The sequence below is a fragment of the Haliotis rubra genome, unplaced genomic scaffold (assembly GCF_003918875.1).
Source record: "Haliotis rubra isolate DU_JTF1 unplaced genomic scaffold, ASM391887v1 Scf15, whole genome shotgun sequence".
NCBI lineage: Eukaryota > Metazoa > Mollusca > Gastropoda > Lepetellida > Haliotidae > Haliotis > Haliotis rubra.
In genome coordinates, this window is record NW_025765447.1 from 3,391,721 (window position 1) to 3,463,809 (window position 72,089).

The 72,089-nt window shown below is 42.4% G+C and overlaps 1 protein-coding gene and 1 pseudogene across 1 annotated transcript; both read left to right on the forward strand.

Moving 5' to 3' along the window:
* The first annotated feature begins 21,442 nt into the window (after positions 1 to 21,442).
* On the forward strand, positions 21,443 to 54,640 carry LOC124270116 (glutathione hydrolase 1 proenzyme-like). The gene is made up of 14 exons (XM_046705134.1): positions 21,443 to 21,644; positions 30,028 to 30,249; positions 30,662 to 30,759; positions 30,972 to 31,104; positions 31,253 to 31,371; positions 31,879 to 32,086; positions 32,869 to 33,029; positions 34,345 to 34,491; positions 45,539 to 45,675; positions 48,591 to 48,781; positions 49,354 to 49,453; positions 49,992 to 50,132; positions 51,581 to 51,694; positions 53,588 to 54,640. The coding sequence occupies exons 1-14, from the start codon at positions 21,598 to 21,600 to the stop codon at positions 53,756 to 53,758; spliced, it is 1,989 nt and encodes a 662-aa protein (XP_046561090.1). The 5' UTR covers positions 21,443 to 21,597; the 3' UTR covers positions 53,759 to 54,640.
* A 3,547-nt stretch (positions 54,641 to 58,187) lies between these two features.
* On the forward strand, positions 58,188 to 71,662 carry LOC124270206 (annotated as a pseudogene).
* The last annotated feature ends 427 nt before the right edge of the window (positions 71,663 to 72,089 follow it).

The window sequence follows — 72,089 nt, forward strand, 5'->3', positions numbered from 1 at the left end:
AAGTGTATAGGTCGTTGTTTGGCTAGATATTAATGACAGTCGCCCTGAAAGAGGACGATTCATGACAATTGGTTGGCATATTTTTAAAAAAATGATACAATTTGGCACATCTATGTGGTGAGGTTCAAAACATGTTCCGTTTTCACTTTGTTTCGTCCATACGTTTATATTCTTTAAAAAATGCGTTTACTTTAAAAAACGGGTAGGTTTGTTTCCGGTGGACAGCAGAATATATTTTCTCACACTAAAATTGCAAATGTTAGGACTGGTGCCAATCCTTTTCAAGGGTAGTTTACAGTGTGAGCTTGTAGGAATGGCAGGGGATATTCAGGAGTTCATATTGTTTCTTATCAGTGTGGACTGATGTTAAGTGTAAAGCTTTAACGCACAGACATAGTGCCTTTTAAACGTACTTACTTCAAAGAGTTATGTTTCTTTGAAGCCCGTATTATACCTCACCGTGTAACACCACTTTGAAGCGGATCGTGCCAGATCCTGACGTCTATATATAAAACTATGTATGAAATATGATTTTGATATCATGGTTTGAATAGGTCGTGGAATGAATTGACGTCTCATGTAATTAATATCACGAAATTATAAACGCGAGTCTCCACAGGCTAATCCGCCAAAATGACAAATACTACTCCCCTGTAACTAACATTAGCCCTGTTTTAGCGCACAGCGCTCTGTTGGGTGGCGACAGGTAAGCCCGTGTCAGTCCCGTGTTGAATTACCGAGCACAGCACAGAAATAATTCCTGTAACTGAGTGGCGTTTGATAAACGAGTAACCTATAACTGGCTATTTACTGGGGCGGTGCTTCTATTGCAAGACCTGCTTGTGAAGATATCTGGTTCACGTGGTGAAGCAGCCTTGTCTCGTGGTTTTTACAGCACGTCGTGAGTGACTCGTGTACGTAGATAAAATGTCTGAGATATTAGTACACAAACTGCCCTTTAAGGAACGAAACACCGTCAAAAGCCTCGATTTAACATTTTGTAGCTCATGTTATAAAACGGTAATCCACAGTTGTTTTAAGATATCGAACTGAGTTAGAAATAAATCAGTTATTATGCCATTAGATATCAACCACATTAGACTGACTGACTGACTGAGTTTGGTTTTACGCCGCTTTTAGCAATATTCCAGCAATATCACGGCGGGGGACACCAGAAATGGGCTTCACACAGTATACCCATGTGGGCAACCACATTAGAAAGAAACACATTATATAATTAAATCCGGAACATGGAGGTACTCGTTTTGACAAACAGCCGTTCAGTGAGTGTCCTGGCAGTGTTATACCCGTTCAGTGAGTGTCCTGGTGGTGGTATACCGGTACAGTGAGTGTCCTGGCGGTGTTATACCTGTGTAGTGAGTGTCCTGGCGGTGTTATACCCGTGTAGTGAGTGTCCTGGTGGTGTTATACCCGTACAGTGAGTGTCCTGGTGGTGTTATACCCGTGTAGTGAGTGTCCTGGTGGTGTTATATCCGTGAAGTGAGTGTCCTGGCAGTGTTATACCCGTGTAGTGAGTGTCTTGGTGGTGTTATACCCATGCAGTGAGTGGCCTAGTGGTGTTATACCCATGCAGTGAGTGTCCTGGCAGTGTTATACCCGTGTAGTGAGTGTCCTGGTGGTGTTATACCCGTGTAGTGAGTGTCCTGGCAGTGTTATACCCGTGTAGTGAGTGTCCTGGTGGTGTTATACCCGTGTAGTGAGTGTCCTGGTGGTGTTATACCCTGTAGTGAGTGTCCTGGTGGTGTTATATCCATGCAGTGAGTGTCTTGGTGGTGTTATACCCGTGCAGTGAGTGTCTTGGTGGTGGTATACCCGTGTAGTGAGTGTCCTGGTGGTGTTATACCCGTGTAGTGAGTGTCCTGGCGGTGTTATACCGGTACAGTGAGTGTCCTGGTGGTGTTATACCGGTACAGTGAGCGTCCTGGCGGTGTTATACCGGTACAGTGAGTGTCCTGGTGGTATTATATCCGTGTAGTGAGTGTCCTGGCAGTGTTATACCCGCGTAGTGAGTCACGGTCCTGGTGGTGTTATACCCGTGCAGTGAGTGTCCTGGTGGTGTTATACCCGTGTAGTGAGTGTCCTGGCAGTGTTATACCCATGCAGTGAGTGGCCTGGTGGTGTTATACCCGTGCAGTGAGTGTCTTGGTGGTGGTATACCCGGGTAGTGAGTGTCCTGGTGGTGGTATACCCGTGTAGTGAGTGTCCTGACAGTGTTATACCCATGCAGTGAGTGTCCTGGTGGTGCTATACCCGTGTAGTGAGTGTCCTGGCGGTGTTATACCGGTACAGTGAGTGTCCTGGTGGTGTTATACCGGTACAGTGAGCGTCCTGGCGGTATTATATCCGTGTAGTGAGTGTCCTGGCAGTGTTATACCCGCGTAGTGAGTCACGGTCCTGGTGGTGTTATACCCGTGCAGTGAGTGTCCTGGCAGTGTTATACCCGTGTAGTGAGTGTCCTGGTGGTGGTATACCCGTGTAGTGAGTGTCTTGGTTGTGTTATACCCATGCAGTGAGTGTCCTGGCGGTGTTATACCCGTGTAGTGAGTGTCCTGGTGGTGGTATACCCGTGTAGTAAGTGTCCTGGCAGTGTTATACCCATGCAGTGAGTGTCCTGGTGGTGTTATACCCGCGTAGTGAGTGTCCTGGCGGTGTTATACCCGTACAGTGAGTGTCCTGGTGGTGTTATACCGGTACAGTGAGCGTCCTGGCAGTGTTATACCGGTACAGTGAGTGTCCTGGTGGTGTTATATCCGTGTAGTGAGTGTCCTGGCAGTGTTATACCAGCGTAGTCAGTGTCCTGGTGGTGTTATACCCGTGCAGTGAGTGTCCTGGCAGTGTTATACCCGTGTAGTGAGTGTCCTGGTGGTGGTATACCCGTGTAGTGAGTGTCCTGGCAGTGTTATACCCATGCAGTGAGTGTCTTGGTGGTGTTATACCCATGCAGTGAGTGTCCTGGCAGTGTTATACCCGCGTAGTGAGTGTCCTGGTGGTGGTATACCCGTGTAGTGAGTGTCCTGGCAGTGTTATACCCGCGTAGTGAGTGTCCTGGTGGTGGTATACCCGTGTAGTGAGTGTCCTGGCAGTGTTATACCCGTGCAGTGAGTGTCTTGGTGGTGTTATACCCGCGTAGTGAGTGTCCTGGTGGTGTTATACCCGTGTAGTGAGTGTCCTGGCAGTGTTATACCCGTGCAGTGAGTGTCCTGGCAGTGTTATACCCATGCAGTGAGTGTCCTGGCAGTGTTATATCCGCGTAGTGACTGTCCTGGCTGTGTTATACCCGTTCAGTGAGTGTCCTGACAGTGTTATTCCCCTTGGAGTGAGTGTCCTGGCAGTGTTATACCTATGCAGCGAGTGTCCTGGCAGTGTTATACCAGTGCAGTGAGTGTCCTGGCAGTGTTATACTCGTGTAGTGAGTGTCCTGGCAGTGTTATACCCGTGCAGTGAGTGTCCTGGCAGTGTTATACCCATGCAGTGAGTGTCCTGGCAGTGTTATACCCATGTAGCGAGTGTCCTGACCGTGTTATACCTGTGCAGTGAGTGTCCTGGCAGTGGTATACCCGTGCAGTGAGTGTCCTGGCAGTGTTATACCCGTGCAGTGAGTGTCCTGGTGGTGGTATACCCGTGTAGTGAGTGTCCTGGCAGTGTTATACCTGTGCAGTGAGTGTCCTGGCGGTGTTATACCCGTGTAGTGAGTGTCCTGGCAGTGTTATACCCGTGCAGTGAGTGTCCTGGCGGTGTTATACCCGTGTAGTGAGTGTCCTGGCAGTGTTATACCCGTGTAGTGAGTGTCCTGGTGGTGTTATACCCGTGCAGTGAGTGTCCCGGCAGTGTTATACCTGTGCAGTGAGTGTCCTGGCGGTGTTATACCCGTGTAGTGAGTGTCCTGGCGGTGTTATACCCGTGCAGTGAGTGTCTTGGTGGTGTTATACCCATGCAGTGAGTGTCCTGGCGGTGTTATACCCGTGCAGTGAGTGTCCTGGCAGTGTTATACCCGTGCAATGAGTGTCCTGGCAGTTTTATACCCATGAAGTCAGTGTCCTGACAGTGTTATACCCGTGCAGTGAGTGTTTTGGCACACTGAGAAACTGGGTTAGTTGTAGCCCAACCCGAAGAGCGTTGTAGTCTAGTGGCCTGTTTTCATTGTCTCGTCCCTTATCGAAGGCTAAAAAGCTACCTTCGCTTTTATAGCTTCTGTTACAGGCTGGGAGGTCAGTGAGGTCTGACCTTTTAACAAATCCTTCCATGTTCGGGCTCTATACACTGCCGTTATCTCGTGTTTGGTTGGCACTTTATGTTGATCACTTTAAAGGAAATGTTGGGTTTATATACAGAAAGGTTTATTTACATATATTTAGTAAGCTATCAATGAGGGATGTCTTCAGTGGTAGATACTAAGGTGCTAGGATGAGCACGCGATATATGAGTGAGTGAGTTAAGATTCAAAGTCACATCGGCAATATTTCAGCCATATCGTTACTAAAACTTAGTCTAGTTCTAAATTCATAACACATACATATAATATATAAAACCCTGTCAGCAAAGGACAGTAAAACCACTAGATTATCACAGATTGAGTTAAAACTAGCTAGCATATATCTTTAAAAGTACAAAACTATTTTTGGACAATACAATGTGAAAATGGGCTATAGATCGCCAACAACTGAAGGTAGATCACCATACTAGGAACGCACGCGATGTATACCTCAAAGATACCTACAATATCTACAATATCCAGCCCGCAATATCTAAGGAGCATGTTGTAACGTCATTTGGTACGACGAATCTACAGATCTTCCCATCTTCGGGTAGACACTTTATCCTCCAGACGACTGAGGGGCTCAACCCATAAGGAGAGTATTGTCAAATTCCGTACACTGTAAGACACCCCCTTTGTATGTATAATCGATGTCATGTTAGTAGGTTTGACCAAAATACAATCAAAACCCTGAACAATAGGTTTCCGCTATTATTTACCAACGCCGCGATCGGCAACTATGTACCTCTCCATAATATTCTCATAACACTCTGATTATGTATATTGTACACATAACCACAGCTATAAAAGTATTTTCGTACGCGGTGCACATTTAAGTCCCAACATAATCAATGAGCTTTCTGGCAACGCTCCTATTATGCGAGTGTAGCCTCTTGAGCACGAATACCTCAACTCAATGCCTGCTGTAATAATTCGCAGACCATACTTTCACGGTAGACTGAGTCTAACAGTGGTTGTTTGAATTTGTATAAATCCACAATGAAATCATCAATATTTTCTGTATATGAGACATAAATAAACAACCAATGTTTGTATTGTTACATAACTTAAACACCGTCACGTTCAAGCTTTGCGGTTGCACACAATTAGGTTCATGTAATACAGGGTATTACTTAGTTTGTACATGTTGAAGGCTTTCAAGGATCAATAGATTTGCTTGAAAGCATTTGAGTTATGCTAGCAGACGACACACTTCATAATGTCCTGTACCCGTATCTACTAACTTCGGACACCAGATTTTATCGAAGGAGATCTCACAACGAGGCTTCAGTCACGTGATATAGGTGTCGTCTGCGCTAGTCGTCTGTCCCCGGGTCGAGCAGACGACAACTGATCCCCCTCAGACAATAACCTCACCAGGAGATCTCTGTGCATATTGAGAGCACTCGTGAAGGTTGCTGGAATAGTATTAGTGTGTCATCAATGTGTACAGGCATAACTTGGTATCGGAGATGAGAAAGACTCTCCTAATCCAAAAAGCAATCGGAATTCATTGGTGGAATTGAGCCTGCCCAGTGGAGTATTGTTTCATTAAGCCATGACGTTTAGAATGGGTTCACGACCTCGCAAAGAGTGGGGTCGGTTCCCGGGTGGCGACACAAGGCTAGAAAACAATGTAACTCGGAGCAAAAACATTGCTGTCACTGTTCTAGCCCTCGATACAGACGCACCAGAGGAAAAGGTCAGCAGGGCTGGGGATGTGGACATGCCGGAACAGAAGCTTGTACAAGAGTTCCAGACTCGTCGAAAGTACCGCAGGATCAGAAAACCATCAAGGGAAATCGCACGGGACAAGACACTGCTTGAGCTTGGTCTCCTGGGGACCAAATACAGATTTGGGGGTGTGAGATCCCAGTCCAGTGAGCCCGATGGTAGTGTTCGGAGTGGCGAGACGGGGAAGGACAGAGAAGAGAGGGTTGCGTGTTCCTCCAGACTCTCTCTCCCTCCAATATCGCCACGGTCTGGAAAACTGGAAAACACCACCCCATTTCCCTCCGGATTTTCTTCACTTCTTGGGTGTGACTTTGGTTTCAAAAAGCAGGTTAGTGATACATTCTTGGGAATTGATAATGGTCGACGGACTATTTTTCCATCTCAGATGGAGAAGGAGATAGAAGACCACGCGAAGCGCCATATATACGCATGTCACAACTTAGGGAGTGTACGGAAGGGAAGCCGAGCTGCACAGAGCGTTCTGGGACTCAAAGAGACAATGTCCCACGGGCTCGGAAGCGAAAGTCCTACCAGGAGCTTGGAACATTTCGACAAATCAAAATCTTTAGAACGAAAGAAGCCTTCCGTAATAATTCATAAAACGTATCCAAGTTTGAGTCACGTATTCTTGAAACCTACCGTGAACCCCCAGGATGGACTTCCGTTTGTAAACGGAAGTTCCCTCCTTAACATCGACCCTGAGTTAGACTACTGATGTTGTGAAAAGTGTCTGCGTCTTCATTTTGTTATGTTACATTAAGTATATATTTATATATATATATATTCCCCTGGAGGTCTTATCAACTAGATAATCCAATCTACTATATTCCCAGTTACGTCCGGACGAGACACCGCAGGGACCTATCTGTTACTCCCATGAACGGTATGGGGTTAGCTTGGCACCTATGTCCAGTGCCTACAATAATGTGTCATTCAATCATGTGTCATATCGTCAGTCTGTTTGTGGGTGATGGTGCCTGTGTTACTTTGTTGTTGGAGTTTAGAAGACACCTGTGTTACATGTAGACAGGGCTGTCTGTTACTGTGTATTATTGGAGATCACAGACACCTGTCGGACACTTGGTCAAGGTAGCTTGGTACTGAATATAACTCTACAGACGCAGTGATATCTGTTTTTTTATATTCCTGGTAGACACCTGTTTAACACCTGGACACGTGTAATTATGACCTGGCAGTGGCCAGCAGCTGTGATATGTGATATAAGTGTTATAACACTGGTCCCGATTATTCAAAACTTGTCAGGATGAAATGTGACCACACACCGAGGCACAGACTACCCTCCGGCCGGGAGTAGGAGCGCTCTACTTGTGTTTGTTGACCACCCTGTGATATATAGTCTTTATCACCGGAGGGCATGTTGTAAGAGGATATTGTATGAGGGATATTTTCACCTTTGTTTTTCTCTTCGTACATTGTGCTGAGAGTAGGATAAATACATAATGACATTAAACTGATAACTTATGGAATGTATCATTTCAAGTTTAATCTCCGTCGCCAGAAACCTGGGTCGTGGGTTCGAATCCCGGTTTCTCCCCTATATTTCTCTAAACATCATATGTGCGAAATATTCACATATAACAGATATATAAAAGATATAAAAGAAGTTGTTATCCATTAGGTTTGTCAATATTGTACTTCCCAGCTTCTAAAATGGCACTCAAAGAAGTTACCGTACCCGTACTTGTGGTTTCATCAAAATGCATTACTTCGGGCTTTCCTCCCGCAATAGGCAGACGCGTCGTGATATACTGGAATACTGTTCAAAGCGGCGTTTTACCCAACTCTCTTACTGTCCAATCTCAGTTACACAAAATCCAGCGCCAATCTTTAAAATCACACCGACATTATTCTAACCAAACTTCGACAAAACAATCTCCACCCTGAAAGTATATCGTGTGTGGCGTACAGTACTCAAGTAACGTTTTAACTGCTTGGTGGAACTGAATCACATGGTGATTTGTTCCTTATAGATTTCATGTAATTAACCAAGTATGCACCTCTTCCATGTGTTTCGTGGCGGGGTTAAAATCCCGGGCTCAATGCCCGACATGGATGCTGTGTGTAATATTGGAGTATTGCAATATCGGAACTCACTCACTCACCCACTCACCTACCCCCCACCACAGTGAAACGGAAAGGTGCTGTTACTGTTGTTCTAATACCGAGGGGCGGTGGTTAAGGCGTTCGCTCGTCACGCGAGGACCAGGGTTCGATTCCCCACATGGGTACAATTTGTGAAGCCCATTTCTGGTGTCCCCCGCCCTGATATTGCTGGAATATTGCTAAAAGCGGCGTAAAACTAAACTCACTCACTCTTATGCCGCGTGTTAATGATATTTAAGTTTAAGTAGGGTAGAATATCTATTTTGCTGTCGGGAAAGCTCAAAGTGATAGGGTAGAATATCTATTTTGCTGCGGTGAAAGCTCACAGTGATAGGGTAGAATATCTATTTTGCTGTGGGGAAAGCTCACAGTGATAGGGTAGAAAATCTATTTTGCTGTGGGAAAAGCTCATAGTGATACGGTAGAATATCTATTTTGCTGTGGGGAAAGCTCAAAGTGATAGGGTAGAATATCTATTTTGCTGTGGGGAAAGCTCATAGTGATAGGGTAGAATATCTATTTTGCTGTGGGGAAAGCTCAAAGTGATAGGGTAGAATATCTATTTTGCTGTGGGGAAAGCTCACAGTGATAGGGTAGAATATCTATTTTGGTGTCGGGAAAGCTCAGAGTGATAGGGTAGAATATCTATTTTGCTGTGGTGGAAGCTCACAGTGATAGGGTTGAATATCTATTTTGCTGTGGGGAAAGCTCACAGTGATAGGGTAGAATATCTATTTTGCTGTGGTGAAAGCTCACAGTGATAGGGTAGAAAATCTATTTTGCTGTGGGAAAAGCTCATAGTGATAGGGTAGAATATCTATTTTGCTGTGGGGAAAGCTCAAAGTGATAGGGTAGAATATCTATTTTGCTGTGGGGAAAGCTCAAAGTGATAGGGTAGAATATCTATTTTGCTGTGGGGAAAGCTCATAGTGATAGGGTAGAATATCTATTTTGCTGTGGGGAAAGCTCATAGTGATAGGGTAGAATATCTATTTTGGTGTCGGGAAAGCTCAAAGTGATAGGGCAGAATATCTATTTTGCTGTGGGGAAAGCTCACAGTAATAGGGTAGAATATCTATTTTGCTGTGGGGAAAGCTCACAGTAATAGGGTAGAATATCTATTTTGCTGAGGCGCAAGAACACGGGGTGGATGATCACAGTAAAACATAAGGTTCATGTGATTTTGACATTTTGACAAATATTATAAAAAGTTACTCAATGCTTGTGGTTATACTGTGGGTGTAGGATCGTTGAAATTTGTAGTCACATTCGCCTAGGAGGAGGATCAATTCATCAGAGCTGTCTCTCCTGCGGCACTAACGTTAACATGTGACCTCTGACACCTACTCCCACAGGTGTTACTGTTGCGACATATCTGACATTGCAGTTGGCGGTTTATGGCAGTATGGCGTGCTGCAGATGTAATTTCGTCAACCTGTTTAGTCTCAAGGTAATTACTCACAGGTAGACATGGAAGCGATGACCTTTGGCAACCACGCTTACACGATACAGTGAACAGCGTAAATGATAAGATCTATTTTTTCCTATAATCACTGGTTACTTAACGCTGAACTGTTTTTTACGATAATGAGTAAAAAAGCCGTATTTGGCGTCTCTCAGTGATTAAAGTGTACAATTACCCGAGGCGTAGGACCATAAATCGTTTCTGACAATGGTTGCTAGGCAACTAATTAAGTCACTGCTACTTTGAAAATTAGAACATCGAAAAGGTTTCCCTTGCATAGTAACTCGACGGCCTTGATGCTTGCAATTTTCAATATCGTCAATTACTCTAAGATGACATTGGTTGCTGAAGACCAATTCTGACAGATATTGTGATATACACATTACCTGATAGTGAGTGAGTGAGTTGGATTTTAAACTGCTTTTAGCAATATTCCAATGGAGGGTATCAATGTGTCCATTATGTAATGGTACCCAGATGGCGTGTTTTATCTGCTCATGATATCAACCCCTGGTTCTAATTACAGGGCGTTGTGATCATAATAAGCTGTGGTACATCGAGACTGCGCCTGAACACAACATGAATTCAGTCACCCTTGAAATCAAACCATGCCAAACTTGCACCATACGAGCACCATGCACTTTACAGGTTCCCTTAGAAAACAACAACAAAACGATATTTGAAGTCAAGGAATACGTAGTTACAATGATACCACTAGCACTACCTCAAACGAATATACAGGGTTGTATACGAGTCTATGACATGTGTGTAGTTAACAGAACACGCCCTGTAGCCCCTCGTGGAGTAGAGTGGCACTTAAAACCCGCGTAGAGAGCTATATACTCCCCGCCGAGCGAATATCAAGCCTGATTCGGAGTGTTATACCCGCAGCTGAACTCAACTTCAATGACGTCTGCGCCCACGGGAGGTGCGACTTCTGGGACAAACAGCGCTGCTATGTGCCTATGACCGGGACAAAACCTACATATTATATTTCTCCTGCTTATTTCAATCAATCTTGTTGATATCACTTTGATCCTGTGGCGCGATATATTGACCCAGAGGTTCGTATTTCAGGCCCCCTGGACGGCCCGGTTCGTCACTGAAGCCGTTGGGTATACAAACACCAGGATTAGCTGATAATTGTCTTAAGCTTTTGCCATAGTATTAGCAGTGCTGAGTGATCATCTCAAGTGAAGGATTTTAAATCTGAGCTGCTGCTGCTGCTCTCCCGCGGTTCTCCTTCCACTACCACTACGACAACTACAACCACCACGATTACTACTACTCGACACTAGCGCTCAGTTTCTGAATATGTATAATTTTGATAGTAACAAATAAACTCATTTAAATTGAAAAGGAGCGTAATCAGATGGGAAATTCAGACTAGCAGAATCTAGACTTGGTTCATTTATGGATTCAGCATTGGAGGGAGGGCTAGGCAGAAGGGGAAATAATGTGGTTCAGGGATTTTGAGACAGACTACTGCTACTACTGTATTTGTTGCTAAATTACTACATCACCATCACCACCACCACCACTACTACCGCTACTACTGCTGCTGCTGCTGCTGCTGCTATTATTACTACATCGCAATAACTGACTGAGTTTGGTTTTACTCCGCTTTTAGCAATATTCCAGAAACATCACGGCGGGGGACACCAGAAATGGTACTGGTGGGGAGTCGGACTCCAGCAGCCCACAGCCTCCTTCTGATGGTACTGTTGGAGAGTCGGACTCATGCACCCCACTGCCTCCTTCTGATGGTACTGGTGGAGAGTCGGACTCCAGCAGCCCACAGCCTCCTTCTGATGGTACTGGTGGGGAGTCGGACTCCAGCAACCCACAGCTTCCTTCTGATGGTGCTGTTTGAGAGTCGGACTCCAGCAACCCAGATCCTCCTTCTGATGGTGCTGTTTGAGAGTCGGACTCCAGCAGCCCACAGCCTCCTTCTGATGGTACTGTTGGGGAGTCGGACTCATGCACCCCACTGCCTCCTTCTGATGGTACTGGTGGAGAGTCGGACTCCAGCAGCCCACAGCCTCCTTCTGATGGTGCTGTTTGAGAGTCGGACTCCAGCAACCCAGATCCTCCTTCTGATGGTACTGGTTGAGAGTCGGACTCCAGCAACCCAGATCCTCCTTCTGATGGTACTGGTGGAGAGTCGGACTCCAGCAACCCAGATCCTCCTTCTGATGGTACTGGTGGAGAGTCGGACTCCAGCAACCCAGATCCTCCTTCTGATGGTACTGGTTGAGAGTCGGACTCCAGCAACCCAGATCCTCCTTCTGATGGTACTGGTGGAGAGTCGGACTCCAGCAACCCAGATCCTCCTTCTGATGGTACTGGTGGAGAGTCGGACTCCAGCAACCCAGATCCTCCTTCTGATGGTACTGGTGGAGAGTCGGACTCCAGCAACCCAGATCCTCCTTCTGATGGTACTGGTGGAGAGTCGGACTCCAGCAACCCAGATCCTCCTTCTGATGGTACTGGTTGAGAGTCGGACTCCAGCAACCCAGATCCTCCTTCTGATGGTACTGGTGGAGAGTCGGACTCCAGCAACCCAGATCCTCCTTCTGATGGTGCTGGTGGGGAGTCGGACTCCGTCAACACAGATCCACTAGTTGTTACCCTGCCTGACCTTGATAATACAAGGGCGTACGTGTCTGAGTGTGAGTTGGGTAATTATGTCAAATTGCATCAGTATCTCAGTGGACTGGCACTATGAAAATCTTGGAAGACTGGAATGGAATATATAATTTGAATTTCCAAATGGAACATGCCCTATTTACAAACTCTTTTCTCATGTGAAAGGAAAGACAGTTTCACCGACATATGACAGATAAGCTGAGCACGTGGGCGGCAGCTTCTCTCCTCGAACATTGCACACATTAGTGCTGAGGGAGAGTGAGTGAGTGAGTGATGACACCAGAGACTGGCCGATGTTATTCGTGTGAGAGGTGGCTACACCCGGTACTGACGTGGTCGTGGAGTGAGTGAATAACACCTCTGTTAGCAATATTCCTGCAATATTATTGCAGGGGGACACCAGAAATGGGCTTCACACATTGTAACCATTCGGGGAATCGAAAAAGGGTCTTTGGCGTTACAAACGAACGAACGCTGCAACCTCTTGGCTATCCCACCGCCTATGCCAAAGGGAAAAGGGATACACCAATTCCAAGACGAGGAAACAGTTAGATAACACAGTAATCTAATGATTTGTGATAATCTAACGAAATCCTACAGAGCACCACGGAAGGAACCAAATATATGAGGTGGTGTATTTTTACATTTATCACGCCTATTATCATAAAGGAATCTGCGTATACTGTCTATTCATTATCAGACGTGAAACGGACAGGGTAGACGTGCACAAGTCTCTATTTTACTGAGGGTGCTGTTTACTATCAACTTAAGCTGATAAAGGTCTGTACAACACATTGCTGTTTTCAGTAAGAGATATGTCCATTCCATGATTTTCTAAATTTCATTCCAGTTTTCCAAATTCCATTCCATACTTTACACTATCCTCTGATGAAATGCATGTCCCGGGGGTAGTACACAGGACACACTCCAGCTCATTTTACTTGGGGCGGTGGAGTAGTCTACTGGTAAAAGCGTTCGCTCGTCACGCCGAAGACCCGGGTTCAATTCTCCACCAGGGTACAATGTGTGAAGCCCTTTTCTGATGTCCCCGTGATACAGATTGAATATTGCTAAAAGCGGAGTAAAACCAATCTCACTCACTCACTCGTTTATACTGAAAACTTCTTAGACCATTTGTTTTTAATCTTTTACCTTGACATTTCAAGACACTCAGGTTTAATTTCAAGGCATTTAAGCTAAAAATTAAAGATACTTGTTGAAATTTAAAGATGGTACTTAAAAAATGTAAGGATACCAATTTGAAACTTCAAGGTATGTAAGTTGAGAACTGACGTTGATGTTCTTCATCACCTGAAGAAGGGGCAAGAAGTAGCCCAGAAACGTCGTGTTATACAATAAAGAAATCACTTGAAGAAGGGGCAAGAACTAGCCCAGACACGTCGTGTTATACAATAAAGAAATCACTTGAAGAAGGGGCAAGAAGTAGCCCAGAAACGTCGTGTTATACAATAAAGAAATCACTTGAAGAAGGGGAAAGAAGTAGCCCAGAAACGTCGTGTTATACAATAAAGAAATCACTTGAAGAAGGGGCAAAAAGTAGCCCAGAAACGTCGTGTTATACAATAAAGAAATCACTTGAAGAAATCACTTGAAAAGGGCAAAAGTAGCCCAGAAACGTCGTGTTATACAATAAAGAAATCACTTGAAGAAGGGGCAAAAAGTAGCCCAGAAACGCCGTGTTATACAATAAAGAAATCACTTGAAGAAGGGGCAAAAAGTAGCCCAGAAACGTCGTGTTATACAATAAAGAAATCACTTGAAGAAGGGAAAAGAAGTAGCCCAGAAAGAAACGTCGTGTTAAGGGGCAAAAAAAGAAATCACTTGAAATCACTTGAAGGGGAAAGAAGTAGCCCAGAAACGTCGTGTTATACAATAAAGAAATCACTTGAAGAAAGGGCAAAAAGTAGCCCAGACACGTCGTGTTATACAATAAAGAAATCACTTGAAGAAGGGGCAAAAAGTAGCCCAGAAACGTCGTGTTATACAATAAAGAAATCACTTGAAGAAGGGGCAAAAAGTAGCCCAGACACGTCGTGTTATACAATAAAGAAATCACTTGAAGAAGGGGAAAGAAGTAGCCCAGAAACGTCGTGTTATGCAATAAAGAAGAAGTTGTCACCCATATACTCGTCTTATATGGGTACAATGTGTGAAGCCCAGAAACGCAGCGTGTTAGTACTGTACACGCTTCTTGAGACTTTGTATCTGCAAAGCTCAAAATGTTTATTTCAACACCAGCAACAAACATGCCAACGAACATGTATTTTCAATTTCAAATTCCATTGAACGACAACACAAGTCCATGAATATATAAGACCCCCTTCACGGACGCATTGGTCATACAACGGAGCATATTTGCTCCGCCAAAGCACTGCTGTGAAATGTGTATATGCAGCTGTGTTTGAGATTACAATCTGAGAGGTTCTTCCCGGGGAGTCAATATAATAGTCAGCACAGCGTGAAATAGTGTCAACTGTAGTCCGATACAACTTAAAAAGCTTCATGCCTAAAGCACCGCTATCGGAGACTATACGCACTTCTGTGACGGGTTATCGTGCCATCATAAATACCAAAGCCGACTGGGGATATCATAAATTCAGCGCAACGAATATTAGGGAGGTCTTCACGTCTTGAATCAATATGAGTGGACAATATTTCAAAATTCTTTCAGTGATAGACATGTTTTGTTTTCAGTGAAGAGCTGGTTACCTGTGGCGTTAATCGTGCTAAATTGACTTGGGATCCCACGTTCATTCTACCCATACTCATAGTTGGGGAGAAAGGTAGTCCAGTCGTTCAAGTCGCCACAATTCACTGTATCTGGGATACGCACGAACTTATTAATGTGGGTTCGAACTCTGGTTCGCCTTGACTGTGTGTCTGGGTTACCCGTGCTAATGGGGTTTACCAAGTTGGTTTACCACTACTGCAGCTAGTCCCAGTACAACCACTACTACAGTTAGTAGTGCTTTACAATACAGCTAGTCCCAGTACACAACCACTACCACTCCCAGTACAACCACTACCACAGCTAGTCCCAGTACAACCACTCCCAGTACAACCACTAGCTAGTCCCAGCTAGTCCCAGTACAACCACTACTACAGCTAGTCCCAGTACAACCACTACTACAGCTAGTCCCAGTACAACCACTACTACAGCTAGTCCTTACTACAGTAGTCCCAACCACTACTACAGCTAGTCCCAGTACAACCACTACTACAGCTAGTCCCAGTACAACCACTACCACAGCTAGTCCCAGTACAACCACTACTACAGCTAGTCCCAGTACAACCACTACTACAGCTAGTCCCAGTACAACCCCACTACTACAGCTAGTCCCAGTACAACCACTACTACAGCTAGTCCCAGTACAACCACTACTACAGCTAGTCCCAGTACAACCACTACTACAGCTAGTCCCAGTACAACCACTACTACAGCTAGTCCCAGTACAACCACTACTACAGCTGGACCCATTTCAAGTACTGCTGCAGCTAGTCCCAGTACAACCACTACTACAGCTAGTCCCAGTACAACCACTACTACAGCTAGTCCCAGTACAACCACTACTACAGCTGGACCCATTTCAAGTACTGCTGCAGCTAGTCCCAGTACAACCACTACTACAGCTAGTCCCAGTACAACCACTACTACAGCTAGTCCCAGTACAACCACTACTACAGCTAGTCCCAGTACAACCACTACTACATCTAGTCCCAGTACAACCACTACTACAGCTAGTCCCAGTACAACCACTACTACAGCTAGTCCCAGTACAACCACTACTACAGCTAGTCCCAGTACAACCACTACTACAGCTAGTCCCAGTACAACCACTACTACAGCTAGTCCCAGTAAAACCACTACTACAGCTAGTCCCAGTACAACCACTACTACAGCTGGACCCATTTCAAGTACTGCTGCAGCTAGTCCCAGTACAACCACTACTACAGCTAGTCCCAGTACAACCACTACTACAGCTAGTCCCAGTACAACCACTACTACAGCTAGTCCCAGTACAACCACTACTACAGCTAGTCCCATTACAGCTAGTCCCAGTACAACCACTACTACAGCTAGTCCCAGTACAACCACTACTACAGCTAGTCCCAGTACAACCACTACTACAGCTAGTCCCAGTACAACCACTCTCTAGAAACAGCTGGTCCCAGCACAGCCACTACTACAGCTAGTCCCAGTACAACCACTACTACAGCTAGTCCCAGTACAACCACTACACTACATCATGCGAGTCAGTAAGCCTGATTCCGATCACTAGACTTGCACAAGTCTCCAAGGTAAAATTAATAGTTTAAAGGATAATTTCTAATAAAAAATAAATAAATAACAGACTGGGATCCTTAGAGTTGCCTCTTCGAAGGATAGAGCTACTGTACACCCATGGGCTCAGCATTCAGTACAGCCTTGGAGCAAGACTACCCGATCCCGTCAGACAGACTCGGTGATTTACAACTCGCCGTCTTACAGCCTGATTACTAATGAGTGGGCGTTTACCAAGAACAGCAGTACCAAGGTAGAATTAAATCAAAATAACTCTTGTGAACTCTCCTGTATGTCTTGATTTACTTTTCGGTAATTTTTTAAAAATATGTTAAAATCATTACTACATAAACCAACTTTATCTTCCTCACACAATATACACTCACGTGCAAAGAAACGTCCCCTAAAAATTTAAATTATATCATTTGCTGGATATGGCCAAAAACATGAAAAACAGTTCGGAACACATTGCCCAAACACACAAAATGTACTGACACCCTTAAGGAAATGCGTGCAGTAAATCACCCGTATGGAGGTCGGTTATAAAACACATTGGAAACTGTTCTTTGCAATCACAATCACAAAGACCGATTGGCATACTGCAGCTGGGAGCAACGCACGACCATGTTGGAAGAATCCTGGGTTGTGCAAAAGAACGATTTGGACATTGGTCACACGTTACAGACAAGCTGGCCGGACAGCAGACAGGCCGAGGAGCGGTCGACCACAAGAGGACCGTTATATACGGACGCTTCATTTAAGCAACAGATTCCTCGCCGACGTCATCATCAGTGCTTAGCCTTGGTCATCGCGTCAGCAGGTGGACAGTGTCCAGACGACAACGTCAGCATGGAAATCCGGAGCCTAGTCCGTTGAGGGGCATGACGTTACCGTCGGAATATCGAAGATTGGTTTTGGCCAGGAATGTTCGTCAGTGGCAGCAACGGGACCGGCAACGGGTCGTTTTCAGCGTCGAGAGTAGGTTCCATTTGAACAGAACTGATGACCGAAGACAGTGTCTACCACTGGCGTGGGAACGGACGGCACGTTGTTGCGTCTCCCGAAACGGAACCATATGGTATAGGGAGTGTGACGGTTTGGGGTGGGAAACACCAAGACCGATCTTGTTATCAACAATGGCAGCCTGACAGCCCGTCGGTATATTGATGATGAAGTTCTGCGGCCCTATATCCTGCCTTTCCTCCAGCAATATCCAGGAACCTTGGTTCAAAAGGCAATAGAACAGCTCACACCGCTTTTGTCAGCAACGGCCTTTCTCAACGTCAACAACGTGCCCGTCCAGCCTTGGCACGAAGTTCCCCTGACATGTCTCCGTCAGAGCACTTGTTGGGCCATATCTTGACGTCGGATTCTACAGCTTCCACACCCTCCATTGACTTGAGAAATCAACTGGCTCAGGCATTACAGACAGAATTGCGACGGATCCCCAGTCACGTGATGTAAGTATGTCGATTTGACCATAAAATCGACAATGTATGCACCCCACACCCCACCCGGCAACCCTTAGGTGAAGAACGGTCGGGGATTAGCTGATGTTGCTTATTGCAGCTGAACTGACCCGGGACCGGTATTCCTAGACATAAACAAGTCTTTAAGGTAAAAATTAGTAGTTTAAATGATAATTTCTAAAACATAATAAATAACAGACAGGGTCCTTAGACGTGCACTAGTTTCTAAGGAAACATTTAATAGTTTAAACGGTAATTTCTAAAAACTAATAAATAACAGACTGGGGTCTGCTTATTGGACTGGCCTCTTCCAAGGATAGAATCACTATACATCCATGGGCTCAGCATTCAGTACAGCATTGGAGGAAGGCTAAGGTCTTCCTCACAAATCAGATACGTCAACAGAACAAAAAGTATTATCATCAACATAGAAGATATGTACGTACATGATATAATCTAGGTATGAGAATCCTCTACTATCGAATTATTGACTTTAGTAACCATGCTTTCTCGAGTAATCTACAATAGTTACAGTACAACCAGAAATTATTAAAATTTAAAGATTATAATTTTTAATATTTTTTCACTCATTACTCACGTATCAAATGTGAATATTAGCAGAACATAACTCCAGATTCAAAGACAGGTGAACAGTTAGTATTTTGTCAAGTCACCATGGGTAGCAATGCAGGCTTCAATGCGGCGGGGCATACTACTGATCAAAGAAGTTAGAAAGTTGTGGTCCATGCTGTCCCAATATCGGACCACCTCTTCTTTCATTTCAGCAATATTTGTCAGATTTTTCTTATTGACACTTTCCTTCATAAGTCCCCAAACATTTTCTATTGGAATTAGGTGAGGGCTATAGCTTGGCCAATCTATAATGTCATATTTTGGGTCCGAAACCAGGCCTGTGAATGCTTTGAACGATGTTTTGGGTCGTTGTCCTGCTGGAAATTCTTTTCTTTCCATAGCACACGTGAGCAGATGGAAGTAAACGTCCCTCGAGAATATCTGTGTACCGCTCACTGTTCATATTCCCTTCAAATACACAGATATGCCATGCCCCCACACGTAAAATTTCGGACTGTACTTTGGGCCCTGATACAAAGGTTTTCAGTTTGTTTGGTCCAGAATTTTAGTGTATTAGGAAACAGCCACACTGAACTTTCATCTGACAAAATCACATTGTCCCAGTTAAAATTTCTATGCTGTAAGCACCAGTTCAACCTTCGCCCTTTTGTTCAGGTTTCATGATCGGTGATGGAATTCCTGGACTTTTCTGCCAATGGTCATACTATATATGTTTGTTTTACGTAAACTGTCATTAATAATGACAGATCGTTGTATTTTCTACGTAGGTGAAAGTATTTTCTATGTAGATGTAAGTATCATCTATACTTAGATCTGTGTATCATCTGAGAGATGTAAGTATCATCTATGTAGATGTAAGTGTCATCTATACTTAGATCTGTGTATCATCTACTGAGATTAGATCTATATCATCTTAGATCTGTGTATCATCTACTGAGATGTAAGTATCATCTACTGAAATGTAAGTATCATCTGTGTCATCTGTGTATCATCTACTGAGATGTAAGTATCATACGTAGATGTATCATCATCTTCTGTGTATACTGAGATCTGTGTATATACATACTTCAGATCTGTGTATCATACTGAGATGTAAGTATCATCTATACTTAGATCTGTGTATCATGTATCATCTACTGAGATGTAAGTATCATCTATACTTAGATCTGTGTATCATCTATCTACTGAGATGTAAGTGTATCATACTTAGACTGAGATGTAGAGTATCATCTACTGATGTAAGTAGATCTATGTAGATCATCATCTATACTTAGATCTGTGTATCATCTACTGATGATCATACTGAGTATGTGAGATGTAAGTATCATCTATATAGATCTTAGTATCATCTATACTTAATTTAGATCTGTGTATCATCTACTGAGATGTAAGTATCATCTATACTTAGATCTTAGATCTGTGTATCATCTCACTGAGATGTAAGTATCATCTACTGAGTGTATCATACTTAGATCTGTATCATCTACTGAGATGTAAGTATCATCTGTAGATGTAAGTATCATCTATACTTAGATCTGTGTATCATCTACTGAGATGTAAGTATCATCTACGTAGATGTATGTATCATCTATACTTAGATCTGTGTATCATCTACTGAGATGTAAGTATCATCTATCATCTATACTTAGATGTGTGTATCATCTATACTTAGATAGATCTGTGTATCATCTACTGAGATGTAAGTATCATCTATGAGATGTAAGTATCAGATGTAAGTATCATCTATACTTAGATCTGTGTATCATCTACTGAGATGTAAGTATCATCTATGTAGACTGTCATCTATACTTAGATCTGTGTATCATCTACTGAGATGTAAGTATCATCTACTGAGATGTAAGTATCATCTATATACTTAGATCTGTGTCTCATCTACTGAGATGTAAGTATCATCTACGTAGATGTATGTATCATCTATACTTAGATCTGTGTATCATCTACTGAGATGTAAGTATCATCTATACTTAGATCTGTGTATCATCTACTGAGATGTAAGTATCATCTATACTTAGATCTGTGTATCATCTACTGAGATGTAAGTATCATCTACTGAGATGTAAGTATCATACTGTATTACGTAGATGAAAGTATCATCTACTGAGATGTAAGTATCATCTATACTTAGATCTGTGTATCATCTACTGAGATGTAAGTATCATCTCTACTTAGATCTGTGTATCATCTACTGGGATGTAAGTATCATCTACTGAGATGTAAGTATCATTTACGTAGATGTATGTATCATTTATGGAGATGATACATACATGTATGTAGAAAAGAAGATACATATATCTACGTAGAAGATACTTACATCCACGTAGACGATTCAACAATGACAGTTTTAGACTGTGGCACTAATGCGTACCCTACCATATAGCTGTCATTATTGTTCTATATTTCCTGAAACATTCATGTATTCATAGTACACCAGTAGTAACTGTTATAAATATTGTCTGTATGTAACAGATGACGTTCTAACGGACTCAACAGATATGTTCCCACAGAAGAACTCTCTTGCCAACCACTTTCTTTGCATAAACGAACTTTCGAAAAGACATAAATATTATTTAGATTTGGGGCGGTCCGGTCCTACTGATAAGGTACGCATGGCTTAAATCCATCAACACCTCAATCGTCCTGCTCCCTCGCGTCGGACGTAGCCGAACCAACTATACAGTTCCACCGTGGATACACTCGATAAGGGCAAATTCAGAAAACTTATTAGCCCTGGTAAAGAATATGTACTTTAAAATTGTATTGGGACCTTAAGCCGCTAAAGGGAGCAGCGCAACAAGTCAGCAGGACGATAAAGGCGGAATCTTTGTCAGTTCAGTACAATTTCGGCAAGATCCACAAGGATTCACGTACATTTCACCTTCGGAGAAATATCAAGGTCAGAGGTTGTGTTAGACAAGTATTGACATTGCATACTGATAGTCATTCGGACGGTGTGATACAGACTATGCCTACGGATGCAGTACTGGGTGATGAAGAGGGCGTGGGTGATGGGTGAGTGATGAGTTTATTCTGGCTACAAATATGTTTTCTTTCGAAATCAAATATTGCTGTCTTCGAAGTTTTTCTTTTGTCTGGAATATACGACGAGAAGCACGTGCCGCGGACACCATGTGAGATATCATTGGTTGTTTTGATTAATGTATCCCCACTCGACATGTTCTTCATGACAATGATTGACAGGTGCACATAAAAGTTCGTCTTCACTTTTTCCCCAAATCAAATATGTAAAAAGATTTCATAATAAAATGGGTATCATAATAACATGTAATTCAAAATATGTCGCGTTAATAAATAAATAAATAAATGCAATTCAAAATATGTAGCGTTTATGTAAATAAATAAACACTTAATTAATAAATATCAATATGATGCTAATGATCAGATGATTTGATAAGAAATTATACCAGAAGCTACAGTACAATACTAATGAGATCAATATTTGATAGAAATATGACGTTCTTTGGTAAAACAGACATACAAGGACTGACTGACTGACTGAGTTTAGTTTTACGCCGCTTTTAGCAATATTCCAGCAATATCACGGCGGGGACACCAGAAATGGGCTTAACACATTGTGCCCATGTGGGGACATACAAGGAGACCCTCGTTGTAGTAAAATGTGTTTGGTTGATATTGTACTGTGATGTTTTAAATCGTCCCTCAGATTATCCAAAGTTCATATGAACGTGCAAGATCGTGCTTTCTATTTTTGCTTCAATGTGTAAAATTTCAAACATTGGTTCAGAACATTGGCTTAGTTGACAAACCTGTGGCTGTTCTTGGTACTTGTCTATTTATGCGGAAATGGAAAGGTTCTTGAATGCTTCACGATACAGTCACAGTCGAGCATTTAATCCGGGCAGCACGGTTTACAGTAGTCCGGATCAACAGGTTACCTGATTAACCGGTCGAGTGTTAATGTGGATGATCTTCTCAGTGCGTATACAAACGTCTTTATTTGGTTAGAAGGTATTTTACTAATATGAACACCTTTAGGCATCATATTACTGACTGACTGACTGAGTTTGGTTTTACGCCGCTTTTAGCAATATTCCAGCAACATCACGGCGGGGACACCAGAAATGGGCTTCACACATTGTACCCATGGGGATTCGAACCCGGGTCTTCGGCGTGACGAGCCAACGCTTTAGCCACTAGGCTACCCCACCGCCCCCATTATATTACAGGGGCGGATTTAGAGATTGGGTGCTGGGTTGCCACAGACACACACTTAAGCGCGCGCGCACGCACGCACGCACGCACGCACGCACGCACGCACACACACACACACACACACCTCCAAAATCATCCTGTATTATCATACTCAAGAAGGGCGGTGGGTAGCCTAGTGGTTAAAGCGTTTGCTCGTCACGCCGAAGATCCGGGTTCGATTCCCCACATGGGTACAATGTGTGAAGCCCATTTCTGGTGTCCCCGCCGTGATATTACTGGAATATTGCTAAAGCGGCGTAAAACCAAACTCACTAACTCAATAATACTCGAGACAGAACGTCAGGCTTCCTCTAGTCTCTCACAGTCCATGAACCGCAATATTTTCTGCTTTGCCCTTTCTACAATGCTAAAATCCAAAATGAAGCAAGTTTAGATTTCCTCTGGTTCTGAATCTCCCATGTCACTGGGGCTCCTCTTCAATATAAATGGGATAATTTGTTACTATAAAATATGTATATTCAGAGACTACGTGTTAGTCTAGGCTTCCAGTTGCAAGGTCTTGATGCCTGCCCTGCCCTGCACACTCTCCCGTGGTCTGCACTGTCCCACGAGACTTGAGAACCGCCGTATAATGGGGTTATTAATGGCTTCTCTCTGTATAACGAGGAATGCAGGATTAATGTAGCCTGACCCATCATACACCTCAGCGTTCACAACAGCCTCTTTGGCTTTCCTTTCCATACTTACAGACACTTCTTTTTTAATTTTTGCACCTTATTTAAATCTGCGTATTGTGAGTGGTAATTACAAGATATCTGGATGGGTTGGAAATTGAACGAGTGGCAAAATGGTTAACGTGAGAAAATGAATATAGAAAAATCACCAAAGTTAAGTATTTCATGATATTTGAATATTTCCGTAAAACCAGTGTATGAAATAAACCAAAACCCAGCCAGACATCGGGGCTGGTAACAAAGAGTTTGAAAGGCATTTAGAACTTGGACGAACATAAATACAGTTCAAAATGTTACCAGCCTAAAATGGAATTAACCTGAGCAAATAATCCAAAGAAAATAACTCAATTTTAGTTATAATGAATAATTCAATGAACCTGTGACATGTATTTACTATCTAACAGTCTATTCACAACAATCATTTTCAGAGAATATATAATTATGGATATGGTGAATTTACAGAGATATGGTGAATTTACTCAGATGTATGGACAATATTATCTAACATTTTTACCAGACCATCGGCCTGGCATGTAGACTAACGCTTATATTTGGACAAAGTTTTACCAGTATTTTATAACGGTATGCGTTATTAAAAATTACGATTGTTACAGACTAACTGATCAGTTCCTGAATCTTAAACCGCCAAGGGTCACATTGATAACGAGCATCGGAAATAATACGGGACCAGTATCTTTTAAGCTAACAGAACCAAGGTGCATCACGTTTATCGGTATTGTATGTTTATATCCCATGGTCAAATCCCGTGCCACATATACCTTTGTGGCATACTCGCGACTTGTCATCGATGATTTGGTCCAACTAAATGACATAATCTCAAGTCCACAATAACAACGTTATCGTAAGTTTTATCTGTAAACACGATTATCTGAGATAGCTAGAATAAATATATAATACTGATGATAGTCACAAAACAGTGTATAGTGTTAATCAGTATTAAATAAACTATCATAAACAGTAATACAGAATATATGAGACATATAATAAAGGATATCTTCAAATCTTTGAAGGGCATAAGAAAAGCAAGGATGTCTTGTTCCACATCAACCTGAAGGTAGTACCAAGGGTAACAAGCAGTAAAGAGATGTCCTATAAGATTAAAGTTAGCACAGAATAGCAATGGTAAAGATTTATCAAATTTGAAGAAAGTAAAATTACATACCTGAGTGAATTTACTAGGCAGACACCGCAGGATTTGTGACTGTCATCCGTATTATATAATACGCCCGTGCATTAATTAAGCACCTCCCTATTTTGTAAATAAGATGTGATGCTACAGAAAAGTTAGGGTACAGCCATCAATTTAATCAACCTGTAGTTAAAGAAGCTTTATCCACTGACAGTTTTGAAAATACCATAACCTTTTCTATTCTTTATGAAAGAATATGTTGATGAAAATGTGATGGACTGAATTTTTTCCCAAAATAATTATTTCTCTCCTGCCCAAACTAAACAATTAAATTAAGTTTTGACTAAAAACAACAGTTCTGTTATATACCAAGATGGCATTTACACATCAAGTAAGCTTTAATTATGCATAATCAGGAACAACCCGAATGTCAAAGATTCAGACCTTTTTCCAACAATTCAGATTGCTAATTGACAAAAACTGAAAAAGGCCACATTAATAAGATTTTGGAGTAATATTTTATGATTTTGAGTTTATTGTAATGAATAAACACTTCTCCTTGCCGGATACTGATAATTACAACTAAAATATGTTTGTTTTGTTTGTAAAGCAACTTTTACTGCATTTTAAAATTTTCTTTTTTTTTAGTTTGACTGTAACTTTTCCTCAATCTTACTTTACAAACTTTCATCCATTCACAATAAATAACGAATTCATAGGCCACATAACAATCAATTATTCCTTTCACTTTTCAAAATAAGGTAACTTGTTTTAGGACAGAAAAACACCTGTTTTAAATATAGACAATTATCCTAATTAAAGTACATGGTAATTTCAATAATGTTTTCGTTTTGAAATGTTCAATGCTGGCTCTATCAAATTATAAAGGTTATTTTTTTTAAAGAGTTTAGAATATCATTTCAGACAAAAATAATTGGTAAAAATACAGTGTGGTGCCTATTTTATGCACAGATGTATATTTATTCTAGCTATCGTAAATAATCGCGTTTAAAGATAAAACTTACGATCACGTTGTTATTGTGGACTTGACATTATGTCATTTAGTTTGAACGAGACGGACTAGCTGGCTAGCTGTATATTTGGACCGTTCGTCATAAATCTAGGACGTCTCTGTCGGTCGGACGGGCCTTTTTTCATATACTGATAAAACACATTTTTTCTTAGCCAAATCGCAGATGTGAAGTAACCATTAGATCTAAATAACAGCGATTTTGGAAAAGCAGCTTTAGGTATCTCATGAAGTTTCGGCCCCTTACGACAGGAAACGATACTGGTCTTGGCGCTAAACAACCGCCATTTGTTCTACCGTGGAGAAACAGAAGGCCTGTCAAGTATGAGCCAGGAGCCACAAAGGTGCCCTTCAGGGGGCAATTAAACGCCTCTGTGAAAACAAAGCACAAGCACTGTTGATAAGGATACTGTATTGCTTATATCTGATACAGGATATGAAGTCTGGGATGGATGTCGCCCATCTATCATCACCCCACCCTCCCATCTGATCGTATGTTGAACATAGGCTGGTATGTTCCACCCGTTCAAATAACCAATTAATTTCCAACCTTTGTAACTGACAGTCTATTTTATAGTGTCAAATATTCCATAGTCTGTCATACAGACCTTGAACCAAATATACCCAAGCACATGCAAGTCTGGAATATGTGGCAGGTCTGAATTACCAGTTTCAGGTAAACAAATGTGCGTTTAGATCGCTGCAACCGAGCCTGAGGCGTGAATGGATGATCTGACAGAATCTTGATCCATTAAAGCCGTTAATATAACAGTCCCGCGCCGATATTGCTGGAATATTGCTGGAATATTGCTAAAAGCGGCGTAAAACTCACTCACTCACTGTTAATAAACATTTTTAAGGAACATGCCGTCTCTGCAGTGCTAAAGCCCTAAATAAAGCAAGTCTAGATTTCCTCAGGTTCTGAATCTCTGGTGTCCCTGGGTCTCTTTTTCAATTTACATGGGCTTGTTTGTTACTATCAAACTTATATATATTTAGAGACTAAGCATTAGTCTATCACCAACTGTGAGAGGCTGGAGGAGGTGTCCCTGTCACAGTCTGTCCTGCTGCAAAAGCTTTAAAAACATTATTCTTCAGGTTGAGGGCGTTGGGGTAGCCTGATGGTTAAAGCGTTTCTCACGCCGAAGCCCTCCCTGTAAAATGCAAAAGCTTTAAATGAAATTGCTAAAAGTCTAGATTTCTTCAGGTTCAGGATCTCTGGTCTGTGGTCTCCCTGGGTCTCCTTTTCAATTCTAATGGGTTTATTTGTTACATATTCCGAGACTAAGCGTTAGTCCAGGCTGGGGGCAACATGACCCTTTATCAATAATTATAAGTTGCAGAAGAATGTAGTTTTGTAGTTTGTTCAGAGACCATATAATAGGGATGCTGACTGCTGACTGGCTGCTGAAAGGTTGTAACTGTCGGTTTAAAATAATCTTGGATTTGTACCACAATAGACGAAGGTTTAGTTTCTATAATATAATAGTAACAAATATATCCATTTAAATTGAGCCCTATAGTCTTCTCACAGTCTCTGAACCACATTATTTTCCCTACAGCCTAGCCATCCCTGCATGCTAAAGCCCTATATGAAGCAATTTAAGTCTAGATCTCCCAGGGCATCCTTTTCAATTTAAAAGGGTTAATTTGTTAGGGTTTATTTGTTACAATCAAAATGTCTAAGCGTTAGTCTGTCAGACCTAGACTAAGGCTTAGTCTCTGAATATATATAATTTTGATAGTAACAACAAGCCAATTTATATTGAAAAGGAGCCCTAGGGAGACCAGAGATTCAGAACCTGAGGAAATCTAGACTTGCTTTATTTAGGGCTTTAGCACTGCAGAGAGGGCTTGGCAGTAGGGAAATTAATGTGGTTCAGGGACTGTGAGACAGACTATGTCAGACCCTGTGAGATGTGAGATTCAGGACTGATAGCATCTGCATTGGGGCTGTACGTGCTGGGGTCATTATCAATTAGAAGTCACATCATACAACCATCAGATAACGGTATAAGTGACAGGCATATTTACTGGTCCTCGTGCTATGCCCTGCCCCATCTCCATGAACTTGCCACCAAATTCAAAAGTTTCCATTTGTATAATATGTGGAGAGGATATTTTGTATAATGTGTGGAGAGGATATAGATAAAAACTTTTTTGAGAAAAACTGTTCAATGGAAGTGAAAAGACCAGTGTGAGATACTGAAAACAGAACGGAGTTTATACAATAATCCTATACCAGGAATCAAAAGAAATAATCCTTTTGTTTGTAGTTGCAATTAATAAAACGTTAACGTTAATTATGATCTATTCCGTGCTGGTTTAAGAGATAACCCAAGTTGTTCTTGTGGAAATGTTTGTGAAAATTCTTATCATTACTTATTTGACTGTCAATTATATACAGTACAGAGAACTACCATGATGACTAATTTACGCAGTATTACAAATGTGGATATAACCTATGAGTTACTATTACATGGCAATGCAGATCTGACTGTTCACATAAATCAAAACATATTTAAAATTGTTCAAACATATATTTGTCATTCAAAACGATTTTCTTAATTGTTGCAATTGTTCCCCTTTTTCCCATATTTCTGCTCTGTTCTTCTCTGTCCATCTTGAATGAATGTAAATAATACTATGTAAATACTACGGAGAGGGTGTTCTAAGTTGTATAACTTGTACCCAATCCTTTTCTCATGAATAAAATATGTTTAAAACAAACAAAACGTTAACCACAGTCACAATGGAGCTGCCATACTGAATACTGAGGAAATTCTAGACTTGCTTCATTTAGAGCTTCAGCATTGCAGACAGGGTTAGGCATAGCCTTGCTCCAAGGCTGTACTGAACGCTGAGCCCATGAGTGTATAGTAATTCTATCCTACGAAGAGGCAAGAACCCCAGTCTATTTTTTATTATTTTTTTTAGAAATTATCATTTAAACTATTAATTTTTATACCTCAGAGACTTGTGTAAGTCTAGGTAAGGCAGTAGGGGAAATAATGTGGTTGAGGGTCCGTGAGACAGACTATATCCATAATCACAGGTTTCTAGAGGCGCATGTCTTCGCCGCTACTAATATGCCAGTTCATCAGCGGTGAAAGGTAACTTAGCTTCCTGTAAAGTGGTGTAAATGTTCATGACGGGGAAATCATAATGTGAGTTAAAATTCTTATTTTCTCCCGGAATCACTCGTCTTCATGTCATCTGAAATGATGATGCGCCTTTGGGGTTTCTGTATTTCAAATATATAGAGTGCGGCGGTGGGGTAGCCTAGTGGTTAAAGCGTGGGCTTGTCACGCCGTAGACCCGGGTTCGGATCCCTACGTGGGTACAATGTGTGAAGCCCATTTCTGGTGTCCCCCGCCGTGGGGAATATTGCTAAAAGCGGCGTAAAACCAAACTCAGTCAGTCAAATGTACTCATGCCAATAATGGTTGTCACCCCCTTAATTTTTTTTAATTGGAGAGGGGGTGTGGGGTGGGTGTGTCAGGTGTGTGTGGGGTTGGGGTTGGGAGGGGGGTGACAACCATTATTGGCATGAGTATATATAGAGTCAAAGCTTTAGCAAAAGCAATTCGATATCAGAACATATTGTTCCTGTTATATTATTAGTTTCAGATACTATTTATTTTGATTATAATTACATTGCATCAAAATTCTTTCAAGTTATATAATGGGGATTATTGTGGTTTTGTGTTTTTATAACTCCATAAAATCAAAAGAAATATTGTTGTTTTTTGTTGTTGTTGTTGTTGCTTAACGCCGCACCCAGCAATATTATATGGGTGCGGTCTGTAAATAATCGAGTCTCGATCAGATAATCCTGTGATCAACAGCATGAAGAAAGATTCTTGGAAGTTTGGACAATCCTGAAAAAATCCAAGCTTTGCCTGGAAATGATAAATTGGAAAGTGTACTCAAAATCCCCATAGGGAGTACACACTGTTGTATGGATTATGCAATTTTGTTTGAAATTTTTGAAAGGCATTTATAAGTTGGACGAACATGAATACATGACATTTTTATTTTTTATACTTTCTTATTCTTGCTCCTTTATCAGGTAATCATCAGAAAGAATTAGCTCTGAAACGCCGTATAAAGAATAAAAATGTTATTATCCATAAAACGTGTCATGTACTCGTATTTTGTTTGTGTTTGACCTGTCCTTCACAACCTCAATCGGGAAGGGAGCGGAAGACAATTTTTTTTAATTCCATATTTTCCAGTAACACGTATTCCTATGTGAATTGAATTATTTTGTGTTTCTTTTTTCAGTTTGACGAAAGACGGCAATGCTTTAAATACCAAGACTAGTCCCACAAAGACAGCCCGCCGATGTGGCGGGAAGCGGAGTATACTCATTGCAGTGGTAGTTCTCTTAGTCTGCGTCCTTGCTCTTGGCCTCAGTTTGGGTTTGGCACTGAAGTCGGGTCAAGGTCAGCGGTTGGCAATCGGAGCAGTTGCAGCAGATCACCCAGCATGTTCCCGAGTAGGCAGGTAGGCAGGAGTCTTCGTCATTTTTTGTCACTCTTCGTCACTCTTCGTCACTCTTCGTGAGACATCATGAGGTGAATGCTGATCATGTTAGCTCCATGGAACATGAATATCATATATGTTTTAATAGTAGTTGACATTGTTTTTCTTTGCTGTCTTCAATTCTACAGACAATTTTTGCTGTACGGAGAATTTCCACTAGCTTAATTAAGGTTTGGGAACGACTCCTGGAATGAAGGTGTTCCTTTAGTAAATATCTTGAAGTCAGCTTCGGGTCAATCAAAATTTGGATTTTTGATGAAATAAATTGTATGAGGGACTTATATTCAGCCAGACATTTTTACACTTTGACCAATGAATGTTCTGAGAACTTAATTCCATTTCTAAACCACACCTACGCCTGCTGTCACTTCAGAGATATTTTGAAAGAAGGTGGGTCTGCAGTAGATGCCGCTATTGCTTCACTGTTGTGTGATGGAGTCCGGCAGCCCCACAGCATGGGAATAGGAGGAGGTGAGGCACTTTATATACTGTAAATCGTAAATATTGTAACAGGTTGGTAAGAATAGGATGATGTGAGACACGTATTATATTAGCTTAATAATATTACAGGAAGAGAAGGTGAGGCGCGGGATGTGGTGTAAATCGTAAGAGATATATGTAATGTTCTGTAAAACGTAAATGACGATTTGAGGGTGATTTTCTTAGGTGTTATTTCAACGCAGGATTAATTGGTGACAATACACATCCGGCAGACTCGTCGCCATGCGCCGGATTAGACAGCGCTGATTATTGTAGAAACACATATAAGGCCGGCTCAATTCAAGCCGAAAGTGAGATGGCATGGAAACAGGTAAGGTACGTGGTGTATCCACTGGACGTAAGAAACTGTAAGATAAACTAGTAACAGTAAAACAAACGGTTATGCCAGTATGTCCTAGAATTCTGCTCTTAAACAATGTATGGAACACCTTATTCAGCATCTTTCTTTCACCTTTCATTTCAGGGTGCTTCATCATGATATATCAAAAATCGCCCCGCAAAGCGGAATTCATCAACGGTCGAGAGTTCGCTCCCTTGGCAGCCTCTCTCTAGATAAGTTCATCAACAAGTCGTTCCGACAAGGTCAGTACTTGAGTTGGACATAATGTCCATGTGTATAGAAGGGAGACTACTTTTCATAGTGTCATCCTTCATGTACGCTGGAGATCTGGACCGACGATCCTGTCTTTCCTTTTAAACATAAATAGAATTATCCGAAAAATACTGAAATAAATTATTTGCTCTCACTTTTCATGAGAAAAAAGTCAATGTTTGACAAACGCCCGCCGCCCCTGCCTAATGTTAAATAGCCACCCTATTGCTTCTGTACTCAAGGGTCGATTGAGTTCAGTTAGTTTCTGATAAATTAATATATCGATTAAAACAGTTACAGCACGGTATGTCAGGAGAGAATGGCACATGTTTCACTTTGTATACCGACGGAGTTCAATGATACGGAGTTCACAGACAACAAAATCATAATCGACAAGGCGAATATAAATTCGAACATGGGATCAGCGTGTTCTGGATCGGGCAAGGGAGGCAACTCAGCACTGTGTTCAATATCTAAAAGTCAGCATACGTTTGCAGGTCCCTTGTCAATCGCAGTCCCAGCGGAAGTGATGGCGTATTGGGACGCGCATCAGAAGTATGGTAAGCTACCCTGGGCCACGCTGTTTGAACCTGCCATCAAGATGGCGAGAGACGGCCACCCCCTGTCCAACTCGTCTGCGAGGGCACTACAGCTGATGACCAAGAGATTTAACGTGTCTTTGAAGGCGGAGTTTCCACAGCTCTGGTAGGCCGTAAATATTTGATCATTCATTTCACTCTGTAAACACCTTGGCGGTATTTCTGCAGTACTTCGTGCATAACAGCCAAAGCGAAACGAGGAGTGGATGGGTTTGATATATATATTCCATCAAAGTGAGTGAGTTTAGTTTTACGCCGCTTTTAGCAAAATTCCATCAATATCAGTCAGAGGACACTAGAAATGGGCTTAGCAGATTGTACCCATGTTTTCGGGGTCTTGAGCGAACGCTTTAACCACATTGGCTACCTCCCGCCTCTCCATCATACCATGCATGGTATTAACCAATCAAACATATGTATGAAAGGTTTGGATTGGGCGAGTTGTTTAAAGTGTCAGTTTAAGTGTCATAAGAGTTCTATACTATACGTGTTAGGATCTGCCAGATGAAAGAGAATTTTATGTGCTTATGTGATCTTATTCGATATTACTGTCTGAACAGTCATTAAGCAGAACTTCATGTCGTGACTGTAAACGTCCAGAGTGAATCCTTCAACGAAACTCCATCCACGTCAATACAAGGAGCGGTGGGGTAGCCAGGTGGTTAATGCTTTCGCTCGTCACGCCAAAGACCAGGGTTCGATTCCCCACATGGGTAGAATGTGTGAATTGAATCCCATTTCTGCTGTCCCTTGACGTGATATTGCGGGAATATTGCTGTAAGCGGCACAAAACCATACTTACTCACTCTTGGTCAGTGTAGCCGAAACAACGCTTATGGTTCACTTTTTCAGTTAGTCCTATTGAAAACTATTACTTCACTCTTTCAGCAAGTCCTATTGTAATGAGCGCGGTGGCCTGAAGCTGGAAGGTGATGAAGTGAAGTTACCTGCCCTTGCTAAAACGTTGAGTGGTATTGCCAAGCACGGTCCCGACTATCTGTACAAGGGGGAGGTTGCTGATCGCTTGCTGCAGGAAATCAAACAGTTTGGTACATCCACTTTTACTGTTAAGCTGTTTATTCAGAAGTAAATAAGGCCACCGGCCGGTTTTACATGTACAGGCAAAGTACCAATAGCGTTACTTTATTGAGCACCAGTTGTAATGAATAAATATATGTAGTTATAATGAATACATAATTTATTATACTGAACCACAAAAGAAATGTCGCACTGATAGGGGTTTCTTAAAGCACACACTTTAATCCACTCTAATTAACAATCAAAACAAAGGATTGAGTTCAAACTTGACAATTATGGTTAACACATTTTCGGGAAAGTCATTATCGTGTGTGGCCTCTATGGGCATCGAAGAAATCTTTGCGTCGTCTGCAAATGGAATGAATTAGCCGGTCAATGAAGGTCATACGCACTTGGGTCCATACTCTGCGAAATGCCTGAACGAGTCTAGCCTTTGGTTGGAGGTCATTCAGTCTTCTTTGAATCTCGTCCCAAAGATGTTCTACTGGACTTAAATTCGGACTGAGTGCAAGATTCTGTAGGGTTTGGATGCCATGCTATCTTAGGAAGTCCGATGTTGCTCTAGCAGTGTGGGCACGACCATTGTCTTGCTGGAAGATGTGATTTCTGCAACGTCCAAAATGTGATACGACTTTGCTTGAACATGCTTAGAAAATGATTAACATTTTGAACACCCTGTTCTATCCAAGAAAAACAAAACAAAATTTTTGACCTTGAGAGCCTAACAATTAATTCAATTTCCTGCCAGCTTATATTGGAAAAAGTAAATATGTTTTAAGATAACATTATCGTGTTGGTATACTGATCTAAGCCAGTAACTGATTATCTTGACATGCTGATTCACCTTAACAGAATAACGACCCAGTTCGCCTCTAGCCACAATATTGGGTACAGTCCTACCCAGGTGTAAAATGTCCTTGAACTCGAATAACATTCAGCGAGGGGTGAAAACCCCAGACTTCACTACCATATAATAGGATTGGCATAATTTTGACATAAAAAATGTGCATCAAAATCCGAGATGAAAGATGCATTAAGTTTGGGATTCGAGACATTAGGATCGTCAAAACCTTCATAGCCTGCTCTGACAATGTCTTTTGACTTTTACTGTTGTTAATAACACAGAACTACAACTTGATGACGTGATGACTGGGTTAGTTAGTGAGTGAGTGAGTTAGTGAGTGAGTGAGTGAGTGAGTGAGTGAGTGAGTGAGTGAGTGAGTGAGTGCGCAATACCCGTTTATAATTGTAATATTCCGGAATATTTCAATATTACCGTTTCTTTCAACTAACATTCTCTAATGTCGCATAACGTCCTATTTCCAGGTGGACTTGTGACAAAAGCCGACTTCGAGGGGAACTTGACCAGACATGAGCGTCCCCTGGAGTATCAGTATGGCGACCTGACCATGTATGTCCCAGGAGCACCTAGCGGGGGGCCAGTGATGGGGCTCATCCTGGAGATACTGGAAGGTAGCGTAGCCTATACTGATATTAAATTTGTCTGTCTGATCTCATCCCAAAGATACTGGACGGTTGTCTATCCTATAGTAATATCACACTGGTCAAAGGGGTTTCATCCCCGTACCCTACAGGGTGGTTAGCTTCATGATGCCTACTCATGTATCTAACCCAACTGAGGGGTGCTTGCAGTTGGTTTGTCTTGAAGTTTAAAGTGTTTGGTTGTCCTAGTAGTATGGTAGCAGCACATTTCCGAGGTGACGTAACGTGACGCAACCTCGAAAATATGCTGCTACACTGACGTCATACACGTATGACGTCACGACGATAGGTCCCGTGACGTCACTTGATGGTGACGCAACCTCGAAAATATGCTGCTACACTGACGTCACGCCCTACAACGACGGTATTGACGTCACGTGGTCATTCAACCGTCACAAATAAGGGAATGGTCATCTAATACGTGTTCGTGCATGTACGTGTGTGTGTGTGCGCGCGCATGTGACATCTACTAATGACGTCACACAAACAAAAATGGAGACCATAAGAATCCATCCGTCAAGCTAAATTCTCAATTGCTCTCAGACGCGTTTTTACCTCATAAATGCACCATTAGCGTGCCAATAATATTTGAGTTTTTGAAGGAGGCTAGGGAATCTCGTGCTGTCTATGTAAAGCTCTCTACAATACTAGACCGCAAGAAACACCTAAACACTCTTAATCACACGACCACCCCGTCTGTGTAAAGCTCTCTTCAATACAAGACGGTAAGACGGTGATATTCTACATGAAACAAAATGTGAGGTAGAAAACGGCAAAACAGCAAGAGTGGTACCGAGTGTTACGTTCTTTACCTCGTATCGTAAACCCAAAGCGGGAACGAATAATAATTTTGAAGGAGGTCTGTAAATGTCGTACTGCCAATGTAAAGCTCTCTACAATACTAGGCAGCAAAACAAATGTAACAAGACACTCAAAAATAACACACCCTCCAGTTTATGTAAAGCTCTCTACAATACAACACGGGAAGGCGGTTATATTCTACCAAATACAACAAAGAAGATATTGAGTCGGACAGTCTATGTAAAGCTCTCTACAATACTAGACCGCGCGAGCACCGTATCCCTCGTTGTTTAACCACCCCAAAATATACCCACGAGGTAGACAACGTCAACACTTTTATATAAAACACAACGGAGACTAGTAAAAACAACATTTCACAAATTTTATTCGTAAATATGCACAACTACATTTCTACTCACAAAACAGTTGGGAGACCATATTTCCCGTCCACCGACAAGGTGTCTTCGTTTCCAGATACTTTTCCCTTCTTATTGAAGAAAAAGTTTACATCTTTCTCCATCCCTCTGTGATGACGTAGCAGCAGGACATCGTGGTTTTCACCTTCTTATTGAAGAAAAAGTTTACATCGTGCGTTTCTCCATACCCCTCATATTGCTCACTTTTAACGCAATGTATATAACGATTCATTATAGGGAACGTAGCAGCAGGACATCGTGGTACGGAGCACTCAAAATATACAACCTCACTCTCAGACGGCTTCTAACTCGCAAGCATTCAAATATTTCAAGAAATGATTGTTCAAATCGGTGCCCAGTGGTTTCATTAGAAAGGTCTACCTCGGTACGCTTATAAAACTTTCAGCAATATTCCAGCAATATCACAACTGGGGACACCACACGTGGGCTTCACACGTTGTAGCTATGTAGAAAAAGTTTAGAGTGCATGGGAACCAGTTTAACAGAGAACACAGAGAAATAGACGTGTACCGACCTAGGCAAAAGTGAATAGAATGGATTGCCATAACGCTCAGAGTTGCGTTTCGGGGAATGAAATGCTGAACAGACGACGGTCGTGGAAGCTGCAACTCCGACCACGACCGACATGTGTCGTAATTTTGGAACAGTGTGTCATGCCTTTGGCGTGATTATACGTTCTCCCCATACTTTTTTTGGTAGTAAAATCTATGGAACGGGTCCGCGACTAATGACACGGTTTTGGGAGGGTCTGTCATACTTTTGGAACAGTGTGTGTCATTATTAGAACAGCGTGTCATACTTTTGAAACGAGTCGTCATACATTTGGAGCAGTTAGTCGTACACTGGGAAGGACGTGTGACACTTTTAGAATAGTGTGTCGTAATTTTGGAACAGTGTGTCATGCCTTTGAGTGTGGTTATACTTCCTCCCGACATTTTTCAGTAGTAAAATCTACGGACACTCGAAAACAACACAAAAACAGTAATACGTGTTTTAACAAAGACGCTGCATCAGTTTCACGGTAACGCTTTGATAAGATTATTTATACGCGCAATGTTAGCGGTTAATTTACACCATTCCTCCGTGGAGATAGATATACCTAAAATTGTCTCTTTGCCAGATATAAATTGCTTGATATCTACGATGGGTAAATTTTCTTTCAAACAAACGGAAACACGGTTTGATCGCCCCTGTCCCCTCCCCAATATATAGCAGGGTTCAGCCATTCAAAGGTATGACGCAGTGTCCCAAACGTACGACAATCCGTGCCAGAAGTATGACAGATCCTCCCAAAAGTGAAACTTTAGCCTCGTACAATTCTCACAGATTTGACTACTAAAATGATGGGAGAATGTATAACCACGCCCAAAGTATGACACGTTGTTCCAAAAGTATGACGCACCCTTATGAAAATATGATAAACTGTTTTCAAAGTATGACACACCGTATCAAGAGTATGGTAGGCCATTCCAAAAGTATCACCGGCCCTTATAAAAATACGATACATTGTTTTCAAAGTATAACACACTACACCTAAGCCATTTTTACCTACCTACCTACCTACCTACCTACAAGATGTTCCACTCCCGATGGTTACACAGCCATACATTTCTAGGGACGATATGGTGAAACATTACAGTAAAGAGAATATGATTAAAAACGATTCCATGGTTTGTATGTGGAAAGGGCTTATTCGAAGAAGAAGTGTTTACTAAGAAGAAAAGTGGTATATTAAAGTGTCGCATGTTGTGGTTGACACTAGTGCGCTATAGAGAGTTGGACAGTATAATAGAATGTGATCATTTTAGCAATGCTGCTATACACTAAGGCAGATGACGGGGAAATTACCTATCCTTCTGAAATACTGTACGGGCGAGATTTGCAATGGTTTGGAAATAATGACCCTTTTCTTAAAACCATCTGTGGCGGCATCAGTAGCAGGGATACTTTATAGCGGGTAGTATGTCAGTTAGCGGCACATGACGCCTTTTGAAACGGTATCGGTCGTGAGGCAGGTTGCTCCCTTCCATTGAACCACTGAGTTGTGTATAATGCCTAAATTACATTTCACTCTCCGCTATCTCGTGACACGATTGCTCTTTTCAATCATCCTCGGGATGTTCTAGAAGAGACATGTCCGTATTTCTCACTAACTCGTATACAGGGTCTTCCTCGTCAACCGTGGTGAGAATGTCGTCGTTGTGCGCCATTTTGTGATAAGCGAGGGAGAGAGAGAGAGAAGTCTACTCACTTTACGATCGTAGTTAAAAGGATTATAGCTTCAACGCACACAATGGACGACATTGACAGAGAGAAATGATGTATAAGATAGTAGAAGCAATTTTCGCGACATTACGCGAGTTATTGGGGAAAACTGGCGAGACGGCGGCATCGACACTCAAGGTTGTGTATTAGAGGGCGGTTACAGCAATTAAACCTATTGACGATGTACGTAGGGGGTTATTTTCGAGACAATAGACAAGTGTATGTGGAGGAAAAGGTGTAGAGACGACGGCGTCGACACACACAGTTGTGTATTAGGGGGCGGTTAGAGCAATTAAACCTATTGACGATGTACGTAGGGGGTATTTTCGAGACAATAGACAAGTGTATGTGGAGGAAAAGGTGTAGAGACGACGGCGTCGACACACACGGTTGTGTATTAGGGGGCGGTTAGAGCAATTAAACCTATTGACGATGTACGTAGGGGTTATTTTCGAGACAATAGACAAGTGTATGTGGAGGAAAAGGTGTAGAGGCGACGGCGTCGACACACACGGTGGTCGAAACGATTGTGTAATAAGGGATGGTTAGATCTAGTAGCAACAATATACGATAAGTCGTGGACATATGGTGTGTAAGATAATAGAGGTGATTTTCGTCTTTCAACTGCGCGTACCGAGCGTACATTGTGACAGCTATGGCTAGAATGAGGACACGTCCAATTACCCTTCAGGACCATGGGGTGCATATCACTCTCAAACCATACTATCAACAGCTATCCGTACAGTTTGGACGTAATGAGCCTGTTCTTAAAAACAACTATGGCGGTATAAGTAGCAGAGATACTTTGGTAAAGGTGTGTGGTAATAAAATAGACTGTAGTGGGGTGAAGAGATTGGAATATCCTATACTGTTTATTTGCAACACGGACAGAAAAAGCAAACCGGGTAGATTACACATGTATGACTCGTACGGTATAGATTACACACGAATATGGCCCGAATTTCACGATTTTGTGGCAAAATACGGTCGTTTGCATTATTCCTACAAAAGAGTTCGTGTACAAAGCCTGTCGTCGGTAGCTTGCGGTCACCATTGTTTATATTTCGGCAGCTGACGATCTCGAGGTATTTCTAACGATGCTATAGTTAGGCATTTCAGTAGTCTGTCTCACAGTCCCTGAACCACATTAATTTCCCTATTCTCAGTAAAAGTAATACGCTTGCAAACGATTCCATGGTTTTCAGATGGTATGATAATACCAAGAAGAGTATACTCAAGAACTTTAAGAGTAAGGGTTTTTGACGAGGGAAAAATTAGTTTAGTGACAAAGCTGTAGGAATGTTTACACTGTTTCTCACGCCGCCGTCTCGAAGCAAACCGATTTTACTAGCCAACCATACAAAGAGGTGTTATGTGCGGCTTTTAGTGCTTACGCAGCTAGATACCCACGGCGATAACGCCTGTGTTTCATGTTATAGGTATAATTATGTGTAGGACCGGGATTTGACCCCTTAGCGTCTAATGACAGGACGAGGCGCCCCTTAGGTCACGCCCCCTATTCTTTTCGTACGTAACCGCTGATGGTGACGAGAGTATCACGAGCACCGACACGCAGTAGCTAGTTAGAAGCCGTCTGCCAGAGAGTGAGGTTGTATATTTTGAGTGCTCCGTACCACGATGTCCTGCTACATTCAATCCTTATCTAATTTAAACAGATTTCGAAACGTTCGACATTAATGCTGTACGTTTTCTGCAGATGTATCTACAGTAAAGGACGGGAGAAAGTATAACCCCTACCAAAGGTATGACACAGTGTCCCAAACGTAGAACAATTCGTTCCAGAAGTATGACAAATCCTCCCAAAAGTGTAACTTAGCCTCATACAATTCTCACAGATTTTACTACTAAAATGACGGGAGAATGTATCACCGCGCCCAAAGTATGACACACTGTTCCAAAAGTGTGACACCCCCTTATAAAAATATGATAAGCTGTTTTCAAAGTATGACACACTGTTCCAAAAGTATGACACACCCTTATAAAAATACGATAAGCTGTTTTCAAAGTATGACACACTGTTCCAAAAGTATGACACACCCTTATAAAAATACGATAAGCTGTTTTCAAAGTATGACACTCTGTTCCAAAAGTATGACACACCCTTATAAAAATACGATAAGCTGTTTTCAAAGTATGACACACTGTTCCAAAAGTATGACACACCCTTATAAAAATACGATAAGCTGTTTTCAAAGTATGACACGTTGTTCCAAAAGTATGACACACCCTTATAAAATATGATAAGCTGTTTTAAAAGAATGACCAACCGTATCAGAAGTAGGGTAGACCACTCCAAAAGTATCACTGACCCTTATAAAAATACGATACAGTGTTTTCAAACTATGACACACTACACCTAAGCCGTTTTACCTGCCTTAGCGTGTCTGATTGCTAGACATGAGGTCAAGATGTTCCACTCACGATGGTTACACAGCAGTAAAAAGTGGTTTATTAAAGTGTCGCATGTTGTGGTTGACACTAGTCGGCTATAGAGAGTTGGACAGTATATAATACAATGTGATCATTTTAGCAGTACTGCTATACACTAATGCAGATGACGGGCAGTTTACCTCTCCATCTAAAATACTGTACGGGGCGAGATTTGCAATGGTCTGGCAATACTGACCCTTTTCTTAAAACCGCCTGTGGTGGCATTGCCCTACGACCGCAGTTGAAAGGATTATCGCGTCAACGCACACAATGGAAGACACAGGCAGAGAGAAATGGCGTGTAAGATGGGGGGATGTAGTTTTCGCGATATTACGCGAGTTTATTTGGGAAAACTGGTGAGACGACGGCGACGACACGCACGACTGTGTATTAGAGACGATTAGGGCAATTAAACCTGTTGGCGATGTATGTAGAGGCTATTTTCGAGACGGTAGGTAAGTCTATGTGAAGGGGAAAATGTGTAGAGACGACTGGGTGGACACTCACGACTGTGTATAATAGGGGACGATTAGAGCAGTTAGGCCAATTAACGATGTACGTAGGGGTTATTTTCGAGGAAAGTGTAGAGACGACGGGGGTGGACACTAGCGGTCATGTATAATAGGGGACGATTAGAGCAGCTAGGCCAATTAACGATGTACGTAGGGGTTATTTTCGAAGGAGAGGGTGTAGAGACGAAGGGGTGGACACTAGCGGCTGTGTATAATAGGGGACGATTAGAGCAGCTAGACCGATTAACGATGTACGTAAGGGGTTATTTTCGAAGGAGAGGGTGTAGAGACGACGGGGTGGACACTCGCGGTTGTGTATAACAGGGACGATTAGAGCAGCTAGACCGATTAACGACGCACGTAGGGGATTATTTTCGAAGGAGAAGGGTGTAGAGACGACGGGGTGGACACTCACGATTGTGTATAATAGGGGACGATTAGAGCAGTTAGGCCGATTAACGATGTACGTAGGGGTTATTTTCGAAGGCTTCGGCACACGCGGTGGTCGAAACGATTGCGTAATAAGGGGTGGTTAGACCCATCAGCAGGAATATACGATAAACCGAGGACATATGGTGCGTAAGATAATAGAGGCGATTTTCGTCTTCCTGCTGCGCGTGTCGGACGTGTATGGTCATGTCTACAACGCGGACACGCTCAATTACCCTTCGGGACCTTTGGGGTGTATATCACTCTCAAACCATACTGACTACAGCTCGCCATACAGTTTGGACGTAATGAGCCTTTTCTTAAAAACAACTATGGCGGTATAAGTAGCAGAGATACTTTGGTAAAGGTGTGTGGTAATAAAATAGACTGTAGTGGGGTGAAGAGATTGGAATATCCTATACTGTTTATTTGCAACACGGACAGAAAAAGCGAACCGGGTAGATTACACATGCACGACTCGTACGGTATAGATTACACACGAATATGGCCCGAATTTCACGATTTTGTGGCAAAATACGGTCGTTTGCATTATTCCTACAAAAGAGTTCGTGTACAAAGCCTGTCGTCGGTAGCTTGCGGTCACCATTTCAGTAAAAGTAATACGCTTCCATGGTTTTCAGATGGCATGATAATACCAAGAAGAGTATACTCAGGAACTTTAAGAGCCATGGATTTTGACGAGGGAAAAATTAGGTTATTGATAGAGCTGTAGGAATGTTCTCGATTTTTTTTCCCACGCCGCCGTCTCGAAGCAAACCGATTTTACTAGCCAACCATATAAAGAGGTGTTAAGCGTGGCTTTTTAATAATAATAATAATAATAATAATAGCATGCTTGTAATGCGCTGTTCTCCATGTACAACATGCTCAAAGCGCAAGACATAGATGTACATACAAACAGACTATAGCAGAGAATTAAAGATTAGAGAGATAGATGGAAACAATGCAATGAATTATAGTGTACACTCATAAGCTAATCTGAAAAAGTGCGTCTTTAGTAAAGATTTAAAATTAGAAAGTTCTGTACAATCACGTAGATATTGAGGTAGTTGATTCCAGGCTGTAGAGGCTGCATACGAAAAGGACCTTTCACCATACGTAGAAGTCCTAACAGTGGGGATAACGAGGAAACGTTTATCCTGTGAACGGAGAGAGCGACATGGGCGGTGCTGTGTGAGGGACTGGGCCAGATACGAAGGGGGCAGATCCAGACAGACAGCGGAAAGTGAGGCACAGAAGCTTGAATTGAATCCTATAGTGAATGGGCAGCCAGTGTAAAGAATGTAGGAGTTTCAGAGCGTCATCAGATTTACGTGACTGGGTCACTATACGTGCAGCAGCGTTTTGCACACGCTGAAGTTTCCTTATCTGTGTCTTAGTGGCACCAGCGAGAAGGGAGTTACAGTAATCAATCCTGCTCATAACTAGAGACAGGACAAGAGTGGTGGCAGATTCGGTGGTGAGATATGGTCGGATATGTCCAATAGTACGCAACTGAGCAAAGCAGCTCTGGACTAGATGGGAAACGTGATCATCCAGTGACACATCTGAGTCGATAATCACACCAAGGTCTTTGACCTTGTCAGCGATTTTGATGTTTGTATTATCAAACTTAAAACATGTAAGACCACACTGTGATCTCCTTTTTTTGTGGCCCTAGGACAATGCATTCCGTCTTGTCACTATTCAGTTTTAGTTTGTTGTAATGCATCCACGCCTTGATGTCTTCACAACAAGTGCTCAATTCACTCAAAGCCCTGTGCGCCTGAAGTGACCTTGACTCCATGGATCTGTAGACTTGAGAGTCATCAGCATAGTGATGTCTGTCCGCTTCATGTCTTTCCACGACACTTCCAAGCTCCTATATATACAAGGTGAAAAGAACCGGTCCTAAGACGGATCCTTGTGGAACCCCACACGTAAGATATGATGGGTCAGATGACAACTTGTCAATGATTACACACTGACTTCTATCGGTCAGGTATGATTTAAACCACTCTAAAGCTGTTCCATCGATGAGAAATTCCAACCTCAGACGTTCCAGGAGTTTGCAATGATCGATGGTGTCAAATGCACTGCTTAGGTCAAGAAGTGCCAAGACGCTTACGCAGCTAGGTACCCACGGCGATAACGCCCGTGTTTGATGTAATAGGTATAATTATGTCCAGGACCGGGATTTGACCCCTTACCGTCCAATGGCAGGACGAGGCGCCCTTAGGTCACGCCCCCTATTCTTTTTCGCACGTAACCGCTGATGGTGACAAGAGTATCACGAGCACCGACACGCAGTAGCTAGTTAGAAGCCGTCTGAGAGTGAGGTTGTATATTTTGAGTGCTCCGTACCACGATGTCCTGCTGCTACGTTCCCGAATCGTATAATGAGCAGAGGGATGGAGAAAGATGTAAACTTTTCTTCAATAAGAAGGGAAAAGTATCGCCATCATCACACTCTGGAAACGAAGACACCTTGTCGGTGGACGGGAAATATGGTCTCCCAACTGTTTTGTGAGTAGAAATGTAGTTGTGCATATTTACGAATAAAATTTGTGAAATGTTGTTTTTTACTAGTCTCCGTTGTGTTTTATATAAAAGTGTTGACGTTGTCTACCTCGTGGGTATATTTTGGGGTGGTTAAACAACGAGGGATACGGTGCTCGCGCGGTCTAGTATTGTAGAGAGCTTTACATAGACTGTCCGACTCAATATCTTCTTTGTTGTATTTGGTAGAATATAACCGCCTTCCCGTGTTGTATTGTAGAGAGCTTTAAATAAACTGGAGGGTGTGTTATTTTTGAGTGTCTTGTTACATTTGTTTTGCTGCCTAGTATTGTAGAGAGCTTTACATTGGCAGTACGACATTTACAGACCTCCTTCAAAATTATTATTCGTTCCCGCTTTGGGTTTACGATACGAGGTAAAGAACGTAACACTCGGTACCACTCTTGCTGTTTTGCCGTTTTCTACCTCACATTTTGTTTCATGTAGAATATCACCGTCTTACCGTCTTGTATTATTGTAGAGAGCTTTACACAGACGGGGTGGTCGTGTGATTAAGAGTGTCTAGGTGTTTCTTGCGGTCTAGTATTGTAGAGAGCTTTACATAGACAGCACGAGATTCCCTAGCCTCCTTCAAAAACTCAAATATTATTGGCACGCTAATGGTGCATTTATGAGGTAAAAACGCGTCTGAGAGCAATTGAGAATTTAGCTTGACGGATGGATTCTTATGGTCTCCATTTTTGTTTGTGTGACGTCATTAGTAGATGTCACATGCGCGCGCACACACACACACGTACATGCACGAACACGTATTAGATGACCATTCCCTTATTTGTGACGGTTGAATGACCACGTGACGTCAATACCGTCGTTGTAGGGCGTGACGTCAGTGTAGCAGCATATTTTCGAGGTTGCGTCACCATCAAGTGACGTCACGACCTTCGTTTGTAGGTCGTGACGTCACGGGACCTATCGTCGTGACGTCATACGTGTATGACGTCAGTGTAGCAGCATATTTTCGAGGTTGCGTCACGTTACGTCACCTCGGAAATGTGCTGCTACCATACTACTGTCCTATGAAACATCCACACTTGTCTGTTGATGCCTATACCGCGATCACGCAATGTCTGGCGGTACATTAGTCCTTGTAACTGTAACCGATATTACAGATGTTTACTGGAACCACGATGCATGCCTCTCATGGTGACTATTGATTGAATGTTACTGCTCTCTAAATTTGATAAAGGGACAAACATAATTTGAACATTTTGCGTTTTTAAGGTAGGCCTTAAGTTTGGCAGCCCACTTCCCTCCTATTTTAATATTTGGCGAATATGTCTATTAAAATGTATTACAGCGTTTTTACAAAAGAATCATGTAAATGTCTAAAGAACTGCATTTTGATATTGCTGGAACATTGCATATAAACGACGTGAGACAATAATCCAATTGCAATTCTTCTGTCAATTCATCAACGAATGATTGAATTTAATTCGTCAGCAACGGTTACCATGTAACGATTTTACGGCGCATATTCAGCTTTTCCTCTGAACGATGGACTGTACAGCACTATTCCTCTTTCGTTGTTTGTTTCAATTCCAGGTTTTAACCTCACCCCAGCTGACATTGAAACCCCGGCAGCCGAGGCGGCCACATACCACAAGATAATAGAGGCTTTCAAGTTTGCCTATGCAGATAGACTGAAACTGGGGGACCCGCACTTCGTACAGATACATGATGTGAGACACGTACATACACGGCCATAACCATGGATGAGTTAATTGGTTAAAGACAGTTGTAATGCTATATTATGAAATAATGGTCGAAAATGTATTACAACTTGTTCTTACTTGTTGCGAGTCATGGATTAGTATTACTGTATAACATTGATATATATACTGAACCGCAAAATAAACGCCACAGCGATAGAGGTGTCGTAAACCACACACTTTAATTCGCTCTAATTAACACTCAAAACGGAGGATTGAGTTTAAACCTGACAATTATGGTTAACACTTTTTCGGGAATCACATTTAGAGTTCACACAAACAAAATCACCTAACATAGTACCATTGGGATACCTCAAAGTCAGTATTGTGTTGGCCCCCATGGGCATCGATGACGTCGTTGCATCGTCTGTACATTGAATGAATTACCCGGTTGATGAAGGCCATAGGCACTTGGGTCCATACTCTGCTTAATGCCTGATCGAGTCCAGCCGGAGTTGTCGGCCTTGGTTGAAGGTCATTCAGTCTTCTTTGAATCTCGTCCAAAAGGTGTTCTATTGGACGTAAATCCGGACTGAGTGCAGGTCATTGTAGGGCTTGGATGCCATGTTGTCTTAGGAATTCCACTGTTGCTCTGGCAGTGTGGGCGTTGTCTTGCTGGAAGATGTTTTTTTCGCGCAAACGTCGACGCACCGTATCGGCACTAATGGGTCTGTTGTGAGTGCCAATGGTCTGGCGTGCTGTTTCCTTCTTTTTGGTGAAGCGACCCTCTGTCGGTCTTGACGTTGTGATGTTACTGCAGGTCGTCCACTGTGTGGACGGTCTTGGATGCTGTAAGTGGTCTGATACCGTTCCTGCAGTCGGTAGATTGTCCTAACACGAACATTAAAATGATTGGCTTCCCTCCCTGCAGTCTGACCAATTTGCAATCGTCCAAGGGCTTGGTTCCTGTGATTTCTCAAGTCGTGGTATGGCGATTATGGCAACACACTGTATCGGCACTGATGGGTCTGTTGTGAGTCCCAATGGTCTGGTGTGCTGTTTCCGTCGCTCTGGTGAGCAGATGGTTGCGTACAAACTGTCAGTCTTGACGTTGTGATGGTACTGAAGGTCGTCCATTGCGTCGACAGTCTTGGATGCTGTTAGAGACCTGATACCACTCCTACAGTCGGTAGATTGTCCTAACATGAACATTAAAATGATTGACTACCCTCCGCGCAGTCCAACCAACTTGCAGTCGTCCCAAGGCTTGGTTCCTCTTGTCTCTCGTTAGTCGTGGTATGGCGATTGTGTCGAAACAAGAATGATTTCGGGCGAGTTTAGGACTCGCTTTCATAGGTAGGATTGTCACGATATGCAGGTGCATTTTCATCACCCGAATGTCATACGTCTGCCTTTTTATGTGCGTTTGGTCGATATCCCAAACTGTCATTTTGGATAGAATTTGTTTTTGACAAAACGGTATTATCATTATACAAACACCACCGTGTGAAAAAAGTAACGTTTCTTTTGTGGTTCAGTATATTTACAATGTGGGACCTTGCTGATAATGGTGCTCATGTTATCAATCACTGGTTTGTCTGTCGTTATTGAATCGTTTGTTACTGTAATGTCTGCAAGTTATTGTTGCGAATATTTGCTTCACCTCTAGGCGCAGGAAATACCATTGAAAATCCAAGTTAGAATTGGTTTGTCGTAAGAGGCGGTGAACGGGATCGGGCGGTCAGGCTCGCTGACTTGATTGACACATGTCATCGGTTCCCAATTACGTAGATCGATGCTCATGATCACTGAATGGATTGTCTGTTCCAGACTCGATTATTTAGAAACCATCGCCTTATGGGATTTTGTTGAGTGCGGCTTTAAACAACAGACAAGCCAACAAACAAATTTTAACTAACAAAGTTTATTATTATTATCCCCCGCCACGAAGTGGGAGGGGGGTATAGTTTTGAGCTCCGTCCGTCCATCCGAGATGTTGGGGACATATTTTCTCAAAAACCGTTATAGATAGGAAAACCAAATTTGGTATGTTTTTTCAGGACATGAATGCCTTGATTGAGGTCGAAAACGGAAACAGTGTTACTATTTGTTACATAGTTATGTCCCTTGTCATGGCCCTCTCTAGACTTAGTGCACGTTATCCCAATGGGAACAGATTTTCTGAGTAACTGCTATAGCTGGGGAAACCAAATGTGGTATGTGTTTTCCGACGGACATAAATATAAAGTGAAGTTGAAAAACAGGAACGAAATAGGAAACAGAACACTGTGGCGGGGGATATTGATTACTATGTGTTCTTGTTATTATTTGTTGTTGTTAAATAGTAATCACAGCGGCGTTGAACTCACTCACTCCGGCCTGATCCAACTCGGACATGATCTAATCGTGACCTCGGATTAGTCGTGTTTCGCTGTCCATCAGTACAGACAGTGGTCTACTCTAGTTATGTTCCAACAGTTCGAAAGGTACACGGGTATGCCAGTGGTATAAGGCGCTGCCATTTAGGTATATGAAACATACGGTTCAACTCCCAGTTCGCCCATCCAGCTAGGGTCCATGCAGGAAGCAAATGTACTGTAAGTCCCCATGGTCCCTAGTATGGTGTTCTACCTTCAGTTGTTGTAGCCTATTTTATATTGTGTTGTCCCCCATAGTTAAATGTTTTAGATTTAAGTATTAGTTTTACATGTGTATCTGTGATATTCTAGTTGTTTTACTGTCCTTCGTCGGCAGGTTTTTATAATCTATATCTTCCATTTCAATGTCAAATGTTCTCGTCACGATATGGCTGAAATATTGCCGATGTGACGTTAAATATTAACTCACTCACTCGCCCAGTTCGCCCAGGTGGTTCCTATGTTTGTCAGCACATGCTGTGCTCGTGGGTTTCACTCACTCACTCACTCACTCCATCCCTCCTACAGCTCATTAAGAAGATGACGTCCCCTGCCTATGCTGCATCCCTGCGCGAGAAGATCGACCTGAGACGGACCCACAACGCCAGCCACTACACCGACATCACCGGCCAACCGTGGGACGAGCAGGGCACAGCACAGATAAACGTCCTGGCTCCTAACGGCGACGCCGTGGCGGTATGCAGCACCATCAACTACTAGTAAGACCTCTTGCTGTATACGTCACACTCTTTTCAAATTATGTTTGTTTGGAGTTAATGTGTTTTTACGCCGCTTTTAGCAATATTTGAGCAATATCACGGTGGGGGACAACAGAAATGGTTCTTCGCACATTGTACACATGAGAGGAATCGAACCGGAGCGGAGGCTTTAACCACTAGCCTACCCCACTGCCCCTTTTTTTGTTTGGAAGAAAAAAATCCCAAAATACCGAGTGGCAGAGGTAAGAGAAGTAAAAGTTTAATTACAAATACAAACCTATGTGACAGTGTCTGCCATTTTGTCCCACACTCTGAAACCGGTCAGATCTGGATGAATCCATGGATGCAGCACAGGCTGTCCTTCAGGAAAATATTGTCATTTTAATATTACTTTCTGTACAGTGTACACATCGCTTTAATCAAAATGAGACAGTTTGCTCTAGTTTGATACCGCTCTGCCTGAAGATCTCAGGATTACCCCATATCTACATCCTTTATCAAAATCGAACTTAAAACGGCCTTAATCCGGCAGAAAATAATGGACAGTTGGACATATGCTGACTCTGTTGTAGCTTCGGTTCCCTCCTCGTGTCACCTTCTACGGGGATCATCCTCAACAACGAGATGGCGGACTTCTCCACTCCCAATGTCTCCTACCTCGACGGCTTGAAGGTGAGAAGATCCTTGACCGTCAAACTAACCTCATTAACACCATATCATGAATGTTTATGGTGTGTACATCATCTGTATCGGCAGTATAGCAACACTCTTCTTATATGGAACCACGGGTACCCTACGGATACTTAGTTTTTGTTGCGTGTTGCTTGATGCTCTAACCTAGACTCACTGTCGGGTTTGTTGCTTGTTTTACACCACACTCGGCAATAATCCAGCGATATGGCGGCGGTTTGTAAATAATCGAGTCTGGACCAGTCAATCCAGTAATCAACAGCAACGAGTATCCATCTACACAATTATGATAGGATGACATGTGTCAACCACGTCAGCGAGCCTGACCACCCGATCCCATTAGCTGCCTCTTACGACAAGCATGGGTTGCTGAGGACCAATTCTAACCCGGGTTTTTACAGGTCTTGTTGAGTTATATATATGATCGGATCGGGAATAACGGTCACTTCATTCCTGAGGATGCGCAGTGTGTTAGGGACCATGGTGTTTCCTACAGAGATAAATGTTTGGTCTTGTTCAGGCAGTTCCTCCCAACTACATCGAGCCGGGGAAACAACCCTTATCGTCAATGGCGCCAGCGATATTTGTGGACGGAGCAGGAGATCCAAGACTTATCATTGGGTCTTCTGGGGGGGCCAGGATCTCTACAGTCAATGCTCAGGTATGTGGGGGACACAAAACACAATCATTGCCCTTCACATCACAACCAGACACTGTGCCCTTCACCTTCACACGGCTACCAAATACTGTTGCCCTTGTTTCACCTTCACATCACACCCAGACACTGTGCCCTTCACCTTCACACGGCTACCAAATACTGTTGCCCTTGTTTCACCTTCACATCACACCCAGACACTGTGCCCTTCACCTTCACACGGCTACCAAATACTGTTGCCCTTGTTTCACCTTCACATCACACCCAGACACTGTGCCCTTCACCTTCACACGGCTACCAAATACTGTTGCCCTTGTTTCACCTTCACATCACACCCAGACACTGTGCCCTTCACCTTCACACGGCTACCAAATACTGTTGCCCTTGTTTCACCTTCACATCACAACCAGACACTGTGCCCTTCACCTTCACACGGCTACCAAATACTGTTGCCCTTGTTTCACCTTCACATCACAACCAGACACTGTGCCCTTCACCTTCACACGGCTACAAAATACTGTTGCCCTTGTTTCACCTTCACATCACACCCAGACACCGTGCCCTTCACCTTCACACGGCTACCAAATACTGTTGCCCTTGTTTCACCTTCACATCACACCCAGACACTGTGCCCTTCACCTTCACACGGCTACCAAATACTGTTGCCCTTGTTTCACCTTCACATCACATCCAGACACTGTGCCCTTCACATGGCTACCAAATACTGTTGCCCTTGTTTCACCTTCACATCACAACCAGACACTTTTCCCTTCACCTTCACACGGCTACCAAATACTGTTGCCCTTGTTTCACCTTCACATCACACCCAGACACTTTTCCCTTCACCTTCACACGGCTACCAAATACTGTTGCCCTTGTTTCACCTTCACATCACACCCAGACACTGTGCCCTTCACCTTCACACGGCTACCAAATACTGTTGCCCTTGTTTCACCTTCACATCACAACCAGACACTGTGCCCTTCACCTTCACACGGCTACCAAATACTGTTGCCCTTGTTTCACCTTCACATCACACCCAGACACTTTTCCCTTCACCTTCACACGGCTACCAAATACTGTTGCCCTTGTTTCACCTTCACATCACAACCAGACACTGTGCCCTTCACCTTCACACGGCTACCAAATACTGTTGCCCTTGTTTCACCTTCACATCACAACCAGACACTGTGCCCTTCACCTTCACACGGCTACCAAATACTGTTGCCCTTGTTTCACCTTCACATCACACCCAGACACTTTTCCCTTCACCTTCACACGGCTACCAAATACTGTTGCCCTTGCTCCACCTTCACATTGCTACGAGACACTGTCTATTGTTTAAGACTGCACTCTGCAATGTTCAAACTATACAGCGTGTGTGTTGGGCTAGGCTTACATTTAGCCACCATTTTACTCCCGTGTGTGTAAGGGTCACGATGACCTGTTCCCAGGTGGCCGTCAGGATCCTGTGGTTGAAGCAGTCTGTGGAGGAGGCAGTGAGGCATAAACGCTTCCACCATCAGCTGTTCCCGGATAAAGTCAAGTGGGAACCTGGATTCAATCAGGTAAGTCCCTGACAACTCAACATCGGCCTAATGGCCTAATTGGCCGGGTCATCAGTTTTGTACATAAAATATTTAATACATTATGTTTAATAATATGGGAGGGTGGGGTTAATGATTTTGTACATGACATGCAGGGGGGTCACTTACTTTGTACATAAATTTTAGGGGAGGGAGTCACATTGCCCATGCTTCTCCATAAAAATCATTATCATTCCCCCCAAGCCATAAATTACGAACGGTCCCTAACATATACAGCAAGTGACCCGGACAAAACAACCAAGTTCATCATATCCGTCAGTTTCTTGTAAAGCCTGTTCGTTATAACCGTATTTTAGGGTGCCGTGTGTGCTACTAACAGGGGACGATGGATTATACTTTGGAAATATGTTGTGATTTGACAGGCTACAATACATCACGGGGCGGTGGGGTAGCCTAGTGCTTGAAGAGTTTGCTCGTCACGCCAAAGACCCGGTTTCGATTCCCCAAATGGGTACAATTTGTGAAGCCCATTTATGGTATCCCGCGCCGTGATATTGCCGGAATATTGCTAAAAGCGGCGTAAAACTCACTCATTATCCTTGGATGACCAGCGAGAGCTCGGTCTACTTCCCTATTGAGCATTAAAATTTAATCTGAAGACTTCAACGTTGGCTGTTCCAGGCAGTTAGGACCACTACAGCGAGAGTCGTGACATATTCCATGGGAGACTACTGTAGGCTGATTGGTAGAATGCATGCACTGCCGGTAATGTGTCTAACATTGACTAGACGGTTGTAGCCCATTAGTCATGCGCCCATTGCTACATACTGGCATTGTTGCGGGTTGTATTCTCCGACCCGCTTAAACATATTTCAGTTTTAAGTAGCTATCAGTCCAGGTAAACTTAGGTTCAGTATTATTCGTTACACTGCTATACTGAGTCTAACAAACCCTAATAGAAGGTCGCGTCTATTACAACTCGCAAACTCGAATACTGAGCCTAAGTTTACATAGACTGAGTAACTATTCTTATTGACAAACTTTATGGATAACAACTTCTATTGCATTGTGAGAGGGACGTTTCGATACAATTTATTGTACCGTTGTCGACAACTGTACAAGAATCTGTATCGAAACGTCACACTCACGAAATAGAAGAAGTTGTTATCCATAACATTTGTCATTATTGTACTTCCCTACTTTTAAAATGCCACTCAAAGAAGTTAAGCACGTTCTGTTCCTTTTTATTTTCTTGCTACTAGTGTAGATTGAGCATATATTTATGTGTATCTAATTTATGTGTTTGAAAGATAGATATACGTCATGTCATTTGACAATGTAATAATATAATAATAATAAATGTACATTTGTAACGCGCCTTGTACATGCACTAGGCACATGCTCAAAACGCTGACATGTTACAATTATATACATATGCACAGTGAGGGGAATATAGTTAGTTGAAATGAGAGGAAAACAGGTGGGTGTTCAGTAATAGGGTGACGTCAACTGCTGATTTTAAGGCCAAAGGGAGAGAGTTCCACATTCGTGGGGCAGAACAAGCAAATATTCCCTGCCAAATGTTTCAAGTTTATAGCGGGGTGCAGAGAGCAAGTTCTGATTTTGAGAGCGGAGCTGTCTTTCTGGGGCCTAAGGGATAAGGAGGTCCTGTAGGTATTCTGGCTTTGTGACGGATCTGTCGACCTCAATAACATCACGACTGCCGGAGGTGTGGGTGGGTGGGGGTTTAGCTCAGTGGTTAGAACACAGGTATGTGTGAAATTTAAACAGTTTAATCTTTAACATTTTCAATTTCACCATTTTAAAAAAATAAAGTAACTTTGTCTTTAGAGTGGAAGAGGTGAACGTGATGGTGTAGACATCTTGTGTTGCTAATTATCTTCTCTTCTTAAGGGCGTCCTGGACCTACTCCACAACAAATACGGTCACGAGCTGCAACCACGAACGACGTACATGGCGGTGCTGCAGGCAATATATCGCGACCCGGACACTCGCCAGTTGCACGCCTTCTCTGATGAGAGAAAGAAGGGGAAAGCCAGCTTGTTGTACGGTGACGCCTCTTGATGGGGATACCTAGTGACGGGGACACCTGATGGGGATGCCTGACGGGGACGCCTTCTGATAGTGGCGGCTTATGATGTGATGGGGGCGTTATTGTGATTGGCAGTGTTGTGCCACCTTCATATAAAAAGCGATAGTGTTCGAAATTCTGGTGCTGAGGTACTGGTAAAAGAGCAATGTTTGTGAGGTACTGGTAAAGTCATTGTTTGTGTTTACTGTTAAATCTATCTACCAGGATACACTGAGACACTTGTAACTATGATTCTCATTGACTCTGCAGGACGTGGCTTGTTTCTACGAATCGGAAACAAGTATTTTTCTTGCTGAAGTCAAAACACAGTACTCTACCATTTTATCCCCAGTGCCAATACACACAAACATTCAAACTCGACTCAACAGGTAATAATTTGGAATAGTGATGAATGGTCGTTCTTCCTTCATAGGCGTAATGCTGAGATCAATGAAAGGAATTTTAAGTAATCATGTACTCAGCCCATGTAAGAATTTTATGTTGTTTTTTATATATCAAAACTAATAATACTATTTTAATATTTTAAACTTAACTATTTTAAGAGGTTTATGAGTAAAGAAAGACTTTCTTCATCTTCTTATGTATCACGTTTAATGATAAGGTCACATATGCAATATGTTCATGTTGATTAAATCAATATGGTTTTTATTATTTAATCATGTACTCAGCCCATGTAAGAATTTTATGTTGTTTTTTATATATCAAAACTAATAATACTATTTTAATATTTTAAACTTAACTATTTTAAGAGGTTTATGAGTAAAGAAAGACTTTCTTCATCTTCTTATGTATCACGTTTAATGATAAGGTCACATATGCAATATGTTCATGTTGATTAAATCAATATGGTTTTATTTGTATTTTAGTTTTTTTGTGTTTGGCTCAACTGCACTTTGCCCCCAAAGTTTACTTAGACGCAATTTGTCCGTAGTCCGTCCGGGGTCTCCTCGTGTTGCCACCACCCTATTGTTAAGGGTGGCGAAGCAGTCATGCGTGTTGATTGGAAGAACAATAGGCGGTGGCTTCTTAAGTATAATAAAAGTATTATTAAACTTTGCACAATATTTACATTACAGTGTCTGAAGTATAATTCACGAATTGAAGATTTGCTCACGTTTTTAATACATTTATACAGTACAAATTAAGAATATTCAGAAATTTATTATACAGGTTACCCACTTTCACAATTATAAACAATTAAAGTCCAATGACGTGAGATACCAAATCGGCATACTTCACTGGCGTTTTGATGTTGTCTATGATGCTTGTGTCCATGGTTCTGGGTTGTGATGACGTCGTTCGAAGTGTTGATGGTGGCTGGGCATGTAGCAATACAGAATTTCCAGTGAATGCTGGCATCTCGCGTTCTCTTATGGTGGTGGCAAAAAGAGGATAAACCGTCCGTCCAGTCTCCATTACCACAGATACTGTTACGGATTAAAAATTACCGTGACAAAAAGGTCTTGTGATTCCCCTTCAAACCAACAAACAGAACACAGACAAATCTATAACATTCAATTATATATTGAATAAAAACAAGGTTACAATGAATGACAGTACAGATTCCCAATACAATACAATTCAGTCACAAATCTGAAATATTGGGTCATGAATCTAAAAATTAACCAAGTGTATATAATTACCACAGGCTTGATCCTTGTCAATGTACTGACTGAAGATTGTTTAGAGCTGGTGAAAGTATGTAATCGAGATGTCGTAACTTGAGCGGTCGATTTTTGCTGACAGATGAGCGTAAATCCAGCGTAATCTCCAAAGTCGTGTCTAACATCTGATTGGGGTTTATTAGTGAGTGAGTGAGTGAGTGAGTGAGTGAGTTTAGTTTTACGCTGCACACAGCAATATTCAAGATATATTGGAGCAGAAATAGTCGATTCTGGACCAGACAATCCAGTGATCAACAGCATGATCATCGATCTACGCAGTTAGGATACGATGACGTGTGTCAACCAAGTCAGTGAGCCTGACCACCTTATCCCGATAGTCGCCTTTTACGACAAGCATGTTTAACTGAAGATCAATTCTAACCCGGATCTTCACAGGTTGAGACATGTTGGGTACAATTAAACACAAATGTGTTTTGACAGAAAATGGATTTTTCGACTTCTTGTGCACAGGTCCGCGATCTTTGCCACTTTTGTGAAACCCGACATCTCGAACTTGGTTTGTGGTGCCAACAAACCAAAAATTGGAATCGAACCTGCACCGAATGAATGTTGGTACAGATAGGGACTGCAGCATGGAAGATTATGTATAGCAGATGGTACGTGAAGGGTAGTGTTCATGTGATAAACCAGTACGATAAGTTATGTAAATGAGACCATCTACCTAGGGCAAACATCGATGCAGATGTTATGCGAAGGATAGTCTTCATCTGATAAACCAGTCCGATAAATATCCAAATGAGCGAGGTCATCTATAATTCTTTTAAACGACTACTTGACAGGGATAAGCCTGGGCGTAACAGGTGAATGGATTGGTCACCACTAGTAAACACTGTTGTCCTCCTTTAGATCATTCCAGTGTAAGGACATCTATGCAGACCAACTCCAAGGTTGATGTCCTTACACTGGAACCATAGCATTACTCACCCGGCAACAGAAGGCATGCCCCGGGCCGCACGCATAGCAGGTTACTAAGGCTTATTTTCAAATATTATATGAAACTGCTCAGCCCCACTTTGCGCGCCAATGTAGCGGCCATAAAATTTCCAAGTCACGTTCTGTAATTCGAACCACGGAACTTCTGTTCCGAAGCCGGACGCTTTGTCCACATGACCAAAGAGGTTAACCCCGTCAGCAAGCTGACAAGGTAAGGATGTCATCACAGGGATGTCTCCTAGCCTTGCTCAATATATATTTACAATTGTGATGCCTGTGTTTCAATGGAAATGATTTTACGGTTCATGACGTAAACGATAGTCACGCTTGTCAATAGCATTGCCTGAAATGTGAACTACATGGTATAGGGGGCTGAGAGTCTGCCCGAAGACGGTAAAGACACTGGTTCGATTCCATGTGAAAACGGGTGAAAATGAACTGTGCAACTCCTTTTTTCAATAATCTGTATCCCCTGATAAGGATGTCAAGAAATACTTGGACGTCTTGTGTCAAGCGGCTGTCATATCTTACGGACACGCACGTTGTTGACCGTAGGTGGGGGTTGAACGTAGGCGACCGTAGTAGACCCGTATTTGACCTTAGTTAAACGTAGTCAGACATATTAAAGCGTAGTTCAACGTAGAGACTCTCTGGAGCGCAGCTGCAACTTCCTGGAATTCCTCTGTAACAATGTAATGTCAGCGACAGCAATGACACATTTCGTCTTTACTAAAGAAACAGTTTAGCATAAATAAATATACATTCCAAACACATTAACCATCTGTGTCTGTTTTGTTGAGTGCCACAATACTTTATTGCAGGATAGGGTACATTACACGTTCTAAGACCTAAGTTACAGTACAATATTTTTGGTAAAGCGCCATCTTATCTGCACAATAATAGATTGATCGTCCTAGCTAATCGGCTTTGTGAATGTTGCCGTTAGAAAAAAGTGAGTGAGTAAATGTTGTTTAAACCCACTTCTCCTAGTGATCGTAGCTTTTTAAAACCTACCCGTAATTTCTCACCCTTGATCATACCGTAGTTATGACCAAACTTTGAACTTCAGCGAACCCATGATATGGCCGTGGTTAAACAAAACAAATATTCAACATATTCAAACTATCTCTATGGCTAGCTTGATCGCCAAGACCTTACTGTTACCGTAGTTTGAACGTGGTTGGCCCTAGTTCTCCCTCGTAGACCGTCATTGAACCTACTGCACCATTGTGTTGACCGTAGCACACCGTGGTAACATGGCACTACGATCAAACTACGGTTTGCTACGTTAACCACCACGGTCCAGCAGAACAACGTTCATGACGTAAGATGTGACCGCGCAGACCCGGTTAGAATTGGTCTTAGGCAACCCATGCTTGTTATAGGAGGCGACTAGCGGGATCATGTGGTAAGGCTCGCTGACTTGGTTCACACATGTCATCGTATCCCAAATGCGTATATCGATGTTCATGTTGTTGATCACTGGATTGTCAGGTCCAGACACGATTATTTACAGACCGACGTCATACAGCTGGAATATTGCTGATTGCGGCGTTACAAATAAACGAGCAAATAAATATATCCAACAATCCACAAATTTAATATATATATGCTATCCTCGGATGCAACTATCTTAAGACATAAATAAGTTAATACATTATCAAACTATGCTAGTGATACAGTCTTCAGTAGAGTTATACTATCTCACTCTGTAACCTTGACCTGTCCATCGTATCGTATTCCGCGCCGCAGGGTCAACGGCCTTCACCTTGCAGTCAAAAAGTGTTGCCTTCACTATGGCGGAAGGTAGGTGTGATTGAATACCAAACACTGTATATGTTATCGGCATTTTACATATTTCAGTTCGGACAAGTGCATTTCACAAATATCATGGCAATTATGAAGCGCAGGCATGTAAATGTTGATTCTATGAATGCTGTCGGGTAACAACTAAAACTGAAACGGTTGTATGTGTTGCATTTACATAGCGTTGTGCACTGTGCTCGGCCTGAATGAATAGGTGGTTGTATAAACAGTGGATTGTATGAACGGTGGATTTTTTGGATTGGGAATTGTATGAACAGTGGATTGTATGAACGGTGGATGTATGAACGATGGATGTATGAACGATGGATTTTGTGGATCGGCGTTTGTATGAACGATGGATTTAGTGGATCGGGGTTTGTATGAACGATGGATTTTGTGGATCGGGATTGTATGAACGATGGATTTAGTGGATCGGGGTTTGTATGAACGATGGATTTAGTGGATCGGGGTTTGTATGAACGATGGATTTAGTGGATCGGGGTTTGTATGAACGATGGATTTTGTGGATCGGGTTTGTATGAACGATGGATTTAGTGGATCGGGGTTTGTATGAACGATGGATTTAGTGGATCGGGGTTTGTATGAACGATGGATTTAGTGGATCGGGGTTTGTATGAACGATGGATTTTGTGGATCGGGGAGGGTTTGTATGAACGATGGATTTAGTGGATAGTGGGGTTTGTATGAACGATGGATTTAGTGGATCGGGGTTTGTATGATGAACGATGGATTTAGTGGATCGGGGTTTGTATGAACGATGGATTTAGTGGATCGGGGTTTGTGTATGAACGATGGATTTTGTGGATCGGGTTTGTATGAACGATGGATTTAGTGGATCGGGGTTTGTATGAACGATGGATTTAGTGGATCGGGGTTTGTATGAACGATGGATTTAGTGGATCGGGGTTTGTATGAACGATGGATTTAGTGGATCGGGGTTTGTATGAACGATGGATTTAGTGGATCGGGGTTTGTATGAACGATGGATTTAGTGGATCGGGTTTGTATGAACGATGGATTGTATGAACGATGGATTTATGAACGATGGATTTAGGGGTTTGTATGAACGATGGATTTAGTGGATCGGGTTTGTATGAACGATGGATTTAGTGGATCGGGGTTTGTATGAACGATGGATTTAGTGGATCGGGTTTGTATGAACGATGGATTTAGTGGATCGGGGTTTGTATGAACGATGGATTTAGTGGATCGGGGTTTGTATGAACGATGGATTTAGTGGATCGGGGTTTGTATGAACGATGGATTTAGTGGATCGGGGTTTGTATGAACGATGGATTTAGTGGATGGGGTATTGTATCGATGGATTTGTGGATCGATGGATGTATGAACGATGGATTTAGTGGATCGGGGTTTGTATGAAGGATGGATTTAGTGGATCGGGGTTTGTATGAACGATGGATTTAGTGGATCGGGGTTTGTATGAACGATGGATTTAGTGGATCGGGGTTTGTATGAACGATGGATTTAGTGGATCGGGGTTTGTATGAACGATGGATTTAGTGGATCGGGGATTGTATGAACGATGGATTTAGTGGATCAGGGTTTGTATGAACGATGGATTTAGTGGATCGGGGTTTGTATGAACGATGGATTTAGTGGATCGGGTTTGTATGAACGATGGATTTAGTGGATCGGGGTTTGTATGAACGATGGATTTAGTGGATCGGGGTTTGTATGAACGATGGATTTAGTGGATCGGGGTTTGTATGAACGATGGATTTAGAGGATCGGGGTTTGTATGAACGATGGATTTAGTGGATCGGGGTTTGTATGAACGATGGATTTAGTGGATCGAGGTTTGTATGAACGATGGATTTTGTGGATCAGGGTTTGTATGAACGATGGATTTTGTGGATCGGGTTTGTATGAACGATGGATTTAGTTGATCAGGGTTTGTATGAACGATGGATTTAGTGGATCAGGGTTTGTATGAACGATGGATTTAGTGGATCGGGGTTTGTATGAACGATGGATTTAGTGGATCGGGGTTTGTATGAACGATGGATTTAGTGGATCGGGGGTTTGTATGAACGATGGATTTAGTGGATCGGGTTTGTATGAACGATGGATTTAGTGGATGGATTGTATGGGATTTAGTGGATCGGGGTTTGTATGAACGATGGATTTAGTGGATCGGGGTTTGTATGAACGATGGATTTAGTGGATCGGGGTTTGTATGAACGATGGATTTTGTGGATCGGGGCTTTGTATGAACGATGGATTTAGTGGATCAGGGTTTGTATGAACGATGGATGTATGAACGATGGATTCAGTGGATCGGGGTTTGTATGAACGATGGATTTAGTGGATCGGGGTTTGTATGAACGATGGATTTAGTGGATCGGGGTTTGTATGAACGATGGATTTAGAGGATCGGGGTTTGTATGAACTGGGGTTTTGTGGATCAGGGTTTGTATGAACAATGGATTTTGTCAATCGGGGGTTCGTATGAACGATGGATTTTTTGGATGATGGTTTGTATGAACGATGGATTTGGTGGATCGGTGGTTTGTATGAACGATGGATTGTTTGGATCGGGGTTTGTATGAACGATGGATTTAGTGGATCCGGGTTTGTATGAACAATGTATTTTGTGGATCGGGAGTTTGTATGAACTATGGATTTTGTGGATCAGGGTTTGTATGAACGATGGATTGTGGATCGGGGGTTTGTATGAACGATGGGTTAAGTGGATCCGGGTTTGTATGAACGATGGATTTAGAGGATCGGGGTTTGTATGAACGATGGATTTAGTGGATCGGGGTTTGAATGAACGATGAATTTAGAGGATCGGGGTTTGTATGAACGATGGAGTTAGTGGATCGGGGTTTGTATGAACGATGGATTTAGTGGATCGGGGTTTGTATGAACGATGGATTTAGTGGATCGGGGTTTGTATGAACGATTGATTTAGAGGATCCGGGTTTGTATGAACGATGGATTTAGTGGATCAGGGTTTGTATGAACGATGGATTTAGAGAATCCCGGTTTCTATGAACAATGGATTTAGTGGATCGGGGTTTGTATGAACGATGGATTTTGTGGATCGGGGTTTGTATGAACGATGGATTTTGTGGATCGGGTTTGTATGAACGATGGATGTATGAACGATGGATTAAGTGGAGCGGGGTTTGTATGAACGATGGATTTAGTGGATTGGCGATTGTATGAACGATGGATTTAGTGGATCGGGGTTTGTATGAACGATGGATGTATGAACGATGGATTTTGGGGATCGGGGTTTGTATGAACGATGGATTTAGTGGATCGGGGTTTGTATGAACGATGGATTTAGTGGATCGGGGTTTGTATGAACGATGGATGTATGAACGATGGATTTTGTGGATCGGGGTTTGTATGAACGATGGATGTATGAACGATGGATTTAGAGGATCGGGGTTTGTATGAACGATGGATTTAGTGGATCGGGGTTTGTATGAACGATGGATGTATGAACGATGGATTTAGTGGATCGGGGTTTGTATGAACGATGGATTTAGTGGATCGGCGATTGTATGAACGATGGATTTAGTTGATCGGGGTTTGTATGAACGATGGATGTTTGAACAATGGATTTAGTGGATCGGGGTTTGTATGAACGATGGATTTAGTGGATCGGGGTTTGTATGAACGATGGATTTAGAGGATCGGGGTTTGTATGAAGGATGGATTTTGAGGATCTTGGTTTGTATGAACGATGGATTTTGTGGATCGGGGTTTGTATGAACGATGGATTTAGAGGATCGGGGTTTGTATGAACGATGGATTTAGAGGATCGGGGTTTGTATGAACGATGGATTTAGTGGATCGGGGTTTGTATGAACGATGGATTTTGTGGATCAGGGTTTGTATGAACAAATGATTTTGTGGATCGGGGGTTTGTATGAACAATGGATTTTGTGGATCAGGGTTTGTATGAACGATGGATTTTGTTGATCGGGGGTATGTATGAACGATGGATTTAGTGGATCCGGGTTTGTATGAACGATGGATTTAGTGGATCGGGGTTTGTATGAACAGTGGATTTTGTGGATCAGGGTTTGTATGAACTATGGATTTTGTGGATCAGGGTTTGTATGAACGATGGAATTTGTGGATCGGGGGTTTGTAAGAACGATGGGTTTAGTGGATCCGGGTTTGTATGAACGATGGATTTAGTGGATCAGGGTTTGTATGAACGATGGATTTAGTGGATCGGGGTTTGTATGAACAATGGATTTAGAGGATCGGGGTTTGTATGAACGATGGATTTAGTGGATCAGGGTTTGTATGAATGATGGATTTAGTGGATCGGGGTTTGTATGAACGATGGATTTAGTGGATCGGGGTTTGTATGAACGATGGATTTAGAGGATCGGGGTTTGTATGAACGATGGATTTAGTGGATCGGGGTTTGTATGAACGATGGATTTAGTGGATCGGGGTTTGTATGAACGATGGTTGTATGAACGATGGATTTAGTGGATCGGGGTTTGTATGAACGATGGATTTAGTGGATCGGGGTTTGTATGAACAATGGATTTAGTGGATCGGGGTTTGTATGAACGATGGATTTTGTGGATCGGGGTTTGTATGAACAATGGATTTAGTGGATCGAACGGGATTTGTGGATCGGGAACGATGGATTTAGTGGATGGGGGTTTGTATGAACGATGGATTTTGTGGATCGGGGTTTGTATGAACAATGGATTGTTTTGATGGATCGTGGATCGGGGTTGTATAAACAGTGGATTGTTTGTATCGGGGGTTGTATAAACAGTAGATTGTATGAATCGGGGATTGTATGAACAGTAGATTGCTTGGATTGGGGTTTGTATGAACGATGGATTGTTTGGATTGGGGGTTGTATTCACAAAGGGGTGGTTTGGATTGGGAATTGTATGAAAAGTGGATTGTATGAATCTAGGATTGTGTGAACAGTGGATTGTTTGGATCGGGGATTAAATTTATATGATTAGTGGATCGTCTGGGTTCAAAGGTGAAAACAAAGAAACGAACACACAATATTCATCAGTAGACACATTGATGCTAAAATATAGTCCTTTTTATAGCAAAGGGTCCGTACCAGTCCCCAGCTGTGGCGTGTCCGTCCCTGGCCGAGCTGACCAGGCTGTCCAAGGAGATGAGGCTACAATGCACCGATGACGACCTTCAGGCTGTGAAAGGTGGGTGCAATCAATGGCAGGGTGAAGGTACGATAAGTATGGGTGATTACAGGTACATTCGGCAGCTGGATAAAGGTGCAACAGACATGGGTAATTACAGATGGGTGTATTCAGCCGCTGGGTAAAGGTGCAATATACGTGTTTACTGTGTATTCAGCCTCTGGATAAAGGTGCAATAGACGTGGGTAATTACATATACTTGATTCAGCCGCGGAATAGAGGTGCAATAGACGTGGGTAATTAAATCAGATAAGTGTATTTAGCAGCTGGATAAAGGTACGATAGACGTGCGTAATCAAAGGTACTTGTATTCAGCAGCTGGATAAATGTGCAATAGACGTGGGTAATTAAAATAGATAGGTGTATTGGCAGCTGGATAAACGTATGATAGACGTAGGTAATTACAGGTAAGTATATTCAGCAGCTGGCTAAAGGTACGATAGATGTCTTTACATACAGCTAAGTGTATTCAGCAACTGGATAAAAGTACCACTGACTTGTTTACTTACAGGTAGGTTTATTCAGCCGCTGGATAAAGGTACGATAGACATTGGTAATTGCAGACAAGTATATTCACTAACTGGATAAAGGTGCAATAGACGTGGGTAATTACAGATAGGTATATGCACCAGCTGGGTAAAGGTGCAATAGACATGGGCAATTACAGATAGGTGTATTCACCACCTGGATAAACGTGCAATAGACGTGGGTAATTACAGATAAATACAGGTAGTTGTATTCAGCAGCTGGATAAAAGGTGCGATAGACGTGGGTAATTACAGATAGATGTATTCAGCAGCTGAATAAAGGTGCGATAGACGTGGGTAATTACAGATAAGTATATTCAGTAGCTGAATAAAGGTGCGATAGACGTGGGTAATTACAGATAGATGTATGCAGCAGCTGAATAAAGGTGCGATAGACGTGGGTAATTACAGATAAGTATATTCAGTAGCTGGTTAATGGTGCGATAAACGTAGAAACCTGCAACTTGGTGTCATCACTGTCCTGGGAATGGTAAGATGAAGGAGAGAAACTACAGGAAGGTGTCATTAGTGTCGCTTTGCAGGTAAAGAGTTAAATTACAGGTAGGTGTGTCATCAGTGCCGTGATGCACGTAAGATGAAAGTAGGAAATTACAAGAAGATGGCATTAGTGTTGTGATGCAGGTAAGATCAGTGTGGGAAATTACAGGTATGTGTCATTCATGTCGTTGAAAAGGTAAGATCAAGTTGAGAAATTACGAATAGGTCTTATAAAGCTACGATCATTAGGAGAAGTGGGTTTAAGCAACTTTCACTCACTCACTTTTTTCTAACGGCAACATTCACAAAGCCGATTAGCTAGGACGATCAATCTATTATTTTGCAGATAAGATGGCGCTTTACCAAAACTATTCTTCTGTAACTAAGGTCTTAGAACGTGTAATGTACCCTATCCTATAATAAAGTATAGTGGCACTCAACAAAACAGACACAGATGGTTAATGTGTTTGGAATGTATATTTATTTATGCTAAACTGTGACGAAATGTGTCATTGCTGTCGCTGACTTATGTAGCATTGTTACAGAGGAATTCCAGGAAGTTGCAGCTGCGTACCAGCGAGTTTCACAGCTGAAGCAACCGTCACTTCCGGTCAAGTATCCTCGAACTCCGGGGCGCAGACCGGACCAGAACAATCCCTACAACGCCTGGTAATATTTCACAACTTAGTAGTGTCCAACAGTAGTGAGGTCTGGGGCACCTTTTGGTCCTGGGTCCAACAGTTTTATATTCTTGGGGCGGAGTTGTAATTGAGTGGGAAAGGAGCTGGAATTTGATATATTTCAGCTACATTCATCTACTTTATATTCACAGATATCGTTTTACTGTTTGTTTCAATATAATTTACAAAAATACGTTTTGTGACAGTCAAATTCTTCTTGTTCAACAGTCGGGAACATAATCCTTTCCTTTCTGGGCTAATAAATTTTGGGTAAATACTAGATTACTTGTGCTTGTCAACATTCCTGACATACGGTAGAACTGGAGACTATCACCTACAGTGACAATGTTACAGGTACTGGCGTTGTGACATCAAAGGCGCCGACACGGGGAAATTGGCAGGTAAAACATTCGCCATCAAGGACAACATAGCCGTGGCCGGGGTTCCGATGATGACCGGAAGTAAAATCTTGGAAGGGTACACTCCAGAGTTCGACGCTACTGTAGTCACCAGAATTCTAGATGCCGGTAATTAGAAAGTGGATTTATACAAAGAAAATGCGTACTGACCAAGTGCAAGTGTGACATGATCATGAGACCAAAAAACTAAAAACATTTCTATGATTTCTGACAACAGTGACCAACTATAGACCAGAATTCTGAGGCCAGACATTAGGATTCTGACACTAAAGTGAAATACCAAACAGGATTCAGAGACAACAAAATGTAATTACATATTACGATTCTGAGGCCAATAAGTCGTTCAAAAATTGCTTGTTAAGACAAAAGTGCAGGGATTGGACAGAATTCTGTGACAAAAATGTAACTATATGACCGAACTTCGAGACTGATGCAAATATATAACAGAATGCATGCCTAAGATTCTGACTTTGGTGAGACTTTGGAGCAAGAGTGAGTGACTAAGTATGATCCTATTCCGCTTTTAACAATATTCCAGCAATGTCACGGCATGGTACACCAGAAATGGGTTTCACACATATGAGGAACGCAACCCGGGCCTTCAGCGTGACGAGCGAACGCTTTAACCTGTAGGCTACGCACTACCCTGTATGGCACCGCCCACCGGGCACATTGTGTAAAGCGCATGTCCGGTGTCACCCGCCGCGATAATGCTGGATTATTGCTAAAAGCGGCGTAAAACTAAACTCATTCACTCATTATGTGCACATGACTGACTGAGAAGTCTCTATTTTATGTATATAGGTGGAACCATTGTCGGAAAGGCCAACTGTGAACACCTGTGTATGAGTGGATCAAGTTTCACCTGTGACACAGGACCTGTGAGGAACCCACTTGACGAGACAAGGACCACAGGGGGGTCCAGCTCTGGCAGCGGGGCTCTGGTACGTGTTGAAGGAGCGTCTTCTGTGACCACACCAACGGTACCACCCGGCTGGGTCGCCGTCGATATGTCGCTAGTCATTAGTGACTTAATATTTTGCAGGTTGCATCAGGTGAGGTCGACATGGCGCTCGGCGGCGACCAAGGAGGGTCCATCCGGATCCCAGCCAGCTGGTGTGGCATTGTAGGACTGAAGCCAACATTTGGTCTTGTGCCCTATACCGGAGCTATGTCAATGGAGACAACCTTGGATCACCTTGGACCCATGACGAAAACTGCTGCAGACTGTGCTCTGTTGCTGGAGGTAGGAAGATCAGGACGGCGGTCAGTAATGAAAATATGTAGAATATATAAATTTATAATAAATATATAAATCCGGACAGAGACCAGAAGTGTATCATATTTATTTCAGGAAATCTACACTTGCCAGTTCTCCTAGACTTGAGATGGATTCCTTTTTACCTGCGTATGTAAACGCCACATACGGGTTTACAAAGGACGATGTTCATTTTTCAGGTTATTGCCGGATATGATGAAGGCAGAGACCCTCGACAAAGAACAAACACAGCTGTTCCAGAGTATTCAAAACTGGTAAGAGGCAGACAAATTTCAAAAACCATAAGGAACACTGTTCCTGAGCTGACTGAAATGGTGACCGTACTGATTCGCTGCTCAAAATACGTACAGTTGATTTTTTTGACTGGTAACCTGCGTTACTGCTGTCTGCGGCGTAACTCAGCGTACACTCACCCATATTTCGAACGCCTTCGGTTAGCTGACATGTTGAACAAGTTAACTTTGACCATTGATCAAACAACTACCTGTCTGTTTTGGCTGACTGACTGAGTTGAAACTATATTCACTCACACACTCAGTTCCGGGAAACGTGAAACAAACACATATTGGTAATTATATATATATATAATTACAATGACTGGCGCGAAGAATTTATAGTGACCTGTCGATGCCCCAAGACCATTTCCACCCTTCATACCTTGATAATAAGCAGTCGTATGAATTTACAATATCCAGATTGATGCAGGCATCTCAGGTGAGAAGACCATACATCTGGATGGTACAATAACATGTTCAGTGTTAGTGAGTGACTGAGTTAGTTAAAATATATAGTCACATAGGCAATATTTCAACTATATTCTTTTATAATTATCCTTGTTATCCATTTGTGTTTTTCAGATTGATGCTGGCATTTCCGGCAAGAAGATCGGTGTGTTGAAGGAAGGCTTTGATGTGTGTACGGAGCCAGACGTGGTGGAGATAGTGAGGAGAGAAGTGGATAGACTGAAGGAAGCAGGGGCGGAGGTGGAGGAAGTATCACTGCCCATACATCTGGATGGTGAAACTTTCACGAACAAATCTGGGTTATAACGTATCATGGTAGTTAGAGAAGGGAGAAGCCATGTTTTCCCAATCGACAGTATAAAAAAACCCAAACCCAAATATATTCCCATAGACCTCAATAGTAACGTTATGTCTTTTTATAAAAAAACACCCCAGACGTTACTAAGCCCTTAATTGCTATCACATGTACCTACGAACATAGTCTGGCCTTACACAAAACATTACCAGTTTAATCTGTTCAAATGTCAGAAAACATGAGAAAACATCGGTCAGACTTGCACAGTTATGAAATATATGCAAGTACAGGAGTGTTGAGTGTGTGTTTGGTTATGTCAACACCTCAGTAAACGTGGTCAAATCTGGCAGCTAAGTTATACGTAGATTTTAAACCGCGTTCGGTTCCTAGCGTAAGTACATTTGAGACATACTGTTCCTTCGTGTCGTGGAAGACACGTACATCCGCACTTTCCACTTGATTCGGGGATCATTCATGTTCTTCCGTAGGTGTTTTCAGTTTCAGATAGGATGTAAAATATGCAATAATACACACACGCACGCACGCGCACGCACACGCACACACACACGCACGCACCTACGCATGCATGCACGCACGCACACCTGTGGTATCTGAGAGTTAAAGCTAATCACTGGGTTGTCTGGTCCAGACTCGATTATTAACAAACCGCCGCCATATAAATGAAATATTGCTGTGGGAGGCGTAAAACTAAGCTCTCTCACTCACTCACTCACAGAAAGGTCACAGCTTCATAAACAATAAACATACGCATGCGTTATACTCTATAACATGTGTCTACTGCATGTCGCATTTCATTAAGGTATGGCAGACATGGCCGAGTATTGAGCAATACTGTCATATCCGGTATGGCCAACGTGGTGGTTATGTGTAAGGTTGGATAGGAATTATAAGACTAAATATGGATGTCAACGTCTTTTTAGTGTATACACGTATCTGGGCTTTTCCTTGCCCCTTCGTCAGATTAATTTCTAGATAGGAATTGTATGAACGAGGCTTTTGATACACTAAATCTGGGATCATTGATGCAAAATTCAGTTTCAAAAGCATTGTAGTTGGTGTAACGTAATACATGTAAAATTAGCTGACTTGAACTTATACTATACCGCATTTAACTGATCACCTGTATATCCTTACTTAAGGCTTGAGAAATTCATTTGTATCAGAATAGCACCACTTCAGTAACAAAGGCCCCAAACTCCGAGGTTATAGACAGTTCAAAACTACTTTTGAAACTGAATTATATTTAACTATATACTTTGCCCTTTGAAATGCAAGTTAGACTAACGGCTTAGTACAATTTTACGGCTTTTCAACTAAGAAATGTTACTCAGTTAATGATACCTCAGATAGAAAGTGATTTTTGTTCAAATCCCCACATGGGTGCAATGTGTGAAGCCCATTTCTGGTGTCCTCCGCCGTGGTATTGCTGGAATATTGCTAAAAGTGGTATAAAACTACACTCACTCACTCATCTATGCACGTGCACTAGTTCTACACATGTTTCACTCATGTAACTGTAATGGGTTGAACGCCCGTGGAAGCAATTAAGGATTGATTGATTGATGACCAAAACCATTAAGGTTGCGCATACCGTAAATAACGTATATCTTGCTGCTGTAGGTATGACCATCTGGACTCCAGCGATGATTACCGGAGGGTACAAGTGTATGATCCAGGGAAACGGTAAGAGCAGGACAGTGATCGCATGAAAACCACACAGTTTCATAATTATTACCTACGAGGGCGAACATATCAGGGTTCATATTTTTCATACGATGCCCTAGGGCAAAATATCACTCTGTCATGGTGACGTGACGTCATGAACAATGCTATGACGTCACGTTTCTTCTGTGACGTTGCGTTCTACATGCGGCGACGGCGGGTAGACAGCCTATGTTTGAAAGTAGATTTGGTTTTTTTTCCTCAATTTGACGACCTCGGTAATAACCATAATATTATATATGTGCCCATATTATACTATGTTTACGACACTCGTGCCTAAATATCGGTATATCCCTCGCTCTCCCTCGGGAAATGCCACCATTTAGGCTCTCATATCGTAAACATAGTATGAAATCGGCACTCATATAATATCCTCTATATATGCCGTTGTGTCGAACTAAGGTTTTCTCGAAGTAGAAGTTTGGTCCCTGCGTATTCCGCCTTTATTCCTCCGTTTCGGTCGTGTCGAGAGTTCGATAACTCCAGGTATTTAACTAACCCTTCAAGTGAAGTAACCCTTCAGCTTTACAACGTGTGTGTATATGAAAAGGTGCATTTAATGTATCCAACGTCATATTTGACGTTAACGTATATGGCCCAACCCTCAATGGTGAGGACATTGGTTCCTACGCTCCGCCGTGATCAAATAGTTGATAATGATAATGGATTTTGTCCAAAGACTGAATTTTTACAAATTTCAGCTATAGCAACCATATCAGCTTGTTTCTAGGGGTTTTCTCTACCCCTGTAACCATCTGATCCAGGTAACCACATGATCCAGGTAGCCATATGACTCATGTAGCCCTATGATCCGGGTAGCCATATGATCCAGGTAACCATGTGACCCAGGTAATCATATGGTCCAGGTAACCATATGATCGAGGTTACCATATTATCAAGGTAATCAACTGATCCAGGTAACTATAATTTATGATCCAGGTAACCTTATGATCCGGGTAACCATCTGATCCAGATAGCCATATAATCCAGGTAACCTTCTGATCCAGGTAACCATATGACCCAGGTAACTATATGATCCAGGTACGGGCATGTTCTGGAAGGGCTTCTACCCCCTATTCTCTACGAGAGGCGACCTGCCGGGGTCTCCATACCGGACCCCAGGACCTAGCAGGGGACGTGAAGACGTTATGTCTCACTGCAGAGTACCTGGATAGACACTACCAGAACAAGTTCTATGCCATGGGGCAGAACATGACCATGGTTCTTACCAAGGCATATGACCAAGTACTGGAACAATATGACGTTCTTGTAGTGCCAACCATGCCTTACAAAGCGTCCAAGTTGCCGCCTGCCAACGCCAGACTCTCAGGTGAGTTGCTCTCAAGATGCAACTTGCATGACCGATTAATTAACAGGAGAAGCAGCATGTGATCAATAATGTATGAACAATTTATCGAATAATAGATCATTTCATTTGTACACTGAGTGAGTGAGTGGACTGGGGTATACAGTCCTTTAAGCTGTAAGCAACATCATGGAGGTATAGACATCCAGTGGGGTGTCCATGTTCCCATGTGGGGATCGAACTCGGTACCCTGATAGCTTTGAACATTGCTCATTATATCAATCTCTGGTTTGTCTGCTCCAAAACTCGAACATTTACAGGTCGCTGCCTTATCGATGGAATAGTGCCGCATGTGAAACAGAAGTGATACGTTATTTCTGTATTTTGTCTCAAGGGCGATGTGCGGCTTCGGTTAACTGTTTGACATCTGTCAAAGTTAAAATGGAGTAATATGTAATGTACAGTGTTAGCATCTCATACCTTCTTTAAATATTACTTTAAAAACGTAGTATATATAGTAAATGAAGCGAGGCCCTACACATCACTTCACCTTGTTCCAGAAATGCTGAAGGCTGGGCAGTACATGGAGGACAACGTGGCTCCTTTCAATAGCACCGGGCATCCAGCTCTCTCCATCAACGCCGGCTTCAGTGAAAGACTTCCAGTTGGCATGCAGATCGTTGGACGCCATTTTGATGAAACGACAGTCCTCCAAGTGGCGAGATCGTACGAGAAAATAAGAGACATGAAATGAATATTGTGTAATCCTTCTGCATTATTTTACATAGGAAGGCGGAATAGTGACGTGGTATCTACAGATTCTAACCCATGTCAGTCAAACAAGCGGATTTTGCTTTTTTAACTGTTCCTACATTGTAATATTCGCATTCTTGCTTTGCAATTTGCAACGTATTTAGTATGTAGTACAGGGCTTATATAAAGTAAAAACAATTCTAAGATGCTTCACTAAAAGATCAAATGCGCCTACAGTACTTTATCAGGCGATAAAGTAAGTTCGGTTTTGATGAGCTCTCAGCCAATCAGAATCGAGTATCACACAATGTCGTGCTAGAATGATTGTTCAAGACATTTTGATTTCATGACAAGAATCAGAAGTTTTCATAAAAGGAATTCGAAAAAAAACTGGATTCGTGTTATATATATTCTGATTGTGTTTTATCT

Coding starts and splice junctions, on each gene's coding strand:
- LOC124270116 (XM_046705134.1), top strand. CDS start 21,598: ATGCCTACGGATGCAGTACTGGGTGATGAAGAGGGCGTGGGTGATGG. Junction 31,372..31,878: donor CAACAAGTCGTTCCGACAAG/GTCAGTACTTGA, acceptor ATACGTTTGCAG/GTCCCTTGTCAATCGCAGTC. Junction 32,087..32,868: donor GCGGAGTTTCCACAGCTCTG/GTAGGCCGTAAA, acceptor TCACTCTTTCAG/CAAGTCCTATTGTAATGAGC.